At 40.7% G+C, this 72,089-nt stretch overlaps 2 protein-coding genes across 2 annotated transcripts; one reads left to right on the top strand and one right to left on the bottom strand.

The window, feature by feature from the left end:
* Positions 1-4,216: 4,216 nt before the first annotated feature.
* On the top strand, positions 4,217-14,187 carry LOC129526431 (B melanoma antigen 5-like). The gene is made up of 3 exons (XM_055360606.2): positions 4,217-4,231; positions 5,689-5,850; positions 14,022-14,187. Exons 1-2 carry the CDS (start codon positions 4,217-4,219, stop codon positions 5,791-5,793), a joined length of 120 nt encoding a protein of 39 aa, XP_055216581.1. The 3' UTR covers positions 5,794-5,850; positions 14,022-14,187.
* Positions 14,188-24,006: 9,819 nt separating this feature from the next.
* LOC129526430 (fibroblast growth factor 7-like) lies at positions 24,007-26,443 on the bottom strand. Its single transcript, XM_055360605.2, has 2 exons — positions 26,340-26,443; positions 24,007-25,250 (listed from the first exon to the last, which is right to left on the bottom strand). The coding sequence occupies exons 1-2, from the start codon at positions 26,436-26,438 to the stop codon at positions 25,056-25,058; spliced, it is 294 nt and encodes a 97-aa protein (XP_055216580.1). The 5' UTR covers positions 26,439-26,443; the 3' UTR covers positions 24,007-25,055.
* Positions 26,444-72,089: the final 45,646 nt, after the last annotated feature.

A 72,089-nucleotide genomic window follows, 5' to 3' on the forward strand; every position in this document is an offset into this window, starting at 1 on the left:
ACCCAAAGCTAGTAGAAGGAAATAACAAAGGTTAGAGAATAAGTTAACGAAATTGGGACCAAAAAAACCATACAAGGAATCAGCAAAATTAAAAAGTTGGTTCTTTGCAAGGACACATACAAATGATAGATTGCTAGTTAGATTATACAAGAAAAAAGAAGATTCCAATAAGCACAATCAAAAATTACAAATGAGACATTGCAAAGGATACCACTGACATAAAAAAAGATCCTCAGAATATCTTTGTGTGCATAAACTAGAAAACCTAGAGAAAATGGCTAAATTCCTGAAAACACACAACCTTCCAAGACTGAATCAGAAAGAAACCAAAAGTCCACTAGGGCAGTGCCAACAGGAAATATGGGATTGAAGCCTCCACACAGAGTCCCCACTGGGGCACTACCTACAGGAGCTGTGGGAATGGGGCCGCCACCTCGAGATCCCTGAATGGTAGAGCCATGGGAAGCTTTCATCCTGAGCCTAGAAATACCACAGGCACTCAACTCTGATCCAAGACAGCAGCCATGGTGACTGTACACTGCAAAGCCACAGAGGCAGAGCTGCATAAGGTCTTGGGAACCCACCCCTTGCACAAGTGTGCCCTGGATGCGGGACATGAAATCAAGAATTATTTTGGAGCTTGAAGGTTTTATGTTTGCCCTACTGGGTTTCAGATTTGCCTGAGGCCTGTTGCCCCTTTCTTTTGCCCAACTTCGCCATTTGGGAATTGGAATATTTACCCAACACCTGTACTGCATTGAATATTGGAAGCAAATAACTTGGTTTTGATCTTATAGGCTCACAGATGGAGGAACGTACCTTGAAGCTCAGATGAGATTTTGGACTTTTGAGTTGATGCTGAAACAGCTTGAGATTTTTGGGGACTACTGAGAGAGGATAATTGTATTGTGCAATATGAGAAGGACATGAGATTTGGGGGGCATAGGGGTGAAATGACATTGTTTGGATGTGTTTACCCTCCAAATCTCTTGTTGAATGTGATCTTAAACATTGGTGGTGGGCCTAGTGGAAGGTGTTGAATCATGGGGGTGGACCCTTCATAATTTGCTTAGCTCCATCCCCTTTGTGATGAGCAAGTCCTTGCTCTGTTGTGTCACACGAGAGCTGGTTGTTTAAAACAGCCTGCCATGTTCCCCTTCTTGTTATTCATTTCTCTCTTGGCACGTGATACACTGGCCCTCACTTTGCCTTCCTCTGTGATTGGATGCTTTCTGAGGTCTCACCCAAACCTGAGCAGGTGCTGGTCCCATGCTTCTACTGCCTGCACAACTATAAACCAAATAAATATTTTTTCTCTATAAATTTAAAAAAATCTGAACAGACCAGTAGTTAATTATGAAATTGAATTTGTAATAAAAATATTTATCAGGCAGGAGAAGCCCAGAACTAGATGAATTCACAGCTGAATTTTACCAAGCATACAAAAAAATAGATGGTATCAATCTTACTGCAACCATTCTAAAACATTGAGGAGAAGGAATGCCTCTCTAACTCATTCTACAAAACCAGTATCATCCTGACACTAAAATCTAGCAAGGAAACAACAACAACAAACTACAGGCCAATATCTGATGAACATAGATGCAAATATCCTCAACAAAATGCTAGCAAACCAAATCCATCAGCATATCAAAGATGTAATTCATCATGATTACATGGGTTTTATTCCTGGGATGCAAGGACTATTTAACATATGCAAATCAATAAATGTGATTTACCATATAAACAGAATTTAAAACAAAAATCATATGATTATCTCAATAGATGCAGAAAAAAGCATTCAATAAAATTCAACATCCTTGCCAGGTGCGGTGGCTCAAACCTGTAATCCCAGCACTTTGGAAGGCAGAGGTGGGCCAATCAACAGAGGTCGGGACCAGCGTGACCAACATGGAGAAACCCCATTTAGAACTAAAAATGTAAAATTAGCTGGGGGTCGTGGTGCATGCCTGTAATCCCAGCTACTCCGGAGGCTGAGTCAAAAGAATGGCTTGAACCGGGGAGGTGGAGGTGGCAGTTTGCCAAGATCACACCACTGCACTCCAGCCTGGGCAACAGAGCAAGACTCCGTCTCAAAAAACCAAACCAAACCAAACCAAAACAAAACAAAAAAACCCTGAAATCATACCAATTATTTTTTCTGAGCAGAGTGGAAGAGTATTAAAAAATCAGTAACAGGAGGAATTTTTTTCCTGACCATCTTTGGCTCCCTCTCTCACCACCCTTTTTCTTCCTCCATCTACCCCAAAACTTTTTCCCCACGATTTTTTCCCCACTGTCTTTTTGCAAAGCCTTCTATACCTTACCGCTCACTTCCGTTTTCCCCACCCATCTACCCCAAAACTTTTCCCCACCGTCTTTTCTCCCTCTCCCTGGCCAGCCTTTTTCCCCCTCCCGCTCTCATCACCCTCTTTTGCTCCTTCATCTCCCCAAAAACATTTCCCTCATCTTTTCCCAAAGCCTTCTCCCCACTCCTGCTGCTCGCCACCCTCTCTTTCCCCTTCCGTCTACCCAAAAACTGTTTCCCTATCACCTTTTTTCCCTTCCTCGTTGCCACCCTTTCCCTTCTCCATCTACCCAAAAACATTTTCCCACCGTCTTTTTGCAAAGCCTCTTCTCTACTCCTGCTCACCATGCTCTTTTAACCCATCTACCTCCCCAATTTTTCCCTGCCACCTTCTCACAAAGCCTTCCCCGCTTCCCGCTCACCCTCTTCTTTATCCTCTGTCCTGCTTGCCACCCTCTTTTTGCCCTCCATCTACCCCGAACTAGTTTCCCCGTTGCCTTTTTCCCAGTCCTCTTTCCCCACTCCCTCTGGCCACACTTTCTATTCTCCTCCCACTTGCCACCCTCTTTTCCCCCTCCATCTACCCAAACACTTTTTACCCACTGTCTTTTCTTTCTACACTTTCTTTTCTGCCTATCGTCTTTTCGCAAAACCTTTTCACTTTCCTCCTCGCCAACCTCTTTATCCTTCTCCCACTGGCCAACCTCTTTTCCCTCTCCATCTACCTAAAAGCTTCTGTCCTCACTGTCTTTTCACAAAACCTTCTCTCCCTCCTGCTCGCCACTCTCTCTTCCCCCTCCCTCTCTGCATCCTCTTTTCTCCCTCCACTTGTCACCCTTTCCCCCCTCCATCTACTCAAAATCTTTTCACCTACCGTCTTCTTTCCCTTTCTTCTCTCCCCACCGTATTTTTGCAAACCTTCTCTCCTTCCTGCTCATCCCCGTTCCCCACTCACGACCCTCTCTTACCCCCTTCCATCTACCCAAAAACTTTTTCCCTACCATCTTTCTGTGAAACCTTCTGTCCCTCCTGTTCACCACCCTGTTTTTCCCCCTCCATCTACCCCCAATTTTTTTTCCCCAACATCTTTTCCTCACCGTCTTTATGCAATGCCTTCTCCAGCTCGCCATCCTTTTTTCCTTTTGGCACTAACCACCCTCTTTACCCTTTCATCTATCCCAAAACTATTTTCCCATTCCTACCGCTCCAGCCACACTACAGTCTCTGTCACCACCAACTGCAGGGAGGCCAGCCATGGTGCCACAGGCTACAGCCTCCAGTCTGTCCTCGTCCTCTAAGCCGGGCTTGGAGCAGCTCGGTGAGCAGATACAGAAGAACCTGGAATAGCCTGACTCTTCTTCAGCACCATTTATGTACTGAGGTTATGAATATGCCTTTCCTGGACTACACGTTCCAGGATTGGATAAGAGAAAGCCCGGAGGCCTACTCTGATTGGACTTTATCATGTTCTGATGGGATGAAAGAAAGTCTTAGGACAACCAATCAGAGTATGAAAATAAAGTCCAATCAGAGAAGGCCTAGAGGTTTTCTCTCACCCAATCGGAACATGTAGTCCAGAAACCATGTGCGTAACCCCACGTGCATGCTGAGGAGGCCTCATGCCAGTTTAGGCTCTCCAGTATCTCCAGCCAAGCTACTCTGTTCCCGGCTTAGAGGACCAGGAGAAGGGGGAGCTGGAGGCTGGAGCCTGTAACACTGTGGCTCGTCTCACTCTGGATGGTGGTGGCAACAGAGATGGCAGCGTGGCTGGAGTGTTAGGAGGGTGGCCTGAGAGGTAGGAGGGCGGCCTGAGTGGTAGGAGGGGGGCTGGAGCAGTAAGATCATGGCCGGAGTGGTAGGCGGGAGGCTGGAGCAGTAAGGTGGTAGGCGGGAGGCTGGAGTAGTAAGATGGCAGCCGGGGCGGTAGGAGTGCAGCCTGAGCTGTAGGAGGGTGGCTGGCAGCTGGAGCTGCTCTTGACCAGCTAGAGGTCTAGGAGAAGGTGGGGACCATGCCCAACGCTGGCAGCTGGAGCCTTGGCCACCACGGCTCGCCTGGTTGCAGTTGGTGGTGGCAACGGAGACTGCATCTCTAATGTTAGAGTAGTAGAAAGATGGCAGGGTAGGTGTGCTCTCTGCAGCTGCACTGCCCGCTTGTGGGGTGGTGGGGGAGTGGGTTTGGTGTGCTTTTGGGGCTGCACTGCCTGCTGCAGGTGGCTAGTGGGTGGTGCTATTGGGCGTTGAATTGCTGGCAGTAGGGGAGATTCACTGCGCTATCAGGGTCTACACTGCCTAAGGTGGCAGGCAGTTGGAGGCAGGTTGTGTGCGCTGTCGTGCACTGCCAGCGGCGGGTGGTGGGGGGTTAGGGGAATTAGCTGCTGCACTGGCCAATGCAGGGGGCAGGTTGGGTTAGCTATCATGAGCTACAATGTCAGCAACAATGCCAACTGGCAGGCAGTCGGGGGTGCTTTAGGGGAGCTGTCAAATGTTGCATTGTCCGTGGGGGAAAGGGGAAGGTGGGGTCGGGGGGTTGGTTGGGTGCAGTACCCCGGGCGTTCACTGCCCGCGACAGGAGCAGATTGGGGGTGCTATCTGGGGCTGTGCTGCTTGTGGTCCGGGTGGGGGGCGGGTTTGATGGGGCACTATTTGGTGCTGCAACACCCGTGGCAGGGATGGGTTGTGGACACTATCAAGTGTCCACCACGGGTGGTTTGGGGGCGCTATCAGGGTTACACTGCCTGAAGCAGTCTCTGGGTGTGTTGTGGGCACAATCTGGGGGCTAAGCTTGTGGTGGAGGGGGCAGGTTAGGGGTGGTATGGGGGGAGGCTGCACTGCTGCTGCCAGCAGCAGGTTGTGGAGGTGGCCATGACAGTGGTGGCCTCTGAGGAAGAGGCCCTTCTCCTCTTCCTGGACTCAAGGCTCTAGAGGGTGAACAACTTCTGCTCGTTCTGGAGCGCGGAGGGTGCACAGAGTTTTTGCGGCAATCCTCTGACCACCGCAGGGCCCTCACACCCACCATGGTTACCCGGCCCTTGCCCTCTTGCTCTGTGTTGTGGGGACCATCTGGGAGCCCCAGGCATGGAGTAGTGGGCACCACGGAGGCTCAGGGTCCTGTGGGTGGAGGAGTCAGGAATGGGAACTGGTACTTGGGTGGGGAGGACTGGCTGGGTCTGAGTTTCTGCTGTTCTTGCTCCCCAGGGAGCCCTGGGCACTGTGGTGTCTCCAGTCCCCACCCCAGGTCAGGAGGCCAGCTTGGTCTAGGAGGAGAGGCTGGACTTTGGAGGGTGGGTGTGAGAGCCTTTGCCAAAACTGGCCCCAGCCACCCAGTGGCCAGCATGACAAGGTGAGGCTCTAACACTGTCACTTTCTGCATCCTGTTGTAGGTTTTTCTGGCATTGTCTGCCCAGCTGCTCCAAGCCAGGCTGATGAAGGAGGTGTCCCCTGTGGTGAGCTGGAGGTTGGAGCCTGAAGATGGCACAGCTCTGTGATTCATCTCCTATGGTTGTGGCAGCCATGGTGATGGAGACAGCAGCTCAACAGGAGCGGTAGGAGGGTACCTGTGGAGGCCAAGTGGTAGGAGCCTTGGAGGGTGGGCAGGTGCATGGAGGGTGACAGCAGCGCTGGTTCCTTTGGTGTCGGTGCTAATGGTGGCAGCAGCAGCAAGTCTAGGGGCCAGGATGGGGGAGTAGGAGGGCTCTGGGGCCCGGCCTGGCCTGGGGTGTGTAAGAAGCTGCTGGTAATGTACCACAGGCCTCAGTGACGGTGGAGGTGCAGCCAGGGCAAGGAGGAGTCCTCCCCCTTCTCCTGCAGTCTCTGGAGGGTGCCCTCCTTCTGCTGGCATCTGAGCCAGGTGTGAGTGGCAGCATTGTTTCGTTCTTAACAGAATTTAGGGGCTTACTATTTGTGTATCTTTTTGTTTTTGGTTTTGATAAACCTTAAGGGACAAAAGGCTTCTTTCCTGGGTTTTGGTGTTGTGGGATCCCCCCATGTAAGATAAAGGGTGCTTTCTTGGCAAGCTGTGTGTTGGAGGGAGTTCACCAAGGGGAAGAAAGGGAACCTCTCAGGAGGGTGGCTGCTGTGGCAGGTCCCCTGCCTCTGGGCACCCCTTGGGCCACCTAGTTTCTCCTGTGGAAGAGGGGAGGCTTAGACCAGTACCACTTGTATCATCAAAGCGGCATCCTCCTGGGCCAGTTGATTTGACCTTCCCACTTCTTCAGCCCACCTGCCCATGGTGTCACCTGGGGAAAGTGGAACCTTAGGCCACAGGGGCAGAGGCTTCTCTGGTAGGCTGATTGCTGTAGCAGATTCTGTTCTGCCTGCTGCTCAGGAGGGCTTCTATGGCCAGGAAGTGATGCTGGGACTCTTCTGTTGGTGTTATGCTGCATCCGTGTTGTCTCTGGCTTCTCACGGACTCTCAGATGTGTGAAGGCAAAAAGGTTTCCTGGCTAGTTTGCGTGGTGTGGTTGGGATCACTTTTGCTACATGCCCCTCAGGCACCCTAGTGGGGGAAAAGGGAATTTTAGATTTAAGGAGAATGTGTCTATGTTGGCTGCTTGTTGTTAGCAAATTTCTGAACAATTCTATTCTAAATGGTCGCCTCTTGTTGAGTAGACTCCAGCTCCATTGGAGAAGAGATGAGCTTACCTGGGCTGTGTTTTCTTGCTAGCTTGAGGGTTGAAAACACTAGGATTTTGTCTCCTTTTCCAGTTGAGTTAGGGAAGTGACATGCATTGCCACGAAACAATTTCTTCAGTTCTGGAGTCCTTAGACAGTCATCTTACTAGCACCTTCCAGCATTCTCCTTTCAGTGAGATAATAAGGGAGGGTTCCTAATCTAAAAGGAAACATGGATGGTGTTCTTATGTTGTATGACAAGAAATATGAAATAATTCTGAAAAATTTAGTCATTCTTCTTCTAAATTTAGAAACCCATTTTTTATATTTATAATGTTTAAAGCCATTAAAAGTTAAGATGTCATAATTAAAATAATCTTTTAACATTTTACATTAATTAGAATTTAGCAGATGACCATAATAAATTATTTTTAATTATGTTACATTAATTGCCAATACAAATTTCTTTCTGGTTTTTACAAATCTGTTTGCAAAATTTTATTTTGTCATTTATTAAATTTTTGTATAATTAGCTGCTACATTGCAGGTATAGGAACTTCCAGTATTAAGCATGATTACAAATACTTCAGTTTTCATGTCTTACCTTTTATTAATAGTCTAAAAGTTATAAAATGCTTTGTGCATTAGTATTGGTAACATTCTTTAGTATGAACTATCATTTGAAAAATGTTAGGAACATAGCTTTCCCATCTTATTTATTTTCTTGAGGTGGGGTCTCACTCTGTCGCCCAGGCTGGAGTGCAGTGGGCTGACTTTGGCTCACCGCAACCTCTGCCTCCTGGGTTCAAGCTATTTCTCCTGCCTCAGCCTCCTGAGTAGCTGGGATTACAGGCACAGGCCACCACGACCTGCTAATTTTTGTGTTTTTAGTAGAGATGAGGTTTCACCATATTGATCATGCCGGTCTCGAACTCCTCACCTCAGGTGATCCACCTGCCTCGGCCTCCCAAAGTGTTGGGATTACAGGAGTGAGCCACCACGCCAAGCCTATTTATTTTAGATACAGTGTCTTCCTCTGTTGACCAGGTTGAAGTGCAGGGGTGTAGTCATAGCTCACTGCAGGCTCAGACAATCCTTCTGCCATGGCCTCCCAAAGTGCTGGGATTACAGGCATGGGCCACTGCGCCTGGCCTAAATTGTAATAATTTTACAGTTTGCCTCAAATGAGGGGTGACGTCTGGGCAAGGTTTGCTGGGGGCCTCCCACATTCAGGCAGTCTCTCTGCTGTGCCCTCCACCAGCACTGAGGGTCACCTGCCCACAGGCACCCCTCTCCTTTCCCCTCTGGGGAAGGCCAGAAGTGACTTTTGAGGTTACCCATGGGACTTTGTCTGGAAAAGTGTGTGAAGCTGAAGCTGATGGCCTCAGTGTCCAAAGGGGAACACTTCCCACAGGCGTTTGGAAGCCACACACCTGACAGTGGGGTCCTGGTCTTGGGGGTCTCAGTCACCTGGCCACCCATTCCTTCTTCACTTAGGCATCCACCTAGTGGGCTGCCCACACCCTCTTCTATCTGACTGTGCTCAGCCAATCAGGCAAGCCAGGGTTACAGCCCTCCCTGTCCTGGGCCCTGGCTCCATGAAGCACCATGTGCCTTGAAAGACCTCCCTGATTGATCCCATCTCCCCAGTATCTTCTGCTAAGGCAGAGGTTTCCCTTGGTCCCTGCTCTGGTCCGCTTCCTTGGCACAGTTTGTAGCTGTGCCTGACACAGCCCACCTGCCTGGCTTCTGTCCCAAACCTGCAGCCAGGCCATGTGACAGCTGCTGCCCGTGCCCAAACATTCATCCAGCCCCACCCAGAAGAGCCAAACAGGCACTCACACCCTAACCCACACACCCTCACCCGCCCACCCCCACCCGCACACCCCCACCCACACACCCCTACCCACACCGGCACACCCTCACCCACACACCCCTACCCACACACCCTCACCCACACACCCTCACCCACCCACCCCCACCCGCACACCCCTACCCACACACCCTCACCCCCACCCACACACCCCCACCCACACACCCCCACCCACAGACCCCCACCCACAGACCCCCACCCTCACCCACACACCCTCAACCACACACCCCTAGCCACACACCCTCACCCACACACCCCCACCCACACACCCTCACCCACACACCCCCACCCTCACCCACACACCCTCAACCACACACCCCTAGCCACACACCCTCACCCACACACCCCCACCCACACACCCTCACCCACACACCCCCACCCACACACCCTCACCCACACACCCCCACCCTCACCCACACACCCTCACCCACACACCCCTAGCCACACACCCTCACCCACACACCCTCACCCACACACCCCCACCCGCACACCCCCACCCACACACCCCCACCCGCACACAACCACCCACACACCCTCACCCACACACCCTCACCCACACACCCCCACCCGCACACCCCCACCCACACACCCCCACCCGCACACAATCACCCACACACCCTCACCCACACACCCTCACCCACACACCCCCACCCACACACCCCTACCCACACCCGCACACCCTCACCCACACACCCTCACCCACACACCCTCGCCTGCCTGGTCCTGCTGCGCCCCCACCCCACCCTCCCTCTAAACCTACTGGGGGAGCAGCTTCCCCTACATTCGCTTGCTCCACCTCCTCCTAGAGCTGGGTCACATACCAATTCCCATGCTCTTGGCAGGTTGGTCATGGTCCCGGTAGATCTGAGGACAGGATGGGCACAGGACTGTGTGCAGCATAGAAAGGTCAAGGAGTGCAGCCTCGTACTCTGTGCCAGCTGCCAGCCCCTGGAGCTTACTAGGCTGATGGGGACAAAGAATGCACCAGAGGGGACAGTGACCACTGCCCCTGGGTTAGTCCACCACAGGACTTTTGGGAAGTCCATGGATGTACCGATTGCCCTGTTGCATTGGTCCTCAGGGGCAGATGCTGAGATGGGGTTAGGAGAACAAAGGGGAGGAAGGGAGCTTGGCATGGTGGCTCATGCCTGTAAATCCTAGCACTTGGGGAGGCCCAGGTGGGAGGATTTCTTGAGGCCAGGAGTTTGAGACCAGCCTGGGTAACATAGCAAGACCCTGTCCCTACAAAAAAAAATATTAAAAATTAGCCAGCCATGCTGGCTATATTCCCAGCTACTCGGGAAGCCGAGGTGGGAGGAACAGTTGAGCCTAGGAGTTGTCAATAGAAATCAAGTGTTGGGATATTGAGAATGGCATTATAATGAGGGTCCAGAGTATGTTGTTAATACTAATGGTATAATTTTGAGCTTCTGATATATACACAAACATGTATAGCTACACCAGAGATTGTGCTCAAGATTTGACTTACATTAGCTTGTTTAAGCCTCTCCCACACACTATTTGAGGCAGGTACTGTTGTTATTTTATGGATGACAAAACTGAGAAGCAGAAAATGTAGGAAACTTGCCCAAGATCACACAGCCACGAAGCAGACACCAGAACCAGAGCCCTAGGCTCACAAACTTCACTGCCTTCACTCCTAGGCTCTATGTTATTCTGACCATCTCTCAGCCAGGAAGTCACTTCCTTATGCAAATGACATTGTTGGTGCTGATGGTGAAATATTTCTATTCTCACAACATTGGAAAGAGAGAGCCTGATTTGTTAGCTAAGCCCCAAGGGTTTCTCCTACGATTTCTGAGAGATGGAAACTTTTCTTTGCCCCTAAACTGTGGCAAAGGAAACAGAGAGGAGGAAACAGCCATCAGAAGACTAAAAATCTCTCATCTTTGCAAATAAGAATTCACTCTGAGCTTTTTTGCATGCAGCACTGGGAAGAGACCTTGTTTTTTATTCTATCAACTTATCCATTTAACAATTTATTGAGAACCTGTTGTGTATCCAATGCACTGCTGCCATTGGTTATATAGAAATCAATGCAGCATGGTCCTTTCCCCAAGCAACTCAGTCTCCTGCTTGGTTTTCTTTTCTGGATCATTTTAATTATGGTTCTCCTTTTAAGTAAAGGACAAACAGAGAAGTAGCACTGAGTCAGATTTTTGCCACTAGTCTTATACAGGTGACCTATTTTTCTTAATGCTCCCCACACATGGAATCTGAGCCAGCTGAGCCCTGAAACCTTCCAGGCTGAGAATGTAGTGTGGCACTTCACATGAGACTGTGAAGGAGTCGATACAACTGGCATGTTAGCCACAGAAACCCTGCCAAGCGTTCGGGAATAGAAGGGGTGGACAGGACCCCACCTACTTTTCCTAATCTCATGGATATCAGGCACCACGCAGCCTTGCCCCTAGAATGGAGACATCTCAGGTAGGGGTTGTCACTGTTCCAAGCTTCCTTTGATGCTGTTTTGATCCTGGATGTAGAGTTGCCACATGGAGAGTGAAACCACCAGAATATATAATTGAGAGAGGAATGGAAAGATGGACAGATACCTAAATAGATACATAAATACTTTGCAGAAGTCTGGGACAGTGGAACATAGGAAGAGAGCCTCAGATAGAGAGAGAACAGTAGGTTGATTGTGGTAAAGGGAAGACTTCACTTTGTTATTCAGTATACTTATTTATTGAATTGTTTAAACAATATGTATATCTTTATAATTAAAAGATAATTTGGGGCTGGGCGTGGTGGCTCACACCTGTAATCCCAGCACTTGGGGAGGCCGAGGTGGGTGGATCACGAGGTCAGAATTTTGAGACCAGCCTGGCCAACATGGTGAAACTCCATCTCTACTAAAAATACAAAAAATTAGCTGGGCCTGGTGGCAGGCACCTGTAATCCCAGCTACTCAGGAGGCTGAGGCAGGAGAATCACTTGAACCCAGGAGGCAGAGGTTGCAGTGAGCCGAGATGGTGCCATTGCACTCCAGCCTGGGTGACAGAGCAAGACTCCATCTCAAAAAAAAAAAAAAAAAAAGAGAGAGAGAATTTGGGCTTTAGAATAAGATTGGAGTGTGAATCCTGGCTTCTGCTATTTCTGAGAGCTATGTGACTGTGGGCAAATTGTTTCAGTTCTCTAAACCCCTAATTCCCTTGTTTATGAAATGGAGGTCATGGGGATTGAATGAGATTAAGTCCTGTATAAAATGCTGATGGAGCTCTCAATAACATCAGCTCTTTATTATTAATAGCATTAGGCGAGGCTGAGAGTTAGCTACAGAGGAGACCTCTGTGGGCAGAAGAGAACCACAGAGGAGTTAGCAAGTAGCAGTAGAGCCGAGGGAGGAATGGGTTCCATTTAACTCGGTGTCAAGTGCACTCCTCATTAGGGAGATGTACCTCCCTCCCTTCTTAACCTGCCAGCACTTGTTTTCTCCTGGGGAAACACCCGGCATGGCAAGCTTTGTATGTGGTAAGGTGGCTGAGAACATGAGCCCTGGTGCCATTGATTTCCATTCTAGCTGTGCCACTTACTTGCTTAGTCAGTTTCCTCACCTGTAGAATGGGAATGGTGATTGTGTCTACCTCAAGAATTGTCTCACCAATTAAGTGAGTTAATGCATGGGAAGGGCTTCAGAAGAGCCTGGCACAGAATAAGTGATTTATAAATATGAGTGCATATTCTATACTCTGGTTCTAGAGTAATCCTAAGACTTTCGAAGACCCTGAACGCTCTTCCTTTTGGAGATTTCAAACCACATTTTATCAAACATACTGAAAGTCACCCACATTTCACGTTAATTATTATTATTATTTGCTGTAGTATGTTTAAAAGAGGTTTTAATGATTTTGCTTGTGGTTGGCTGTGACTAACTCATGGCTATGAGAATCTCAGTTTCCTCTTCTCTCCTGCAAGGGCAAAACTTGATGGTCTCTAAGATTCATCCTTGTTGAGTAAGTGCTAAGCTGCATGGCACAAATTTCAGATGCTTCTTTAAGTGTGTCCAAGAAGAAAATTCTCAGAGTCAGTTGGAGTGCGTGGGAGTGGCTAGAAAAAATTAGGGAAATGATGCCAACATTTAGCCACAAGTGATACAACTAACTTAGGAGTCTGCTCCTGATCTCATGGGGGTCTTAAATTCTTCCCTCCAGTCCTTCTCTCTTGGGTTGTATTAGAAAGATTACTGAGGTAACCTTAAGCACAGCAGGTTGGATTCAGGTTAGATTTAAGGAAGGACTTCCAAACAAATGCTTTTAAAGGCATGAGCTTGTAAGTGAACAGAGAGAAAGGCATCATCTACTTTTTAAAAGACTTAAGATGCTGGGCACAGGTATATTTTGCGTTCCTGAAAACTGTGTGCTAAGAGAATACACTGAATCAGTCCTGCTTAAAATGCACCAGAGTGTTCACTATTTAAAGGCATGGGGATACCCTTAAGTTCACCTGTTTATGAATACGAGCTTTGTTTAGCCAGGTTTTTAAGGTGAAGATTCCCTAGCTGGATCTCTGTCATGCAAAGTTCAAATGTAATCTTCCTCAGAGGCAGAGAAATAAATTCAATGCATTCTCAAGGTTGCTTTCAAATCTATGGGTCCAGGAATGCATCAAATACAAGGAAAATGTTTATGATGTTTCTGTATTGGCCAACATTCCTGGCTTCTGTCCCTGGAGGACCTGCAGAGCCAGCAGTCTCTTCTTTGAGTATGTCTCAATCGTGAGCACCAGGCAAAACCACAGGAGCAGTACCATTGTTCTGGAGAGTTTAGTCTGGGGCCTACTGGGAGTTGAGTAGAAGTTGGAATCTGATTTGACTTCCATTTACTCTGCACCTTGTACTTTGCAGTAACAAGACTGTCAGTGCCATGGGGCAGGGAGTATTTGTGATTTGCTTCTCATTGCCTGGCATGGAACGGGTACTCAATAAATGATGAATGAATGAATGAATGAATGAATGAATGAAAATGGACACATCAATTCTAGTTGACTTTCTGGCCTTTGGCCAGGTACTTAACTGCTCTGAGCCCCAGTTTCTGCATCCATAGCATGGGGGATAGTAAGAGTTCCTACTTCACAGGGTTGTCATAAGAATTCAATGAGACAAAATATGCAAAGTACTTAGCGCGTTGTGTAGAATGTAATAGGCACTCAGCCAATGTTAGCTTAGTACTACTTTTTCTGTGTAAGATTATGTTGTCCTTTCCACAGCCCTGTAAGGAGAAATATACCATCCCCACTGAACAGATGAGAAAACTGAGGCTCAGAGGTGTCAGGTGACTGCCTGATGTCACAGGTGGGACTGAGGCTCCTTGGTCTGTCCTCTTTCTACTGGGAAACAATCTGGTGAAGCCACAGAAGGACCCATTCCTGCTAATGAGGCACTAAAGGTAATGCACGAGGAACTCTCAGGAATATGTGGAAATTCTCCTGGGTTTTCCAGCTCCTGAGAGAGCCCTGGCTTTGTGGGGTGAAGTCCTTTGATTGCCTCAGGTTCCTGATCTGTTCGTGACCCTGTTAGCCCAAAAGCTGGCAGAGCTCCATGTAAGTGCTACTGTTCTTTTTGTCTCCCTGACTCTCCCCTGCTACCCACCTGCATTGCCTTAGGCATTTATTCTTTGCTTAAACATGCCTATTTGCAGAGACACACTGAGCTAAGCAGCAAAAGTGGAGGTTTCCAGTGAGAAGTCCACTGTGAGGGAATAGGGTGTCAGGAGAGGTCCTACCAGCTCATCTTGACCGAGATGCTCGTGTGCTGTGCTTTTGAAAATGCAAGCAGTCAAAGAACATTTAAAATGCACTCAGTGGATACTCTCCCTTTGTGGAACCGAGCAGACAAGAGTGCAGGTGTGAAACATGACGTCCATATGGAAATAGAAGGACAAAACACAGTCTTTGTTAACTTGATTATCTACCCTGTGGTTAGAAATGAGGGCCTGGCTAAATGCAACACAGAGAATCTAGAAACTTTGTTTTGCAAAAAAAGCCACCTACCCCATTTACACTTTACTGCACTATTATTAATAAGGAGCTTATGAGTCTATTAGATACGGTCTTTGCCTTCTTTCTCGATTCTAAGGTTGGGTTTCTGGGGACAGTGAAAAGCCCCAAAGGTGGGAAAAGCAAGAGGAGGGCAAACAGAAAGTCTGCAAACTCCATCATCCGAATAACAGGGCTGATGCTTTAGAGTGTGCTGCTTGAAAATCTGGTGTGCATATTTAAATTATAGCTTTCCACACACAGAAAGGGCAGCCGTTCCCTTTAGCCCAGCCCCCTTTCCCTCTTATTATTAAAATAGAGGACAAAAGGGGTGCTTTTTTCCCTGGGTTTCTATTTTGGTATGAGTTTACAAAATGTGGTTTAACTATTGATTTTATAGGAAGAATGTCACATTTTAAGATTCAGTATTAGGCGTGGAGCTCTCTAAAAGATTGTTAAGTAAGTATTAAGGCCAGGAAAAAGGTGCTGTGCAGCAATGCCCAGCAATAGAGGGCATTCAGGCAGGAGGGGCTGCCATTCATCAGCTACCCAGTCACCCTCTTGCGAGGGTGGAGCTGAGTTCTCCTCTGCACAGACTTCGGAGATATAGCAAAGGCAGAGCAGTGTTCTCCTCAGCACAGACCTGGGCGGGCAGGCAGGCCAGGGGCACCGCGAGGGCGCAGCTGCGTTCTACTCAGCACAGACCCGGGGGACACCGCGAAGGCAGAGCAGTGTTCTCCTCAGCACAGACCTTGCGGGCACTGCTTCACTTTGGGACAACTCGGGGCCACATCGACAGTGAATAAAATCCTTCCTGTTTGCAGCCCTGAATAATCAGGGTCAGAGACCAGTTAGAAGGGTTCAGTGTGGAAAACAGGAAACCAAAAGTCCTCTGAATCCTGCCCACCGAGGTTCTCCCCAGCCAGGGCGAGGCGGCCACAGTGCAAGATCCACACCACAGCCTCGGAAGACAAATGCAGCATTCCTAATGCAGACATGACACCCAAAATATGACACCCCCATTGCTCATGTAACAAGCACCTGTAATGCTAATGCACTGCCTCAATACAAAAATATTAATATAAGATCCGCAATCCCCTCGCTGCCGTGCAGTCCTAAGACAGCGATCATAACAATCAACATTGACATAGTCAATACAAACGTAGTAACGAACCTAGGGTTAAGGTTGGTGTTAGGGTTAGGGGTTAGGGGTTAAGTTTAGGGTTAGGGGTTGGAGACAGGAGTTAGCGTCAGAGTTAAGGGTTAGGAGTCAATGTTTAGAGTTAGGGGTTAAGAGAGGTTAGTGGTTTGGGATTAGGGGTTAGGGTGAGGGTGAGGGTTGGGGTTAGGGGTTAGGGTTAAGGGTCCGGGGTTAGGGTCAGGGGATAGGGGTCAGGGTCAGGGGTTAAGGGTCAGGGTCAGGGGTCAGGGTCAGGGGTCCCACTCTGTGGGTTGTCTACTCTGCTGACTGTTTCCTTTGCAATGCAGAAGCTCTTTAGTTTAATTAAGTCCCAGCTATTTATCTTTGTTTTTATTGCATTTGCATTTGGGTTCTTGGTCATGAAATCCTTGCCTATACCAATGTCTAGAAGGGTTTATCCAGTGATATCTTGTAGAATTTTTATGGTTCAGGAATTAGGTTTAAGTTCTTAATCCATCTTGAGTAGATTTTTGTATAAGGTGAGAGATGAGAATCCAGTTTTATTCCCCTACATGTGGCTCGCCAATTATCCCAACATCATGTGTTGAAAAGGGTGTCCTTTCCCCACTTTATGTTTTTGTTTACTTTGTCGAAGATCAGTTGGCTGTAAGTATTTGGGTTAATTTCTGGGTTCTCTCTTCTGTTCCATTGGTCTATGTGCCTATTTTTAAACCAGTACCATGCTGTTTTGGTAACTATGGCCTTAATGTACAGTTTGAAATCAAGTAATGTGATGCCTCCAGGTTTGTTCTTTTCGCTTAGCCTTGGTCTGGCTACATGGCTTTCTTTTGGTTCCATATTAATTTTAGAATTGTTTTTGTAATTCTGTGGAGAATGACGGTGGTATGCAGATGGGGATTGCATTGAATTTGTAGATTGCCTTTAACAGAATGGTAATTTTCACAATATTGATTCTACCCATCCATGAGCATGGGGATGCGTTTCCATTTGTTTGTGTCGTCTATGATTTCTTTTCTTTCTTGTTTTATTTTTTTTTTTTTCAGAGGGAGTTTCGCTCTTGTCGCTGAGGTGGGAGTGCAATGGTGTGATCTTGGCTCACTACAACTTCTGCCTCCCGGGTTCAAGTGATTCTCCTGCCTCAGCTTCCCGAGTAGCTGGGATTATAGGCATGCACCACCGTGCTTGGCTCCGTCTATGATTTCTTTCAGCATTGTTTTGTAATTTTCACTGTAGAGGTCTTTTGATTCCTTTGCTAGGTATATTCGTAAGTTTTGTTGTTTTATTTTTGTTTGTTTTTTGCAGCTATTGTAAAAGGGGTTGAGTTCTTGATGTGATTCTCTGCTTGGTAGCTGTTGATGTATAGAAGAGCTACTGATTTGTGTCCATTAATCTTGTATCTGGAAACTTTGCTGAATTCTTTTATCAGTTCTAGGAGCTTTCTAGAGGAGTCCATAGGGTTCTCAAGGAGAAAGGTCATATCGTCAGCAACCAGTGACAGTTTGACTTCCTCTTTACCAATTTGGATTTCCTTTATTTCCTTCTTTTGTCTGATTGCTCTGGCTAGGACTTCCAGTACTATGTTGAAGAGGAATGGTGAAAGTAGGCTCCTCATCTTGCTCCAGTTCTCAAAGGGAATGCTTTCACCTTTTCCCCATTCAGTATTACGGTGGCTGTGGGTTTGTCCTAGATGACTTTTATTACATTAAGTTATGTCACTTGTATGCCTATTTTGCTGAGAGCTTTAATCATAAAGCAATGCTAGACTTTGTGAAATTCTTTTTCTGCATCTGTTGATATAATCGTGTGAGTTTTTTTAATTCTGTTTATTTGGTGTATCACATTTATTGACTTGCATATGTTAAACCATTCCTGTATCATTGGTATGAAACACACTTGATCATGGTGGATTATCTTTTTGATATGTTGTTGGGTTCAGTTAGATAGTATTTTGTTAGGGATTTTGGCTTCTGTGTTCATCAAGGATATTGGTCTGTAGTTTTCTTTTTTGGTTATGTTCTTTCATGGTTTTGGTATTAGGGTGATGCTGGCTTCATAGAATGAATCAGGGAGGGTTTCTTCTTTCTCTGTCTTGTGGAATAGTGTGAAAGGATTGGTATCATTTCTTCTTTGAATGTCTGGTAGAATTCTGCTGTGAATCTGTCTGGTCCTCGGCTTTTTTTTTTGGAAATTTTAATATTACCATTTCAATCTTGCTGCTTGATTTATTGGTCTGCTTGGGGTATCTAATTCTTACTGATTTAAGTTAGGAGGGTTGTATTTTTCCAGCAGTTTATCCAACTCTTCTAGGTTTTCTAGTTTATGTGCCAAAAGGTGTTCATAGTACCCTTGAATAACCTTTAATATTTCAGTGGTGTCAGTTGTAATATCCCCTGTTTCATTTCTTAGTGAGGTTATTTGGATTTTCTCTCTTCTTTTCTTGGTTAATCTTGCTAATGGTCTATCAATTTTATTTATCTTTTCAAATAACCAACTTTTTGTTTTATTTATGTTTTGTGTTTGTTGTTGTTGTTCTTGTGTCAATTTCATTTAGTTCTGCTCTGATCTTGGTTATTTCCTTTGTTTGCTGGGATTGGGTTTGGCTTGTTCCTGCTTCTCTGGTTCCCTGAGATGTGAACTTAGATTGTCTGTTTGTGCTCTTTCAGACTTTTTGACGTCGGTGTTTAGGGCTACAAACTTTCCTCTTAGCACTGCCTTTGCTGTATCCCAGTGGTCTTGATAGGTTGTGTCATCCAGTTCGAAGAAATTTTTTACATTTCCATCGTGATTTCGTTTTTCACCCAATGCTCATTCAGGAGCAGGTTATTTAAATTCCATATATTTGCATGGTTTTGAAGATTCGTTTTGGAGTTGATTTTCAGTTTTGTTCCACTGTGATCTGAGAGAGTGCGTGATAAAATTTCAATTTTCTTCAATTTACTGAGACTTGTTTTATGGTCTATCATATGGTCTATCTTAGAGAAAATTCCATGTGCTATTGAATAGAATGTGTATTCTGTGGTTGTTGGATGAAATGTTCTGTATATATCTGTTAAGTCCATTTGTTCCAAAGTATAGTTTAAATCCAGTGTTTCTTTGTTGACTTTCTGTCTTGATGACCTGTCTAGTGCTGTCAGTGGAGTATTGAAGTCTCCCACTATCATTGTGTTGCTGTCTATCTCATTTCTTATGTCTACTAGTAATTGTTTTATAAATTTGGGAGCTCCAATGTTAGGTTCATGTATGTTTAGGATTGTCATATTTTTCTGTTGGATGAGACCTTTACCATTATATACTGCCTGTCTTTGTCTCTTTTAGCTACTGTTGCTTTAAAGTTTGTTTTGTCTCATATGAGAATAGCTACTGCTGCTTGCTTTTGGTGTCCATTTGCATGAAATGCCTTTTTCTATTCCATAATCATTCTGATGCAAAAACAATTGTAACTCTCTTTCTAGTGCCTACATTTCCTGTGAGCCCCAGTTGTGCATAGCAGAAAATACGGAGGCATCTAGGAAAACCAGGAGCAGGAAGAGCTGGGAGGGAATAAGGCCTTTCAAGGCGTTTAAAGAAGAGACAAAGATGAAGAAGCAGGCATAGTTTCTGAAGAGGTTTTTTGGTTTTTGTTGTTGTTTGCATTTACCTAATTAGTTCTCAACTGCAGAGGCACATTAGAATCTTCTGGGGAATTTTTAAAATACCACTGCATGGGCCACCTGTCATATACACTGATGTAATTGGCCTGAGTTGGGGCCTAGGTGTCTCTCTGTCTCTCTCTCTCTCTGTCTCTCTCTCTTTCTCTCTCTCTGTCTCTCTCTCTCTCTCTCTCTCTCTCTCTCTCTCTATATATATATATATATATATATATCTCCTGTTCCGTATATATCTATATATCTATATAGATACCAGTGTGTACCTACCATTGAAATCAATTGTTTTCAAGTCTTTTTAGGTCTTATTCTCAGACGGTCTTGGGTAAATGGTGGCTGATTGCCTTCAGCATCTAGAACAAAACACTCTATGGCCCAGAGGAATTCCAGCTGGAATCTATGATCTTATTCTCTTGAGGTAGGGCAGCCAAAGGGAGGATTATCTTCATGTTGAGTCTGATGGCAGGGTAATTTGCTTCATGTGGAGGCAAAGGCATATTGTTAGTTTTCCAGCTACATTGGGAGTTCTAAGTAGCCACATCTCAGGCTAATAGGAAGTCCAGATTGGTTCAAACCTTTTCTTAAATATCCTGTGTAGGAATGGACCATGCAGTATCCTTCAAGGAAGAATCAAGAATGTTTCCACAGAGAATATACATATTTCATCTCTTTCTCTGCTGAATGGATCCCAACTGAAAGCCATGAATTACTCTTATTAGACCCTGTAGAATCCCAGTTTATGGCAGTGACATTAAAAACTTCTAGTTTATGACTTGGATTAGGCAGCCTGTAAAATGGCTTCCAGTGATCCCTGCTTTCTGGTATGTATGCCTTTGTATAATACCCTCCTCATGAGTGTAGGCAGAGGTAACATCACTTTTGAAACTAGGTTATATATATTAAAACAAACAAACAAACAAACCTGCGGCTTCCATTTTGGGTACTTTATCTCACACTCTGATTTCTTGCTCCATGGGAAACAGACTGTAATATTGTAAGCAGTGCTATGGAGACGTCCATGTGGTAAGGAAGTGATAGGTCCTGATAACAGCCAGTGAGGATCTAAGGTGGATCCCTTTCTGAGTTGAATATTGAGATAGATGACTACAGCCCTGGGCTACACCTTGATTGCACCTCATGAGGAATTCTGACCAAAAACACTGTGCTGAACCATGTCCAGGCTCCTGAGCCACATAAACTATGAGAAAACAAATATTTGTTTCAAGCCATTAAGTTTTAATTTGTTACACAGCAATAGATAACTACCACATGGAAGGATTCAATAAGAGAAGGGTTTTTCATAAGTGAAATGTTATTTTCATCTCACATTTCAATTATTAGAATATAAATGAAAGAAAATAAATTTGGATAGGCTCTCATAAATTCAATGATAAGAATTTGGAAAATGCAACCACATGAAAACCAGGAAGTAAAAGGAAAACATAAGAGACATCTTCCCAGATGAGAGTAAATATCTGGTTCCCTGAGAAGTGTAGTTTGAGAATGAAGAAATCAGATGTTACTGGAAAGAGGCTAGGACTGTATTATTTCTTGCTTCCTGTCAAGTCTTTTCAACTCAAGAGAAAGTAAATTTTCTTGACAAACCATTCAAAATTAAAGGATAGGTGGGAGTATATGTGTCCCTGAAAGCAGCAGCATGGTTGAATAAATACTGTACAGAAGTGGAATAAAGAGTAGCTGACAACAATGCTGAAATAGTTACACATGAAGTTTTAATGAGCTATTTCATATTAAGATACATATTGAGAATTCAAACCAGAGAGACCAGTTAATAGATATTTTCCCAACTCTGTTTTAAGGTGATCATAGAAATGATACCCACAAGTTAGTCACAGTGGCCTGCATCCATTTCGATATATCAGTGATGTATTCTGATTGGCCAGTAATCACCTATACTGACTGTTAAATATTTTAGTTATCACTCCTATGCATGGTGAATTTGAGTTCTGGTTTTCTTTAGCCTTGTGTTATTTATGTGTAAAGTAGGATTATGGGAGGCAAAGAATCTCTCGTGTCTCATTCATGCTCAAGTAAATGGCAGTGGGGTAGGGATGTAAATGAAACTGCATGATAAGCCCTGCAAGTCATTCTGAGGTATCAATTTTGCTTACTGGTGTTTAATTGCAGTCATTGTCATATTAACGCAACCACTAATACATTATGGAGTAAGATGCAAAAATCACATGAGTCTTAAGAGAAAAGAAATGTGCTGTCTGTGGTGGGCCCCCTTTGCATTATTCTCTAACTTCATATTTTATACCTCTACTATTAGAGAAATTTCAGTAGAAAATAGTGAGGGGCACCGTTTTAGAGTTTTTGTTGTTATAGGAATGCTTTTACTACAGCTAGGTCCCCTCGTACATCTTTATGTTCTTTGGCAGTCTAGAGAACCAGAAGAGCAAACTCTATGAGATAGAAACCCTAAGAATTTACCTCCAGCATCCCTTCTCTTCTGTCATTAAATTGAATTTGTAGCCAACTCAAAGGCTGACAATTTATACTATGGTTTTTATATTTTTATATTATAATTTGTATTATGGCTTATGTCAAAATGTTTTGTTCACTGCTTTGAAAGTATCTTCTGTTTACTTTTGTTATCATTTCATATTTTAATTTTTTCCTTTCTAATTGTTAGAAACTTATGTATTTAATTTTATCTTTCAAAGAACATTTTTAAAAGGCTTACTCTGTTTATATGTATATTTTGCACAAAGCTTTCCATTCATAAACAAAAGGTGAATAGGAATCTGAATTGAAAACTACATAATTTCTTTTCTCCTTTTTGTCAGATCATCACAGTATAGATTAGTCATTCTGTATGAAGTGAATTGCCAAGACATAGTCACATTTGTGTACAAATGTAAAGGCTATATCTCAATAGAAATCAAAAACAAAAAAATGCAGAAGACCATTAGCTAATAAGACTAATGATCTAGTGTAGAAAGCATGTGCCAACTGATCTAGACTCTTGTGACAGTTGTATATCTACCCAGCTGCATGACCTTAGGTTTATCAAAATCTCAATCTCCTAGACTACAAATGAGTAAGAGGGATGGAGGCCCCTTACAGTTTTAAGATTCTAGAATTCTAAGTGTGTGTAACTGGAGCAAATTTTATTTTCTAAAATTTGCATAATAAATTTAAAAATAGGAGAAAAACAAATAATTAAAGTACATATTTCTAGAACTCTTTTTTAGGTGATTTACACTACCAGGAATGGATTTACGACTAAATATTGGTTTTGCCTAATTCAGCATTGCTATGTAATTGGATGGAAGTATAACTGAATAGAAAAAGAGTGTTTGGTCCTAACATAGCTTGTATTTTATATGTATATACACTATTTCTATTTAAATTTCTGTGTAGTCATGTTTTACCCTTTCAAAATGAAGATTAGTTTTATTATGTATTTTCTTTTGTCTATAAACATTCAATGAATTCACACTGAAAACTGATTATGAACAGATAGTCTGGTAGGCACCAAGGAAACACATATGAAAGATTAAGTCCTCCTCTGCCCTCAGTATGCTCACAAGACTACAGTTACTGAAGCCTGATCTCAAAACCGAGCTAGCAAAGTCCTTGAATCAGGTGATAGTTCAGAATACCATTCATGCTCTCTCCCAGGAGTATATCTGAGGAAGGACAGTTCTTTCTAGTTTTCTACATTCTGGTCGTATAGGTCAACCACAGGAAAATTAAATGAATCTATTGTTTTGTTGACCTAGCCTTTTCATATAACTCTCATCTATAAATGTATTACCAAATACTATTTATGTAAAGGGACTTGAATGGCAAATATTTTGAAATTAAAACCACAATGGTTAGCAAACCTTTTAAATTAGATAAATGTTGACCTCCCATTGGTGAACATATAAAGTGCTACCAAGATCTGCCAATGAAAGACTTTGGAAGTGGAAATTCATCTTTGTAATAATCCTGTTATCTGTAGGCTGACCTCAAGCCTTCATGACATTCAGGGCCCCTTATTCCTAACTGTTTCTTCTATGTTGGGCATTGTGCTCTTGCATCTAACAGGAAAACAACTTTCAGTGTTGCCACCTTTTGAACAGGAGAGATTTCTAAAGATTAGAAAATTACTAAATTTAAATATACATAGTTTTAAAATATGATACTTTTCTACCCATGCATTCAAATATATTCTAACTTTAAAATCCTGTAAATACTTATATTTGTAATGATTTTACTTATATGATCCAATTAATTGGCAAGAATATGTGGTGAAAGATTTTTTACATATTTGTATTGTTCTGTGTGAGACATCTATTGTAAGCATTGCTTCAGGCTCTCATTTTTGTCTGCCTTCCAGGATTTGCTGGCCCAAGTGCTGTGTGCTAGACTTAGTGTCAGTCACAAAGGGGAGGGAAACTTGCAGTTGAGCCAGACAGTTTTGTTATTCCTTTAAAATTAAAAGCATATGAAACAGATACAGCTTATTAAGGTTTTTTAATAAATAAAATAAACTTAAATAACAAAACAATAAAATTCAAAAACAACTTAAAATAGAGTTTAATGCTGTAACTGTAGGAAAAAAGCATGATTATTTGTGGGAAGAACATTATTAAAGGGCATATTCCCAAATATGAATTATACAAAGATAGATTATGTTACTTGAAAAAAACTTAAAGATTTCTCAATTTTACTTTGAGGAATTATAAAATGTTATTTTCTGGCAAGTAAGATGAAGTACAGTATTATCATCAATCACTGTTGCTATCTTACATACAAGATTTTTGGAAACATCCTTTTAGCAATAACCTTTCCACTTGAGCAGCATTAGAAATTTTGTTCTTGTTAATAGGTATAAGCATGTTCTAATCCTGTACTTTTGTTAAATTATCTATTTTATTGACTTTCATAATAGATTTTTTGAGAATATTCTTTTTTTTGATTAGAGTTTAAGTAGATTATAATTTTTCACTAGAAAGCATTTAAAATGCTGCTCATTTTCCATAGTTAGTGTGGCTTGATTATCTGACAAATCCTGCCAGCAGCCTGTAGGTCTGATATACCTTATATAACATCATCTGCATTATTATTATTATAGCAGCCATTTTATAAGCAGATAGGAATATTTAAATAATCATTATCAGGTAATCAAATCTAACATACTCTTAAGGGTAAATTAATTTAAAAAAATTACTATTACTAACATCATGATTGTACAACCAGTTTTACGATTTTGTACAACCTTTAGTTACTAAATCTGATTTTTGTGTATACTTTTCAAATCTTTCTTTAATGCAGTGTCTTAAAACAAACATAAATGCATAAGTCCAGCTTGATCAGTTTTTCAGTAGTTTTCCAGCCTTTCTTGATTACTAAAAAATAAAAGGAAAGAAAATTTTGAGAAGAAAGAAAACAGTCCACTTAAAGAAATCTCCCTGCTGGAACTGGTTCTTTATATACCATATGCAATTAAGTTATTGCCATAGGAAGAAAGTGGGCTGTTTTTTGTTCTTTCTTCATTTTTTTTCGTCTTACAGGAATCCCCTTTTGGTTTAAGGCAACAAACATTTCCCCTCCATTGTGTGTCCATTTAGCTGAGGCATATGTGTTGTAATGGTTTCCCAGAATTAGTTCTTTGAAGTTACAATCTTCATTGCATTCTTTCTGTTAAAACAAACAAACAAACAAACAAACATGATCCAAATGATTTTTAGAGAGGCTCAATTAAACGAAGAGTAAGCAGGTAATATTTGTTAGAATTGAAACATACACAACTTTTTTTAACCCTCAGATTGAGCAGGACTAATGTGGTTTATTAGCTATACTTATGTAGTATATTTGCATAAAAAGGTATCTTAAATTTGAAATAAAAACACCACATAATACACAGCTAGTTATGAAATATGTGTAGCTTTTTGGAAGTTCATGTCAACTATTCTTTAAAATTAGGACCTATTTCCCCCTAAGTAACAGGCCTCATATTACTATTCCCATATCACTCATTCTTTAACCACTGGAAATTTGGTATAACTAGCAGAACATCTGCCTCCCTCAGGTGAGAGACCTGTTTCATAACTTTTCTTTATTTAATTCTACATTGTCTTCAATGGTAATGGAAGATAAAAGGTTAATTTGTTTGTTCATCCATGCAACCATTTGTTCATTCAATTAAACCTATATCATTATATAATTAGCCTGTTCCAGGCATTATACTGAGCTCTGAGAATACAAAGGAAAGCCAATTATATTTTATTACAGTGGGATGAACTGTTACATATTTTGTATTGTAGTGAAGTGGGAACAATGTGAATAATTACAGTTCAAAGCCCATGATTGTGAGATTGATGTTGATGAGTGAACTAAACATTTCAAGATTTTTTCCCAAGAATTTTCATGTCAGCAATGTGCAAATTGGGTGAACTTTAACAAAAAGAGCTTTAATACTGGCAAATGGAAATTTTGGATTTTAAATATCTAAAATGCACATGGAATTTTAGAGCTGGAAGGATCCTTAGAGGTCAGCTAATTCAACTCATTTTACAGATGAAGAAACCAAAATCCAAAGAACAAGCCATTTGTCCAAAGTCACACAGAAAACATTTTTTCTTAACGTTTGAGTATAAAGTGTTTTAATAAAATCATTAAATTACACAGTTGGAGATAAATTAAGTCCATTTTTCCTTTTCAGAATGGTGAGATATTTTGACAAAAATGAGTTTTAAAAATTAAGCCTAAGCAATCAATTATCAATACCTTTGCGTAGAGTTTTCCTTCCTCATTCATTGCAAGATAGAATTCACTTTCCACCCCTTTGATTGCCACAATCCCAACTACCACTGTCCTGATTTCCATGATATCTGCAAGGAATCACAGAAAGACATGTCAGGTATTCGTTCAGCTTTGCCAATTATCCACGAATGGCCATTTGTTCTTATTTCTGTCTTAATCGGAAGTTTTTAAAATTTTTAATGTGATTATTTACTCAGCCCAAGACTCCAACCCACAACAGATACACACAAACACCAGAACAGTCATTATATAAGGGAAGTGCAAACTGACGGTTTTTTATTTTGTAGAAAATGTGTCTGTATCAAATAAATAGTTACATATTTGAGTTCAGCTTTTTATTCTCTAGAATTAAATTTCTAATTTACTATAATAATAATAGCTAATGTTTATTGAACTCATACCACATGCCAAGGATTATTGCATTGCTCTTATGTATTAACTCATTTCCTCATAACCACAGATTGAGGCAGGTAGTCTTGTTATCCCAGTTTTACAGATCAGGAAACTGAAGCACAGAGAAACTAAGAAATTTGCCCAAATTCTTATACCTGAGAAGTAGCAGAACTGGAATTTGAACCCAGACATTCTGGCTCTTAATCATTATATAATTACTTTTCTATTTGGATAAACTTTATCTTAAAAATTATGGCTAACAGAATAGCTCTTGAATATACTGAAAGTGAAGAAAATTCTAATTAAAGCAAGTGTAAATGATGGTAAACAGAGCCTACTGCCTTAAAAAGAGAGATTGTTTTAAACTGATAGTATTTTGATACATGAAAAGACCATTTAAAACAAAATTATGAATCCGGTTTATATAATACTTCATAACTTTATACCTTTGTAATTAACTTTTAAATCTTTGTTGAAATAGTATTTACAAAACGTGTTTACACAAGAATGGTAACTTACTATTTTCCTTTATTATATATATCTTCCTTAAATCCTGTGTTTTAATGACACACTAAATAAAGTAAAATCTCAAGAAATTTATTAAAATGATGTAAGAATTAAAATTTTAGTGTACTTTTATGCAATTTGCTATTAATTACATTTTCTACATGAAGGTACAGTGCTGAGACATTCTTTTACCTATGTCTAACACAGTGCAAAGAAAAGTTGAAGTGTCAATTATCTGTATGATTGGGCCTTCAGAAGCTATTTTCTAAAATATTGACTTAAAGAAAAAACTAACTGTTTTGCCCCATACCTTCACTTCATTCTCTTATTTATTTTTTTGACTTCATTTTTGCTACCTGGATAATAAAATTTCTATTCATGTCATTGGGATTTAATGTAGCCCAGCTAATATTTCTCATTTGCCTCACATATATGTTGCATATAAAGCCCTGTTCCCAATATACTATACTTAACACTAGTCAGAGCTCATCCAGTTGAGAGTTTCACAGCTACTCATCCAGAAATTGGGTTTTATTAAGAAAATATAAATGAATGGATATTAATCTTTTTATATATTTATTAAGCATTATCACAGTGCATACAACCCTACTGTGGTTTTAGGACACAAATTAAGAAAAACAGCCCTGGTTTCTGACACCAGAAGTTAAAACCTAATAGAAACAGCAAACACGTCCATATATTTTGGAGAATTTTGAAGAACACAGGCCTGAATAGGCTAGAGAAAATTTTAATAATTGCTTACAAGCACATGAAGGATTATGATGTTGATGCATTCATGAAATGTTCAACAGATCTTCACTGAGAGCCAATTCTATGCTAGGCTCAATTCACAGACAAGCCTTGCCCTTTTAGAGCACTCTATTTGGTAACTACAGCTTCATTGCATTAAAGGAAGCACAAAGGGAAATAACATGCAGAAGAATACTATTAGGTTAAATTTGTACTAATACAATGAAAAATACTGAAGAAATTCATTGATTCAGCATATTTGCAATACCTCCAAAATGGAATAAATGTATCAGTTAGGTTGGTGCAAAAGTAATTGTGGCTGTTGCCATTACTTTTATGACAAAAACTGTAATTACCTTTGCACCAAACTAATATTTAAAAGACATATGGAGTAGTTGGTTTCTAAAGGTCTTAGCATTGTAAAATATCATTAAGAAGTCAATATTTTCTTTTCCTTCAAGTCTCTTTACTCCTGCCATTCCTCCCTTTATTTAATATATTTTCTTTTAGATAAAAAGAGAATGCTGATGCACAAGCTTAGCGTGTCTTTCATGATCAGTTATTAGGGACTGGAATCTGTAATATTTGCTGGCTTTTCTTTTACAGAACAATTGTAAAACATAAATGTTGACTGATAGAGTTATTATTAATTATGATAGGCAGACATCTTCCCTTTTTGGTCCTGTCATGACAATAAGTTCATATTGTCCCACTCCCAAAACATTTTCCTCTATCCCCTGCCTGTCTATTGCCCACTATTTCTTTACTGCACTTTACAAGAGGTGATGGCTGGATGTGGTAGCTCACACCTGTAATCCCAGCACTTTGGGAGGCCGAGTCAGGCAGATCACTTGAGGTCAGGAGTTCAATACTAACCTGGCCAAAATGGTGAAACCCCGTTTCTACTAAAAATACAAAAAATTATCCGGGTGTGGTGGTGGGTGCCTGTAATCCCAGATACTCAGGAGGCTGAGGCAGGAGACTTGCTTGAACCCAGAAGGCGGAGGCTGCAGTGAGCCAAAACGGTGCCAATGCCCTCTAGCCTAGGCAACAGAGCGAGACTCTGTCTCACCAAAAAAAAAAGAAAAAATTAGTTGGGCATGGTGGTGAATTCCTATAATTCTAGCTACTTGAGGGGCTGAGGCAGGAGAATCACTTGAACTTGGGAGGCAGAGGTTGCAATGAGCCGAGGTCACACCACAGCACTCCAGTCAGGGTGGAGTGAGGCTCTGTCTCAAAATAATAGATAAATAAATAAATAAAAATAAGGTGGTGAACATTTTTAATCTTATCCCTCCACATATTAGGGTTAAGGATACCAAAAATTCTTTGTAAAGATTCTACATTTAGCTGAGATGAGAATATACTTGTATTCTTAATTGCTTGACATATTTAAAAAATACCATTCACACTGGGAAATAACATATCTAAAAGACAATTGCTTGGGGAGAGCATTAAGCAGTGTTGGCAGAATCAGTACCTTATCAACCCTATTTTCTAGTCTATTTTGTTCCATATCCTACAACCCTCTTTTATTCAAGAAAAGCTCAAGAATAAAGAAATTAACATTATCACTCTTTTGTTCAGTTGCAGTGTGGGGAGTGATGTTCCTTTCAATAGGCACAAATATTTATAGAAGTGTTAGCTATGGGCCGGGTGCAGTGGCTCACGCCTGTAATCCCAGCACTTTGGGAGGCCAACGCGGGCAGATCACCTGAGGTCAGGAGTTCAAGACCAGCCTGGCAAATATGGTGAAACCCCATCTCTACTAAAAATACAAAAATTAGCCAGGCATGATGGTGGCTGTCTGTAATCCCAGTTACTCAGGAGGCTGAGTCAGGAGAATCATTTGAACCTGGGATGCGGAGGTTGCAGTGAGCCGAGATTTCACCATTGCACTCCAGCCTGGACAACAAGAGCTAGACTCCATCTCACAAAAAAAAAAAAAAAAAAAGTATTAACTATGAAATCCTACCCTCCAAATCAGAAGCCACGAAGTTGCTCAGAAAGCATAATAGAAAAATATGTAATATGCAGATATTAAGTTAGTTAACAATATAAGTTAATTATACTTGGTCTTTTTGTCTACAGTGTATCCGTTGCCTCACATAAAACAAATAGAAGAGGCTGTCTTTCTTTGTGGATTTCCATTTGTGCTTAAGAGAAGTTTGTTCACATAAGTAGCACTCAGTAAATTTATTCCCAAAGATTTAAAGCATATTACATAGATGCATCAAATTGTTAACATAATGTCCATAATAGCATAATGGTAGAGTTCAAAAATATAAATAAAAGAGAGAGAGAGAATCAGCTCTTGCAATAGAACATGAAAAACCAGGCAATATGTCAAGCACATTGACCATTTAGCCTTGCCAGCAATATTGTCAACAATAGCATAAATTTATTATTTAGGATGTCACCCTTACACACTAGAGACTATGCCCTAAATAGCTTCCCTATTGTTTATCGTCTGGTTCAATAATTCATGAATTTATCTAAACTTTTTTTTCTGTTTATTATTTAAACGTGTATCACAATTGGAATGAAAAGTGGGGAACTTTGATCTAAATTGCAATTACTTTTTAAAAAAATTCTGTAAAACCTTTCAGAATTTTAGGTGTCCCTTTAATCTTGTATTTCAGAAATTGATACTAATTCTTTTTTTAATTACCTATAGCTTTGTGATTTTAAAGTGCTTTAACTTTCCTGTTTGAAAAATTACTTTTTAGTGTCTCACTACACAGAATCCATGCCCACCAATCTCAGCATCATTAATATTTCTTTTTCCTGAAACAGTTAAAGCTTTATATTTAAAGTTTTGAAGGGGTATATATTAATATGGCTGTGCTAGCATGATAACTAAATATTATTTTCAAGTTGCAAAAAAAAAATGGAGGCAGCGGTTTGATAGTTAGCCAATCAGAACATTTAATCTTGTCCTTGATCAAATATACCCTCTTCGGCATGTTAAAACTAAGAACTAGTATCAACAAAGAAAAAAACATTTAAATTTAAATACATTTTATGATTTTCTGTCAAGCCTGGATTGTTGAGTGGGAAATCTTAACCATTATATATTTATATTATGTTTAAGGCTATTGATTCCATTCATTTTACATCACTAAAATACACCGACATATACATATATACAAAAAATATATCAATATATCCAACATATACAAAAAACACTGAAAACACAACAATAAGAAAAAAAATAAAAAGTGGACAAAATCTGGACACCTCACTAAAGATACACAAAGGGCAAATAAGCAGATGAAAAGATGCTCAATATCATAGGTCATCAAGGAATTGCAACATGGATGCAGCCGGAGGCCATTATCCTAAGCAAATTAACACAGGAACAGAAAACTAACTAGTGCATGTTTTCACTTATAAGTGGGAGCTAAACACTGGGTACTTAGGGACATAAAGATGGCAACAACTGACACTGGGGACTACTGGCGGGGAGTAGATGAGGGAAGGGTTGAAAAACCATTAGGTACTATGCTCAGTACCTGGGTGATGGGAGCAATCATACCTCAGACCTCAGTATCACACAATATACCCAGGTAAAGACCTGCACATGTACCCCCGAATCTAAAATAAAAGTTGAAATTATTTAAAAAGGAATAGCAAATTAAAACAACAAGGAGATACCTCTATACAACTATTAGCATGACTAAACTCCAAAAAACTGACAGTGCTGTATGCTGGCAAGGATGCAAAGCAACCAAAACTCTTTCATTACTAGTGGGAATGCAAAATGGTGCAGTCACATGGGAAGACAGTTTGGCAGTTTCTTAAAAACTAAACATGCTATATAATCCAGCAGTCATGCCCCCAGGTATTTGCCCAATTGAATTGAAAACTTATGTCCACACAAAAACCTGAACATGACTATTTATAGAAGCTTTATTCGTATCATCAAAAACCAGATGCAACCAACATATCCAACAGGTAAATGGATAAACAAACTATGGTACACGTATACATTGGAATATTATTTAGCAATAAAAAGATATTGAGCTGTGAAGCCACAAAAAGACAAGGGGAACCTTAAGTACATATTGCTAAGTGAAAGAAACCAGTCTGAAAAAGCCACATACTGTATGATTCTAGCCATATGACATTCTGGCAAAGGCAAAACTTTAGAGACAGTAAGATCAGTGGTTGCAAGGGCCTTGAGGAGAGCAGAAAAAGGATGAAAAGCTGAATCACAGGGGATTTTTAAATCAGTGAAACTATTCCGCGTAATACTGTAGTAGTGGATACACGATATACATTTGTCAGAACTCATAGAACTACACAAAGCAAAGCATGGACCTTAGTGTAAATTGATGGTATAAATAAATATTGGCTCATCTATTGTAATAAATGTGCCACATTAATGCAAGATATTTATAATGGAGGAACTGTGGGGGGAAATGGAGATTGTTTATGGGAACTCTATTATCTGCTCAATTTTTTTTTTTTTTTGAGACAGAGTCTCGCTCTGTCGCCCAGGCTGGAGTGCAGTGGCACGATCTCGGCTCACTACAAGCTCCGCCTCCCGGGTTCACACCATTCTCCTGCCTCAGCCTCCCCAGCAGCTGGAACTACAGTCGTCTGCCTCCACGCCCGGCTAATTTTTTTGTATTTTTAGTAGAGACGGAGTTTCACCGTGTTAGCCAGGATGGTCTCGATCTCCTGACCTTGTGATCCACCCACTTCGGCCTCCCAAAGTGCTGGGATTACAGGTGTGAGTCACCGCGCCTGGCCCTATCTTTTATTTTAATAAAATAACTACCTAATTTATGACAGTAGGAAAGTAGGATCTGGTGTTCTCTGAGCTTCTTTGATTTGTGGGCCGGTGTCTGTTGCTGAATTTTAAAAGTTCTCAGCCATCCCTTTTTTCTTTTCACATTCTGGGTGAATGCAGTTTTCATAGAAGGTGCTAGATTTGTGCGACCCTAAAGATAGGTGACTCCTCTGACTCACAGATCCCTGGGAGCCTCTCCCGAACAGAGTTTCTTTATCCACACACCCCACTTCCCATACCCATACCCACTCTCCCACATAGGTGTTCTGGCCACCAGTAATCTCTGAAGGATGGAAGATGAAGAGACATAACATGACCTTTACGTGAGTCTCTACTCCTCCCAAAAGAATGAATGTTCCTGGAAACTTCACCAATAGAAAATCAGGGGATATCAATATACGTAAGCACTCATTACTCATGTAATGGAGGCCTTGGCAAAATGTGACACTCAAATTTCTGCTCAGGGAGAGTAGAAAATAGGCACAGAGAATAGAGAGACTGGTAAAGAATGAAGGTTCAAAGGTGATTGAGTTGTGTTAAAGGAGCGTCTTGATCAGGCTTTGCTTTATTTTTCTCTTGTGGAGTATGAAACTGGGTGTTACAATTAAATATATTTCTTGATTTCCTAAAATGTTATAGGCTGTTTCCAATTTTTGTTATTTTTGGAGTTTCTTAAATCGAAATTTGATTCAGGATAATTAAAAAATATAATGTTGATGTTAAGATGGAAAGTAGGTCAAAAGGCAATCACGTTAAACAAGAGGATAATTGGAGATAGGACCTTGAACACGAAAGTAATCTTAAATTCTTGACTATTATGATAGTTTGCATAAAGAACTGAGATTTCTTCAGAAAACTATAGTGAAATGGGACACTACAAATCAAATATAAATTTAAAAATGAACACATTTATTCAATACATATCCATAGATTATTCTGGATTAAATGTACACATTTTAAGAATAAAGTTTTAAATTTGAAAATGAAAGACTGTTTCCCATCTAAACAGACTGTTGGCTTCAAGATACTTAAAACTGTGTTAAATCATCTTCCATTGGTTATAGTTGGTTATGGCATCAGCATCCCCAAATCTGGCTGACCCATACTACATTTTTCCTAAATCTCTTTTTTCTTCTATATCTTGCTAAGGCTGCTGGTTCATCCTCCCAATTTCCTGTATTTAAAACACCAGTGCCACGTTTGACCTTGTCCTTTCTCTTCTGCTGTTCACATCTTCTGTCTCTCACATTCATTCCAACCTACACATCCCAGTGGCCTATTCCTATTTAAGCACCCAACCCCCTCTCTCCTGAATGAATGCAGAAAACTTTCTCATCTCTGGACTCATAGCACAACAGTTATTATTATACATGACTGTCAGGTGTGTGGGGTTCTTGAACCATAGTTCTGTGGTGTCATCATTCATTTTAAAAATTTTGGTTGGCTCCCTATTACCTAGAAAATAAACTTTAGTGTCGTTTGCTCAACATGTGAGGCCCTCCACAATCTAATTTCACACACTCCAAAACCTTATTTCTACCTACTCTCTTCCAAGGACTCTGAACCCCACATTCCAGGCAAATCCAGTCATTGAACACTTACATAGGCCATCAGAAGTCACTGCAAAACCAATCCGGTCTGACTCCTATGTTGTTTAGTGCTCTATCCCTTGTCTGAAATGGCTTTCCCTCCACCTCTATTTTTGTTTACCGGCACCTTCCACAGCGTTCAACATTCAGTTTGTCATGAAGGCAGCTGTTATAGACTGGACTAGAAGACTGTGAACTGAATTGGTGGTTTCCAAATCAGTATCACACTTGATTCCCACCTCCAGAAATTTTGATAGAGGGGGCCTGGAGTAGAGCCAATGAGTCTTACACACACACACACACACACACCCCAAAACAAACACACACTTACCCTAATGACTATCTAGGTGCCAGCCCTAGCCTAGGCCAGGCTGGTGGAACATGCTGGATTAAAAACAACAGGACACTGAGAAAGTATTTGCTACACACACATATGGGATTTGACCATGTGTTATTTACAGATAACCTAACTCATTGGAGTAAAACCTATCTTAAATTGGCATATGGTATAGGATATGTTGTAGCATTTTATTAGTGAACATTTGTAAGGTTTTATTTGTGAAAACCGATAAGACTGCATTTGTGACCATCACAAGGAAAACTGATAAAACTGTATTTGTGACCATCTCAAGGAAGGCCTGTCCTATGCCATGCTCACCTGCCAAGCTGGCTGCAGTCCCTTCCTCTCCTGACTTCACTTTGCCCCTAAAGGTATCTCTGTTATTATACTCATGCCTTTCCATTTTCTAATACTGTGTACTGATCATTTCAACACATGCCTTATTCTCTAAATAGACTGAAAGATTCATTAAGTATCTGAAAAGCAAATGCTGATGAACTTGCCTAGAATAAAAGGCATGAACCATGCAAGTTTCTAACATAGATTGTAGCAGCCACCCCAGATGATTGCAATCGCCTCCCCATTGATCTCTCAGCTGACACATTCTATGTATTTGTAACTCAGCAACCAGAGTGATCCTTTAAAAATTATCAGAGAGCGCCACTCCTCTTAGTAAAGCACTACCCCACCCCAGTCACGTAGCTTTCTGATTCACAGGAGTAAAAGCCAAAGTCCTTATAATGGCCTAAAAATCGTACATAATCTGTTCCTTTTCAGATTTCATTCACTACCATCTTCCCCCTTCTCTCTCTGTTCCAGTTACAACAGCTTGCTGCCCCCTCAAACACAACTAGTATGTTCCTGCCCCAGGGCCTTTGCACCTGCTTTTTCCTCTTAGTGCAACAAGTTTGCTCCAGATATCTGAAAAGCTGACTATCTCACCACCTTCAGATGTGTGTTCTAATGTCTCTTTATCAGTGAGAGCTTCTTTGTCCACCCTGGGCATCTTCTTGCCCTTCCCTGCTTTATTCTTCCCCATGGCACTTACTCACATTGGACACTAAACTCTTGCTTCCTTAGATAGGCATTCTTCTCCTACCCTCACAACAGTAGGAATGTCCTAAGGTTCTGAGAAGACTCCTGTGCTGGGTTTCAGACTCCTGTCCTCTCACATTTGGTGCTCAAGCACCTCTTGGTCATTAGTGCACTCCAGAGGTTAGGACCTAGAGTATGTGGCTGTCCTTCAGAGGAGGGAAAGAGATTGCTTGGGAGCAGAGAAAGGAGCTTTGGCCTCGCAGTGCAGGACCTCTGTGCCCACAGGCCTCTGTGCGTTGACAGCAATGCTCTTGGTGTCCACCTGCACTGCCCTCTGGTGTTCAGTCAAAATCAAGCAAATAGTTACGAACTGCTATAGGGGATTGTTACCAGGTCCTGAGCCTGAGTGTTGGGAACACAAACCCAGAAGCAAACAAACCTGCCCAACACCCCTGACATGTGGGTTTCACAGAAAATACTGAGGTCAGAGTAGCGTGTTAAATGACACCACAGTGACGACACAATCGTAAAAATCTACACTGTGGACTCTGTCCTAGTTTCTTTAACAAATTGCATGGAAAAAAAAGATGGAAGGGGAAGAATAAGAATGAAGAATGCTTTAGAGACTCTGCAATCCATCGTAATATCTGTACAAGGATTCTGCTTTTTAAAAAAAAGAAAAATGGTGTGAAAAAATATGTAAGACTGGCCAGGCAGCGTGGCTCACACCTGTAATCCCAACACTTTGGGAAGCCGAGGTGGGTGGATCACTTGAGGTCAGGAGATCAATCCTGGCCGACAAGCCTGACCAACACGCCAATATGGTGAAACCCCGTCTCTACTAAAAATACAAAAAATTAACCAGGCATGGTGGTGGGCACCTGTAATCCCAGCTAAGTGGGAAGCTCAGGCAGAAAAATTGCTTGAACCCAGGAGGCGGAGGTTGCAGTGAGCCGAGATCTTGCCACTGCACTCCAGCCTGGGTGACAGGGCGAGACTCTATCTCAAAAAAAAAAAAAAAAAGTAAGACAATCAGGGAAATTGGAACAGCGACTGGATTCTGGTTAAAAGTAAGTAATTCTGGCTAATTTTTTAGATGTATTATTTTAAAAAGGGGATCCTTACCCTTTGGAGGTAGATACTAAAATATTCATGGATGAAATGATAGGATGCCAGAAATGCTCTTCAATTAATCTATGTCAGGGAAGTGGGATCAGAGGAATCAGGACTGTCTAAAACTGAAGCTGGGTATTAGGAATTAGGTCAATGAGTTAATTATACTATTCATTCATTATGCTATTTATTTCCTTTTGTATATTCTTTAAATTTTTCATAATAATAGTAATAAAGATATGTTGAACATGGTGAAGATGGAAAATGTATAGAGACAGAAGAAGAAATATTCTTATTTTTTATTTCATACAATTCTATAGTTTCACATTTTGTTTTATTTTACTGCATTTATGCATTAATTCTATAACTGTAAAACATGCTATTAATAATTAAACTGACCTTATGAAAATTCTTGGAGAGTGAAAACTTTGAAACTCATGTGCTAGGTACATCATTAAAATTTATCATTCAGGCGACACCTGATGACTGACATCTATAATCCCAGTAATTTGGGAGATGAAGATAGGAGGCTCCCTTAAGCCCAGGAGTTTGAGACCAGCCCTGGCTATAGAGTGAGAGCCTGTTTCTACAAAAAAAAAAAAAATTATTTTTAATTAGCCAGGCATGGTGGCACGCACCTGTAGTTCCAGCTACTCAGGAGGCTAAGGTCAGAGGATAGCTTGAGCATGAAAGTTCAAGACTGTAGTGAGCCATGGTCATGCCACTGCACTCCAGCCTGGGCAACAGGGTAAAACCATGTCTCAATAAACAAACAAATAAATACATAAATACATAAATAAATAATAAAATATTCCATTCAACATTTTTACCTTAGTAATGCTCAACGTTTGGTTTTTACTTATTTCCTTTTATGTTGTATTTTCTAGACCAAATTTACAAGTAGTATAAAGCAGAAGAAACTAATGATTAAATTCATTGTTCGTAATTGTATTCAGTTTCTTATTTTCACCATCATTTGTTTACAATTTTTTTTTTCTTTTTTGAGACAGAGTCTCGCTCTGTCACCCAGGCTGGAGTGCGGTGGCGAGATCTCAGCCCACTGAAAGCTCCGCGTCCCAGGTTCACGCCATTCTTCTGCCTCAGCCTCCGGAGTAGCTGGGACTACAGGTGCCCGCCACCATGCCTGGCTAATTTTTTGTATTTTTAGTAGAGACGGGGTTTCACCGTGTTAGCCAGGATGGTCTCAATCTCCTGACCTCGTGATCCGCCCGCCTCAGCCTCCCAAAGTGCTGGGATTACAGGTGTGAGCCACTGCCCCAGTCTGTTTAGAAATATTTTTAAAGAATTATTGCACTTCTGTTCGGATAGAAAAACCAAAATACATTTTAAGAATATATATTTATATGTATAAAAATATAAAATTTTGAAAAGTTGAATATTTCAAGCCAATTATGTAGATGTCCTTGTCCTTCTCTGAGCTGCTGACTCACATTCCGTGAAGCGGGATGGGTCTCACAGGGCCTGTCAGGATGCAGGCTGCGATGTGAAGCCCACTCGACACAGGATTGGACAGGTTTGTGAAGGAATTTGGAGTGAGCCTTAGTTAGCTCCTTAACATTTCCTTTGAGCAACATCAGTGCTTTTGACATTTGCACTACTGTATAAAACTGTAAGTGTATGCAGAGATGTATGTTTCTGAATAAATCACAAAATTGACAAGCAACTGCCATGCATTGCTTTTTGTATCATAGCTAACTAATAAAGTACAGACTGCAACATTTACTTATTCAAATACCTTTAAAGATCTGTTTTTTTTTGCTTCTGCTTCCCAGGAATTTGACATCAGGGACATTTTCTATTATTTCCATATCTATTGAAATGAACTCAAATCAAAAATGAGGATGTTTCATTATACATTTAAAATGTGAGTTTTCCCATTTAAAGTCACGCAAACTGAGGTTACTATGAAAAAGATTTAAAATTGTGCAGAATGAATCACTGAAAAATTAGTTTAGTCTAAAGATCATATATTCAGAGTAAATATATTTAAATTTTATTACTTTCAGAGTAAATATATTTAAATTTTATTCAATTTCCTCTTTGTCAGCAAATTAGTGAATAACATTACTGATATCTTAGATGTTTGTGGACACAAAGAGAATAGAGGTAAAAATCATGACCCTCAAAGAGTTCAAAATGTTAAGATTTTTATGGGCAGCCCCAGAGGTATAAAATTCAAAAGGACATTACGAGTAATAATGACAGTGATATCTGAATTTACATAGTTCAACTTTTATAATAATTATGGCCTTCAACCATGGGAAGTTTGTGGAGCACTGAGATTTCTTGGGGCGATTTTGTAACAGCTAATTCTTAACAGCAATGTTATTTCAGGCTTTTTGGCCATTCCCTGTTAAAACTGCTGATCTTTTATTCCTATAATGGTACAGAATTCTTTGAGAAAAATAAATTCATCTTTTCATTCATTTAAGGGAAAAATTGTCACCACGAGCCTATGGCTATAATGTTCTCCATCATTTAAAGAATAAAAGGAATAATCTGATTGAAATTGAATTATCTAAGCTTGTATATGGTTTTGATTCAATGGTTAACGTGCATTTTTAACAAGTGATATGGTTTGGCTGCAACATTTACTTATTCAAATACCTTTAAAGATCTGTTTTTTTTTTTTTTTTTTTTTTTTGCCTGTACTTCCCAGGAATTTGATGTCAGATGCATTTTCTATTATTTCCATATCTATTGAAATGAACTCAAATAAAAAATGGGGATGTTTCATTACACACTTATTAATGTGTAATTTAAGATTAATGTGTAATCTTGTAATTCCCATAATCCTCATGTGTCAAGGGCGGGACCAGATGGACATAATTGAATCATAGGGGTGGTTTTCTCCATGCTGTTCTCGTGATAGTGAGTTCTCACAAGATCTGATGGTTTTATATGGGGCTTCTTCCTTCACTCAAAACTCACTGTTTCTGCTGCCACCCTGTGAAGAGGTGCCTTCGGCCATGATTGTAAGTTTCCTGAGGCATGCCCAGCCATGTCAAACTATGAGTCAATTAAACTTCTTTTCTTTATAAATTACCCAGTCTTGAGTAGTTCTTCATAACAGCATGAAAACAGACTAATACAGTAAATTGGTACCACAGACATAGGGTGCTGTTATAAGGATACCCTAAAATGTGGAAGTGACTTTGGAACTGGGCAACAGGCAGAGGTTGGAATAGTTTGGAGGGTTTAGAAGAAGACAGTAAAGGCTGGGTGTGGTGGCTCATCCCTGTAATCCCAGGACTTTGGGAGACTGAGGCAGGTGGATGACCTGAGGTCAGGAGTTTGAGACCAGCCTGGCCAACATGGTGAAACCCCATCTCTACTAAAAATATAAAATTAGCTGGCCATCGTGGTGCATGCCTGTAATCCCAGCTACTTGGGAGGCTGAGGCAGGAGAATGGCTTGAACATGGGAGGTGGAGGTTGCAGTGAGCCGAGATTGCACCACTGCATCCCAGCCTGGGCAACAGGAGCGAAACTCCATCTCAAAAAAAAAAAAAGACAGAAGAATGTGGGAAAGTGTGGAACTTCCTAGAGACTTGGAGGGCTTGGAAGACCAGAAGATGTGGGAAAGTTTGGGACTTCCTAGAGACTTGAATAGCTTCTGCCAAAATGCTGATAGTGACATGGAAAATGAAGTCCAGGCTGAGGTGGTCTCAGATGGAGATGAGGAACTTGTTGGGAACTGGGATAAAGGTGATTCTTGCTACGCTTTAGCAAAGAGACCGCAACACTTTGCCCCTGCCCTGGAGAGCTGTGGAACTTTGAACTTGAGAGAGATGATTTAGGGTATCTCGTGGAGGAAATTTCTAAGCAGCAAAGTGTTCAAGAGGAAGCAGAGCATAAAAGTTTGGAAAACTTGCAGACTGACAAGGTGATAGAAAAGAAAAACCCATTTTCTTGGGAGAAATTCAAGCCAGCTGCAGAAATTTGCATAACAAGGAGTGGAATATTAATTACCAAGACAATGAGGGAAATGCCTCCAGGGCATGTCAGAGACTTTCTTGAAAGCCTCTCCCATCACAGGCCTGGAAACCTAGGAGGGAAAAATGGTTTCATGGGCCCAAGACCCCCTGTTCTGTGCAGCTTTGAGACATGGTGCCCTGTCTCCCAGCTGCTTCAGCTCCAGCCACAGTTAAAAGGGGCCAAGGTACAGCTCAGGCCATTGCTTCAGAGGGTCCAAGCTCCAAGCCTTGGAAGCTTCCATGTGGTATTGAGCCTGTGGGTTCACAGAAGTCAAGAATTGAGGTTTGGGAACCTTCACCTGGATTTCAGAGGATGTATGGAAATGCCTGGTTACCCAGGCACAAGTTTGCTGCAGGGGCAAAGCCCTCATGGAGAACCTCTGCTAGGACAGTACAGAAGGGAAATGTGGGGTTGGAGCCCCCACACAGAGTCCTTACTGGGGTACTACCTAGTGGAGCTGTGAGAAGAGGGTCACTGTCCTCCAGACCCCAGAATGGTAGTTCCACTGACAACTTTCACTGTGTCCCTGGAAAAGCCACAGACACTCAATGCCAGCCCATGAAAGCAGCCAGGAGAGGGTTGTACCCTGCAAAGCCAGAGGGGTGGAGCTGCCCATGACCATGGGAGCCTACTTCTTGCATCAGTGTGACCTGGATGTGAGACCTGGAATCAAAGGAGAACATTTTGGAACTTTAAGGTTTAATGACTGCCCTATTGGATTTCAGACTTGCATAGGGCCTGTAGCCCCTTTGTTTTGGCCAATTTCTCCCATTTGAAATGGGTGTATTTACCCAATGCCTGTGCCTCCGTTGTATCTACAAAGTAACTAACTTGCTTTTGATTTTACAGGCTCATAGGTGGAAGGGACTTGACTCAGATGAAACTCTGGACTTGGACATTTGGGTTAATGCTGTAATGAGCTAAGACTTTGGAGAAGTGTAGGAAAGGTATGATTGTTTTGAAATGTGAAGACATGAGACTTGGAGGGGGGCCAGGGACAGAATGATATGATTTGACTCTGTGTCCCCACCTAAATCACATCTTGAATTGCAGTTTCCATAATCCCCAAGTGTAAAGGGTAGGATCGGGTGAATATAATTTAATCATGGGGTAGTTGTCCCCATGCTGTTCTCATGATGGTGGGTGAGTTCTCTTGAGATCTGATCATTTTATAAGGGGCTTCCCCTTTGCTCAAAACTCATTCTTTCTGATGCCACCATGTGAAGAGGTGACTTCTGCCATGATTGTAAGTTTCCTGAGGTTTCTATAGCCATGTGGAACTGTGAACCAATTAAACCTCTTTTCTTTATAAATTACCCAGTCTTGGATATTTCTTCATAGCAGCATGAGAAAGGACTAATACATGTAAGTCGATTTCCAGTTAATAAATAGGTAATATTTTCTGTGTTTTCTGCTATGGTAATGAATTGCATTACAACTTCACTAAAGAGAGAAATCACTCATAATTTGAGACCTAAACCAAGAGCTGAAGAAAGTGCAAACAGACCTACAATAATTCCTATAAGTTATTTCCAATGGAAGGCCTCTGTGTATGTAGTACTGTAACACAAAAAACCTATGGAATAAAAAGAATGCATTCTCTGAGTAATGTTATGCAGCTTAATTAACCCCTCTCTGAATATTTTTGTCACCTGTCATCTGTAATATAGGGATAATACAATTAATGTTATTGTCATGATTACATGAGTGAGATGAGTGAGGCAATTTTTTTGCTTTTTGTTTGTTTGTTTTGAGACGGAGTCTTGCTTTGTCGCCAGGTTGGAGTGCTGTGGTGCGATCTTGGCTCACTGCAACCTCCAACTCCGTGGTTCAAGCGATTCTCCTGCCTCAGCCTTCTGAGTAGCTGGGACTATAGGCACAGACCACCACACTCGGCTAATTTTTGTATTTTTAATAGAGACGGAATTTCACCATGTTGTCCAGGATGGTCTCGATCTCCTGACCTCATGTTCCGCCTGCCTCAGCCTACCAAAGTGCTGGATTACAGGCATCAGCCACCACGCCTGGCCAAGTGAGGCATTTTAAACAGTGCATGGTTCCAAGTAATGGCTCAGAAAAGTTAGCTATTAAAATTGTAATGGTTGTTAGTGATGTTTGCCATTTTCTTTAAGAATTTCACACTCATATCAAAAAAGAGTATTAAAAAACTATATAATCATTTAATATATAAAAAGGATAATTCTTTGTAGTTTAAGCCATAAAAGTTGCATCCAAACATAGATTTAAATAACCTCTTGTCCCCACCTTTAATAGTCTTTCAAAATATCGCTTGTGCTTTTTATATTGTGAAAAGAAATAAATTAAATAGTCATACTTACAGGATTAAAAGTTATTTTCATGTACTTTGGAATTTGTTCATATTAGTTACACTTCAAGTTAATATTACATGTAATATTAAATGTACTTAATATTAAAAGTGCATTTTAAATACTTGAATAAAAATAAATTTTCATAATCAAATAAATCCCAGCACTGATTCAAGAGAATTATACCACCATGCTCATACTAAGAAGATGCTGAATCAAAGCAGAAACACATGCCTTAATCATTGATAAGTTAAGCCTTCAGTGAGTATCAAAAATAAAAGCAAAAACTGAATAATTACTACGCTAATCATAGATGATTGGCAAAGGTAAACATAACAAATTTCTAGGAAGGAGCTGCTTAGAAGAGTGATCTTTATGAGGGAAAACTCCAGCCTGGTGCCTTTGGGATCACTGATTTCCCTTGCTGGGAGTACTTGTGGTGAAACTAATAAAATCACTGAGGTGCCACAAGAAAAATAACTTGGGAAGAAGCTGACTACCGAGTTACAGATTCATGGGAAAGACATCAGGAGGTCATTTCCTTCATTTCCTTGCCTTGAGATTAATACTCAAGTCATCAACACTAAATCAATATTTCCTGAAAATAAAGTATTTCTAGGAAAAAAATCATAACTTTGAGAATCCTCATGTTGGTATAATTGAATCAAGGACAGATATGACTAACTTCAGAAGTCTGTTGTTCTTCCTATATTCAGTCCAGCAAACTCTCAGCAAAGCCCCCAGTGCATGAAGAATATGAAAAAGGAGCTCTACTAGTAGAATTTGGGACTGAGAGTCCAGAGTTCTGATCTTTTGGCCTGTGCCTTCTAATGCCCTTTCACCCCACTTCGTCTAAGGCAACCCTAGAAATTGTCAAAGAAAAACAGCAGTGCTGGATACTTGCTAAAGGCAATGAGACCTATTTTATTCAGACTATTTCAGCAGGAGGGAGAGACTTCAGTATAAACTAAGCTCAACTCCAAGTAAGACAAAGGAGGCTGATGTTTTTAAAAAGAGAACAAATGGGAAATAAAAAGAAACTATGGAAAAGTAAAAAGAGGGGAATTAAAAAAGGGACTGAGGACTACGTGAAAATGCAAATTATAAAAGAGGGTAAGAGCCTGGTGCGGTGGCTCACGCCTGTAGTCCCAGCACTTTGGGAGGCCGAGGCGGGCAGATCACGAGGTCAGGAGATCGAGACCATCCTGGCTAACATGGTGAAACCCCGTTTCTACTAAAAACACACAAAAAGTTGGCCGAGCATGGTGGCAGGTGCCTGTAGTCCCAGCTACTCAGGAGGCTGAGGATGGCGTGAACCTGGGAGAGGGAGCTTGCAGTGAGCTGAGATCGCACCACTGCACTCCAGCCTGGGGGAGAGAGGGAGACTCCATCTCAAAAAAAAAAAAAAAAAAAAAAAAAGCGGGGGGTAAGCAGAGAATTACTGAAAATGATTTGGCACCATCGGTTACGACAATATACATTATGTTGTTTGGTAGCATTGTATTTTCTTGAGCAAAGACTCAGCAGGGGGCCTGGGGTTAACTACTCCAAGTGGAAGCCAGGCTAATGTTTGGTCAAGTCTCTTAGCACAGTGTTTAGGCAAATCCTTTTTGCTTCAGGGAAGTTCACAGTCCCTCTTCTTGTTCAAGAGAAAGAATGAATTTCTTTCTCATAGAATAAATATAGTTGTTGCACTCCAAAGTCCTCAAAAGAAAAAAGTTCAGCCATTGTTTATCACCATTGTGCAATTCAGGAAGAGTCCAGGTGGTAAATACAAGAATCAAGGAGGTTTGGCATATTATCAATGGTGGCACAATTGTTTCATAAGAATAGAGATGCACTTGGTGGGTCATGCCTGTAATCCCAACACTTTGTGAGGCTGAGGCGGGTGGATCACGAGGTCAAGAGATCGAGACTATCTTGGCCAGCATGGTGAAACCTCGTCTGTACTAAAAATACAAAAATTAGCTGCGCATGGTGCCACCCGCCTGTAGTCCCAGCTACTCAGGAGGCTGAGGCAGGAGAATTGCTTGAACCGGGAGGGGGAGGTTGCAGTGAGTAGAGATAGTGCCATTGCACTCCAGCCTGGTAACAGAGTGAGACTCTATCTGAAAAAAAAAAAAAAAAAGTAAAAAAAGAAAAGAAGAATAGAGGTGTACTTAAGAGACAAAGAATATTGCCATTAAGCTTGTTTTTAAGAAGCCAAGTCCAAGATCAAAAAAGACAAATGAGAGCATTACATAATGGTAAAGAGTTCAATTCAACAAGAAGATCTAACTATCCTAAATATATATGCACCCAATACAGGAGCACCCAGATTCATAAAGCAAATTCTTAAAGACTTACAAAGATACACAGAGTCTCACACAATGACAGTGGGAGATTTCAACACTCCACTAACAGTTATTAGACAGATCACCGAAGCAGAAAATTAAAAAACATATTCGGACCTGAACTCAACATTAGATCAAATGTATCTGATTGACCTCTACAGAACTCTCCACCCAAAAACAACAGAATATACATTCTTCTCGTGACCACATGGCATACACTCTAAAATCAGCCACATAATTGGACATAAAACAATGCTTAGCAAATTTTAAAGAACTAAATTCTTACCAAACACACTCTTGGACGACAGTGCAGTAAAAATAGAAGTTGAGACTAAGAAAATCACTCAAAACCATACAATTACATGGAAACTAAACAACATGTTCCTGAATGACTTTTGGGTAAATAATGAAATTAAGGCAGAAATCAAGAAGTTCTTTGAAAATAACGTGAACAAAGATACAACATACCAGAATCTCTGCGACACAGGTAAGGCAATGATAAGAGGGAAATTCATAGCACTACCTGCCCACATCAAAAAGTTAGAAAAATCTCAAAAAGTTAGAAAGATCTCAAATTAACAACCTAATATCACCACTAAAAGAATTACGGAAGCCATAACAAATCAACCCCAAAGCTAGCAGAAGACAAGACATAACCAAAATTGGAGCTGAATGGAAGAAAATAAAGACACAAAAATAATTCAAAAGATTGATGAATCCAGGATTTTTTTTGAAAAAATTAATAAGATAGGCCAACACCTAGAATAATAAAGAAAAAAAGAGAGAAGATCCAAATAAACACAACTAAAATTTTGAGGCCCGGTGTGGTGGCTCATACCTGTAATCCCAGCGCTTTGGGAGACTGAAGCTGGTAGATCACTTGAGGCCAGGAGTTTGAGAGCAGCCTGACAAACGTGGTGAAACCCTCTCTACTAAAAATACAAAAATTAGCTGGGCATGGTGGCACACAACTGTAGTCCCAACTACTCAGGAGGCCGAGGCACAAGAATTGCTTGAACCCAGGAGGCAGAGCCTGCAGTGAGCCAAGATGGTGGCACTGTACGCCAGCCTGGATGACAAAGCAAGACTCTGTCTCAAAAAAAAAAAAAAAAAGAATGAAAGGAATGTTAACACTGACTGCACAAAAATAAAAATAATCAAATAACCACTAAAAACTACTCTGAATACCTCTATGCACCCAAACTAGAAAACCTTGAAAAGATGGATAAATTCCTGCACACATACACCCACCCAAGACTAAGCCAAGAAGAAATCGATTGCCTGAACAGACCAGTAACAAGCTCCAAAATTGAACCAGTAACAAATAGCCTACCAACCAAAAAAAAGCCCAGGACCAGATGGATTCATATCTGAATTCTACCAGATGTACAAAGAACTGGTACCATTCCTAGGGAAAGTACCCCCCCAAAAATTGAGAAGGAGTGACTCCTCTTCAGCACATTCTATGAGGCCACCATCATCCTGATACTAAAACCTGGCAGAGCCACAACAACCAAAAAGAAAACTTCAGGCCAATATCCTTGATGAACATCAGTGCAAAAATCCTCAGCAAAATAATTGCAAACCAAATCCAGCAGCACATCAAAAAGCTAATCCACCATGATCAAATAGGCTTCATTCCTGGGATGCAAGGTTGGTTCTACATATGCAAATCAATAAATGTGATTCTTCACGTAAACAGAACTAAAGACAAAAACCACATGATTATCTCAATCAACGCAGAAAAAAAGCTCTTGATAAAATTTAACACCCTTTCATGTTAAAAACTCTCAATAAAGTAGGTGTTGAAGGAATATACCTCAAAATAATAAGAGACATCTATGACACATCCACAGCCAATATCACTTTGAACGGGCAAAAGCTGGAAGCTTTTTGCCCTTGAAAACTGGCACAAAACAAGGCTGCCCTCTCTCACCACTCCTTTTCAAAATTGTTGTAAAAGTCCTAGCCAGAGCAATCATGAAAGAGAAAGAAATAAAGAGCATCTAAATAGGAAAAGAAGTCAAACTATCTCTGTTTGCAGATGACATGATATTATATCCAGAAGCCTCATACCTTCAGCCCAAAAGCTCCTTTAGCTGATAAACAACTTTAGCAAAATCTTAGGATACAAAATCGATGTACAAAAATCACTAGTATTCCTATACACCGACAGCAGCCAAAAGGAGAGCCAAATCAGAAAAGCAATCCCACTCACAATAGCCACAAAAAGGATAAAATACCTAGGAATACAGCTAACCAGGGAGGTGTAGAATTCTCTACAATGAGAATTAGAAAACACTGCTCAAAGACATCAGAGATGACACAAACAAATGAAAAAATATCACAGGCTCATGGATAGGAAGAATCAACATAATTAAAATGGTCATAATGCCCAAAGCAATTTACAGATTCAATACTATTCATATCAAACTGCCAATGACATTCTTCACAAAACTAGGAAAACTATTTTAAAATTAATATAGAACCAAAAAAATAAGGCCTGAATAGCCAAGACAATCCTAAGTAAAGAGGAGAAAAGCTGGAGGCATTATGTTACCCAACTTCAAACTATATTACAGGGCTACAGTAACAAAAACAACATGGTAGTGGTACAAAAACAGGCAAATAAACCAACAGAACAGAATCAAGAGCCCAGAAATAAGGTTGCACACCTATGACCACCTGATCTTCAACAAAGCTGACAAAAGCAAGCAATGGGGAAACAATTCCCTATTTGATAAATGGTGCTGGGATAACTGGCTAGCCATATGCAGAAAACTGAAGCATCCACTCTTCCTTACACCACCCTTCCTTACACCAAATACAGAAATCAACTCAAAATGGATTAAAGACATAGTGTAAAACCCAAAACTATGAAAACCCATGAAGACAAACTAGGCAATACAATCCTGGACATAGGAATAGGCAAAGATTTCATGACAAAGACACCAAAAGCAATTGCAACGAAAGCAAACAATGACAAGGGGGATCCAATTTACTTAAGAGCTTCTGCACAACAAAAGAAACTATGGACAGAGTTAACAGACAACCTACAGATTGGGAGAAAATATTTGCAAATTATGCATCCAACAAAGGTGTAGTATCCAGCATTTATAAGGAACTTAAACAAATTTCCAAGAGAAAAACAAACAACTCCATTAAAAAGTGAGCAAAGAACATGAACAGAAACTTTTCAAAGGAAGACACACATGCATCCAAGAAGCATATGAAAAAAACTTCAATATCTATCACGGATCATTAGAGAAATGCACATCAAAACCATAGTGACATACCATCTCATACCAGTCAGAAAGGCTATTGTTAAAAAGTCAAAAAATAGCAGATGCTGGTGAGAATGCAGAGAAAAAGGAACACTTAGACATATTGGTGGGATGTAAATTAGTTTAACCATTGTGGAAAGCAATATGGTGACTCCTCAAAGACCTAAAAGCAGAACTACTATTTAACTCAGCAATCCCAGTACTGGGTATATACCCAGAGGAATATAAACCAGTCTACCATAAAGACACTTGAACTTGTAAATGTTCATCACAGCAATATTCACAATAGCAAAGACATGGAATCAGCCTAAATGCCCATCAATGACAGATTGGATAAAGAAAATGTGGTACATATACACCATGGAGTACCATGCAGCCATAAAAAAGAATGAGATTATGTCTTTTGCAGGAACATGGCTAGAGCTGGAGGCTATTATCCTCAGCAGCTAACGCAGGAACAGAAAACCAAATACCGCATGTTCTTACTTATAAGTGGAGGCTAAATGATGAGAACTTATTAACACAAAGAGGGAAACAGCAGACACTGGGGTCTACTTGAGCATGCAATGTGGGAGGTGGGAGAGGAGTGGAAACAGTAACTGTTGGGTACCGGGCTTAATTCCTGGGTGATTAAATAACCTGTACAACAAGACCCCATGACATGAGTTTACCTTTGTAACAAATCTTCACATGTACCCCTGACCTTAAAATAAAAGTTAAAAAAAAAAAAAAAAAAAAAAAAAGCCAAATCCCTTAAAGAGTCTCCTAAGCCATTTGGCTGGGGAAACCATTTTCTCCTTAGAGACTAAGCCTCTCTGGAGGGGCGTGAGCTATGTTGGCTGCTTCTCAGGCACGTGCTGCCACGACTTCTTGATTCATTTCTCTTTATCATTCATGAATGAACAGCATTGGGAACTCACCAGTGCACAAGCACCTTCTTGAAAACCCAGTATGTAGTCTAAGGCGAGCTAGTTTTGTAAAGTCATTTTGAGAAGCTCCAATACCTCATGGGTTTATGAAACAAAAGCTTATTTTAAGTTTGAGATGAACTCTACTAATTATTTTTTAAATTATTATTTCAATAGCTTAAGGGGTACAAATAGTTTTCGCTTATATGAATAAATTGTATAGTGGAGAAGTCTGGGCTTTTAGTGTATCTGTCACCAAATAATTTACAGTGTACCCAAGAGGTGATTTTTTTTATCCCTCTCCCTTCCTCTCTGAGCCTCCAATGTCCATTATGCCCCTCTGTATACCTTGTGTACCCATAGCTTAGCTCCCACTTATATATAAGAACATGCAGTATTTGGTTTTTCCATTCCTGAGTTACTTCACTTAGGGTAATGGCCTCCAGTTCCAAGTTGCTGCAAAATACATTTGTGTGCGTGTGTGGCTAAGTAGTATTCCTTTTTGTTGTTGTTGTTGAGATGGAGTCTCGCTCTGTTGCCCAGCCTGGAGTGCAGTGGTGTGATCTCAGCTCACTGCGACCTGTACCTCCCAGGTTCAAACAATTCTCTGCCTCAGCCTCCCGAGGAGCTGGGATTACAGGTGCCCAGCACCATGCCCAGCTAATTTTTGTATTTTCAGTAGAGATGGGGTTTCACCATCTTGGCCAGGCTGGTCTTGAACTCCTGACCTTGTAATCCACCTGCCTTGGCCTCCCCAACTGCTGGGATTACAGGCATGAGCCACCTGCCTGGGCCTGTAGTATTCCCTTTTTATATATATATACCACATTTTCCTTATCCACTCCTCTGTTGATTGGCACTCAGCTTGATTCCGTGTCTCTGCTATCGTGAATTGTGCTGTGATAAACATCCATGTGCAAGTGTTCTTTATATATAATGACTTCTTTTCCTTGGGTAGATACCAGTAGTGGGATTGCTGACTGAATAGTAGATCTACAGTTAGTGCCTTGAGAAATCTCCACATTGTTTTTCATAAAGGTTGTATTAATTTACATTCCCACCAACAGTGTATGAGCATTCTCTTTCACCACATCTGTGCCAACATCTGTTTTTGTTTGTTTGTGTTTTAACCTTTTGGCTAGGGTAAGACAATTCTGACTAGATGGTATCTCACTGTGATTTTAATTTGAATTTCCATGATGATTAGTGATGTTGAGCATTTGTTCATATATTTGTTGGCCGTTTCCATATCTGCTTTTGAGAAATATCTATTCCTGTCGTTTGCCCACTTTTTAGTAGGATTATGTGTTTTTTTCTTGCTAATTTGTTGGAGTTCCTTTTGGATTCTGGATACTAGTCCTTCGTCAGATGTATCTTACAGCATAGGAGTTGGCTGACCTGGTGACAAAGGGTAGAATATCAAGAAGAGAGCACCCTGTAAGTTTGGCCTGAGCAAGCGGCTCTCCCCGGACCTGTTTAAGGCTGCTTGTCATCCAGCCATTATCCATTCACAAGTTTCAGGCTCAGCAATTGTAGGAGCGCTCATGTTTCTAATTTTTCCATTGGGAAATTTTTCATACATTTCCATTTGAGGGACAGCATAAGCCACATCGCAGCAGCCAGCCCAATGGGCTGGAAGTACTTTGTATGGTTTTATGACCACACACTAAATAATGTCCCTTGAGGGCATACTAGTGTTGGTTATTGCCTCTAGTGGTTGTAACAGAAGCTAGAGGAGCTAACCTGGAATAGACTCCAAAGAGATAGTTATAAACATCACCTTCTAAATGGCTGGGTACTTTGGTACCATTTAGCCAGCAATTTTTTTGCCCAATCTTTCAGTTCACCAAAATATTGATCCGGGGTAAAATAATTTCCTATGATACTGGTATTGCGTGGGTATTGCAGACAATGCTGTACTTAATGGGAGTTTGGCCCTTACAAAGAATGTCTGTTTCTTGAAAATAGGTTTCATCTTTTCACAAGGACACAGAGCATTTACTGTGTTCCACAGGGTGACTGTATTTATTAGACTGATCTCTAGTAAAACACCAGGTTTCTTAGGTTAAAGAGGCCACATCATACTCCCAGTCACAAGGGCTTTTAAGAAATAGCCCAATATCTTTCTAAAATGGAGAACTAAATGGGTGTATATTTGTAATGTTTTCTGCCAAGGCCATATCTAAAGCATAAGGGAGACAATTATTAAGGGAATACCAGTTTTAGGATAGAGTGGGGAATGGGCATAGACCCGGCAATTACTTTGGTTAATTTCATTGGCTACTTTGTCAGCTAAGAGACCGAGGGAATTATGGTCATGAGAGGAAAGCACGGGATAGGGTAAGATAAGGAAGAAACAGAGGGGAATCATGACAGGGCTGCTGAGGCTGGAGATGCAGTATATATGTTGTAAGCAGGACACGTCACTAGGATAAAGATGGGACGTTGTAGAGGACACAGTAGTAGTAGCAGAATGCGTAGACCCAAAATTGAAGTCAGAGACAAAGGAGGGGAATCGGAGTGAATCTTGTTTCATGATCTTTGGCAGAAGCAGACTGCTTCATCATATCATTTACCTGCTCCGTAGTTCTTAGGATGGATGTCTGTCTCCAGCTGTTGGCTACTTTTAGAGGTTCTTTTCTTTCCTTTCCTTTTCTTTTTTTTTTTTTTTTTTTTTTTTTTTTTTTTTTTTTTTTTGAGACCAAGTCACCCAGGCTGGAGTGCAGTGGTGCAATCTCTGCTCGCTGCAAAGTTTGGAGGTTCTTTCTTTCTTTCTTTCTTTCTTTTTTTGAGACTGAGTCTCACTCTGTTCCCAAGGCTGGAATGCAGTGGCGCAATCTAGGCTCACTGCAAGCTCCGCCTCCCGGGTTCACGCCATTCTCCTGCCTCAGCCTCCCGAGTAGCTAGGACTACAGGAGCCCGCCAATTAGCGCCCGGCTAATTTTTTTTGTATTTTTAGTAGAGACGGGGTTTCACCGGATGGTCTCTATCTGCTGACCTCATGATCCACCCGCCTCGGCCTCCCAAAGTGCTGGGATTACAGGCGTGAGCCACCGCGCCTGGCCTGGAGGTTGTTCATAGAGTCTCAGTGTGAGTCTCTGGTTAGAGTGCCTTCCAATCGAAATAGATTTTGTATTTTTTCAACTAAAAGACGTGCACCCAAGTTCAAACACTCTGTAATTTGTTAGCAGTGTTAGCAGTGAGTGAAACCATAAAAGGTCCCCTCCCTCTGGGTTCAAGGTCAGTTTTCTGATGTTGGTGTTTTTTCAAAATGCCAGATCACTTACTTATGAAGCAAGTAAGGACTGATCAGGGAGTTTAAAGATACAAGAAGCCTCAGTTGTGGAGTATAGTGGGGCTGTGTGTATTTAATTAATCCCTGACAATATCTGAGGATGTTGAACTGAGTTAGTTTGGAATCTTCTGCTAGTTTGCATTAGTAGGGTATTCTCATGAGTATCCCGTAATGATTCAAAAAGGATCGTTTGTGTGAAGGTAGGGGCAAGGATCTGAGAGTCAGTGTGATGGGTAATATCTGTGGCCATGGCAAGTTCTTTCTTCAGACAGTTTAGCCAGTTCAGCTTGAGGATGCTGTTGGCTCTTTGTATAGAACTTTATCACTGAGGATGGTAAGGTCAGTGGAATCTTTGGCTGATGTGTGTAACCTTTCCTATTTCCAGAATAATTTTGCCAATGAAATGTGATCGTCTGTCACTAGAGGCAGTAGAGGGGATAACCCATGTGGGGAAGATTCACTCTTAATAAACCTTGGCAACCGATGTCCTTGAGGAATTTCAACAGGGAAAGCCTCCCATTCTATTTTCCAGTGAAGGAAGCCTATTTTCCAGTGAAGGAAGGATGTAGAGGGAGCCACTTCCCTTTTTTGCTCCACCTTTATGCTTTTTGGAGGATTATGTTGTTGGTAGATGCAGCAAATCACAACAGCTTGGTCCAAATAAAATCTAAAGAGTCCAAGCCATATTGTTTTGTTTAATATATACTACATGTTGTCCTTTCTGTGGTAAATCTGGATGAGTAAATTGTACACAATGACTTGGGAGACAGACTTAGGAGTTACCAAATGGCCATCTGAGTATTTCCGAAGTCCACTTAAGTGGATCAAACATTCACCTTTTTCTCATCCAATTCTTTCTGACTCTGAAATTGTTATCTGGGCTGTGTGAATTTTACATTTCCTTTAGAGGCATTGTAAAGACATTGCTTCTGTCAATTTATTTAAAGAGGGTAAATAATCCTAGCAGGACTGTGGGTATTTGAAATGAAGTCCAGGTATCTAGTCACAAGGTTTGGAGACTTCCTGGATTTCTTAGGCGGCCAAGGAAGAGGATGCTAGCTTAGCACCTTTATCAGCCAATTTATTTCCCTGAGCCTCATCTGAGTATTTTATACTATATTCCTCAGCTTTAATTGTAACAACTAGCTGGGGCAATAGCAATGACTCTAGAAGTTCTGCTATTTGGGGTTTACTTTTGACTGGGGACAAGTCGCTGTCATGAATCCTCTCTGTTTTCAAAACATACCAAAATCATGCACTACACCAAAGACCCAGTGTCTGTCACTGTAGATGCTAACCTGAATTCCCTCTGCCTTATATAAGCCTGAATGAGAACAATTAATTTAGCCACTTTGGCTGATTTAACGTGTGGCAAAGCTTGGCATTCAAGAGTTTTGTGTAGATGAGTGATGGCATATCCAGGCTGGAAGGTCCCAACCTCCTTCCAGAAGTAGGAGCCATTGACATAGAGCATAAGGTCAACTTAGGGGAGAAGGGTTTCTGACATATCTAACCTAAAATGAGACAGTGATCTGGTTTCAGTAGCACCATTGTGTGTGTGTGCTGAGGGGTTCCCTTATTGGACAAAATGTACAGGGTAGCAAGGGATTTTTGGCAGCAAAGGATTGTGATTGGGTGGGGAGGAGTAGTAATATTTCATGAGAAGTAAGTTGAGAAGCAAACGAGTGCTGTGTGTTTTCATTAAGCAATAGGGTCAACACAGCATGGGAACATACACATCAAGTGGGCAGCCTAACACTAAATCAGAAGTAGCCTGGATGAGTTGGAAGTCATGGCCACTGTTTGTAGGCAAGGAGGATATGCTTTAACACTGGCTGGTTTTGTGGGAAAACAGAGAGAAAGACATGGCTGAGTCTCAGGGTGCTCAGAGAAGGCCACAGCCTTGGGGTGCCGTGGTGACCACAAACACTTCCCCCATCCCATACCAATCTTTAAGAGCCTTTTCCTTCTTAAAGGCCTGTCACTTAGCAAAGAGCTTTCAATGAACCCTCCCCTCTGGGCCACTTGTTGGATTGCAGCCAATCAGTGATGGAGGGCTGGACACAACTGTGGGATGCTGTGATTTGGTTTAGCCCTTGGGTCTAGAGTGCTCTGGGGTCCACTGTATTTCTGGGATAAAACTCCAATACCATGACTCTCTTGCTTATTTACAAACAAAAAATTGAGGGCTAGCTAAACAAGGACAGAGCGGAAGCAGCTTTCTGTAAGACACACCCACCAGTGTGCCCTGTCAGTTTACCATTGCCATGGCAACACTCAGGCATTACCACCCCTTTCAACAGCAATGACCTGATGATCTTTTCCTAGCAATTTCTGCACAAACCACCCCTGAATCTGCATGTAATTAAAAGTAGGTATACATATGACTGCAAAACTGGGCTCAGCTGCTACTCTCGGCACCCTGCCTATGGGGCAACCCTGGGAGCAGTCACTGAGCTGTGACCCCGCAGTAGCTGTAACAGTGTTGCTTTGATAAAGGTGTTTTCTTCCACCTTACCACTGGCTCGCCCTTGAATCCTTTCCTGGGTGAAGCCAAGAACCCTTGCAGGCTAAGCCCCACTTTGGGGTTCGCCTGCCTGCATCAGCATCAGGGTTTTTTTTTAAACTTGTAAAATAGTTTTTGTGATTCTGTCATGTATTTTGCAGTCATGAACTAACGTTTTTTTTCCTCAATTGTCAGTTGCAGTTTCCTCAAGATCATTATAAATACTCCTTAACCTACAAAGTTTGGCAGTCACAGCCTACTCTTCGAGGAACAGCCTGACTCACCATCAAGCGGCTCCTCAGGTGGTTTTACTTCCCGTGTTTCCCATGTGAGGTACTATGCCTCAGTGATTCCCGGGAAAACTTGTATTCTCTGTTAGTATTGTGCTAACTTTGGAGTGAGTTTCTTTTGGTGAGTAATAATTTTAGTCAATGATACCACTGATTATTTTATCTTTTTTTAGGCTTATGATGAATACCTGATTTATGATTAGTATGTTTTTCACTTTTACACATTTCAAGGAAGGAAACAAGAACAGACAGAAACACAACATACTTCATGAAACCACATTTTAGCATCCTGGCCGAGTATTCATCACTCAGCAAGATAGAGAGACATAAACTATTTCCAGCAAGAATACTTCATAAATGATGAATAGAAGAAAATATAAGTCCTAAAAATCTTGCAGAACTGTCTTAATTTACTAATATCTTTACACTGTATCCTAAGTCACTCTCTAGCTTCTTGCTCTAAGCATATGAAATGTAAGAGCTAATGGGAACCCCAGTGCCTGTATAAATAACAAGAACCAGCATGTCTTTATTTATGGCAGGGAATACTCTACAACCTGGCACAAATGCCACTCTGCTTCAGTTTGGGGAAGCTCCTCACTTTACCATCCTGACGTTGAATAAATGATTCAAAGGCAACTACAGATGCAACCTGAGCCACTGGATGGGCTTCTGTAAATAAAGTTATCTCACCTGGCATTCATTACAGAGAAAACAAGAAATAAGGCACTACGTCATATTTGTCTAGATCCTATACCTATTTAGGTTCACATTAAAATGAAGAGAAAACAACATAGGCTGAGAATCAGAAAACCTGAACTCTGTCCCAGCTCAGCCACTGACCAAAGAGAATTAATGAATCGCTTTAAATGTCAGTTTCTTCATTAAGCATCGTAGAGAATGTCAAAACCAACTTTACAAATACTGTCATTCCAAAACCACACAATTCAAATATAAATAATCTTTATAAGGTAACAAAAATATACATAATACTTTACATAAACATTTTTAGAATAACTTTATTATAACTCGATAAGCAAAATAATCCAAACCTTTATACATTTCTACAAGGATAGTCACGTATGTCAATTTCTCGGTTTCCTCTCATGCCTATTTTGTCTCCTGAGCCGGCCTCTTTCCAGCTGACACGTGTGCTCCGTGTTCTCCCACAATAGCCTGACCTGGCCTGAGTCCGCGCCCCTGTGAGCCTCCTTTCTTTGCTTACAACAGCGGCCTGCCTGATGTCAGTTATTGACTATTCTTTCTTTCAGCCTCGTTTCAGGGTCCTCTGCCTCTTAGAGCTGCTGCTGTAGCTTAGCTAGAGACCCGCTGCTGTTGCATCATGGAAAAGTGCCACATACATGCACATGTGAAAGAATACGCAGACCTTCATGTTGTGTTTTAGTTTTTGAAAAAGTCAGAAGTAGCTTCACTTGATTTCAGCTTGTAAAGACATAGGAGGGAGGCAACTGAGAATCACCATTGCAAAAAGCAAATATCAAAAATCACATTAAAATGCTGAAGTGTTGTGGAGCGCAAACCTAGCTTTATTGGATCAAGTATTCGTGAGAGTTCTTCTACTTGCTTTGTTATGCTTTCTATCAGACAGGGGTCATTCTCTGTCTTTTTTTTTAACATATTCATTTTTTTCCTTTGGTCTGTTTAGATTATTATCACATCTTATGTTTTAAAACTAGCAAAATATTATGTGTAAGTCATGAAGACAGTGTAAGAAATAATAAAATTGAACACTGATGTACACATTACCTGCCTAAGAATGAAAAACTACCCATATTTTTAGAGTCCTTAACACTGTCCTGTTAATTAGTCCCATTTCTTATCTTTATAATTTTGCCAAAATAAATGCATTAGTAAAGGACATTGAGCATTATTGTTTCACATATTTTTCAGTTTAAACAAATGGAATCACACTGAATATATTTTTCTGAAATTGCTTTTTGGTTCAATATTTAATTTGTAAGATTCATTCTTATGATATGTTTATCTGTACTTTCTGTGCATTGATTTAGAGTATTCCATCACAGGATAATACTATAATGAGCATTCCATTTTATTAGATTGGGGTTATTATCCATTTTTTTCTATTACAAAAAGTAGATGTCCTTTTCTTGTATGAGTCTCCTGGACATAAAAGTTAGATTTTCTCTAAGGTATAAACCCAACATTCAAATCATTGTGTCAAAAGATTTGTATACTGTTGGTTTTACTACATTAAAATGAACTGTTTTCCAATTTATGCTCCCATGAGAAGTTAAAGGTTCTGGTAGATCTCTATTCTCAACAGTACTTAATAGTATCAAACTTTTTAACGTTAGTCAACTTGGTTTCTCATTGGAATTTTAATCTGCATTTTTTAGAAGTACTGAATCAAGATAAGAATCAAGTAATGAAAAACTATTATTTTAGTAAATAAAAATGCTGTAAAGACAATAAAGCAAATGAATGTAATCAAAAGTGGAGATGGGCTACTTCATTCTGATAGTCAAAGATGGCCTTGCTGTCATCTGAGTTGAGAGGTGGCTAGTAAGACGAGAAGAGATGTTAAGTAGCTGTGGAAGAGGCCTGCTGGCACAGGGCATGCTCTAAGGCCCTGAAAAGAGGCAAACATTCTTTCCCTCTACATGCCTGAACTAAGTAAAAGCGGTCCTGGCTTTGTGCATTTGAATATGCACAGGTTTAATTAACATAGTTTAGTTAAATAGCACTAGTCTCCCAACAACGTGGTTACAATTTCAGTTACCACAATATGCTAACTGTGAGCAACTGCATAAAATCCAAAGTTCGTTCCCAGCTCTTAATTCCACAAATGCCTATGTGAGTAAATAACAGACAAGCAGCATGATCAGTGACTGTATTAATCTTGTGGGGATGCTGCAACAAAGTATGAAAAACCGGGTTGCTTAAAACAACAGAGATGTATCGACTCATAGTTGTGGAGGCTAGATGTCAAAAATCAATGTGTTGGCAGGTTCACGCTCTCTGCTGGCTCCAGGGGAGAATCCTTCTTCCCCTCTCCTTCATGTTTGGGTTTGCCAGCCATCCTTGGTGTTGTTTGACCTACAGATATGTCACTGCGTTTTCTCAGTGTGTCTTCACATCGTCTTTTCTCTGTGTGTGTCTGGAGCTGTATCCAAATTCTCCTTCACTATAGGACACCAGTTAGTCTATTGGATTAGGATCCACCCTAATGACTTCATTTTAACTTGAGAACCTCTGTAAATATGCTGTTTCCAAATAAGCTGATATTATTTGGAGATATTGGGGACTAGGATTTCAAACATATCTTTTTTAGGGGGACACAATTCACTTCTTTCAAAGCCTGTGAGTGACTGATCACTGTGCATCTGCTAGTTCGCACACAGACAGCAAAGTCTGCAATCCTGTTGATTCCTTGTCTCCCAGTGAGAAACCCATGTGACATTTATAAATATGAATAATCAGAAGAAAAAACTGGTCAACAACCATTGATGTGCAGCAAAGAAATAAAAAATGTGATAACCATGGAAGTGGATTCAAATACAATGTAAATGGAATCATAGAATCGGCTCACCACAGGAAACGCGGCAAGAGGAACTCGGCGCAACGCAGCGTTCTGACATAAATGAGGAACGCAGCTGTGATGAAAAGGATGAAGAAGCCCCAGAGGAAGTGATGCCGGCAAAGACAGCAACAAACTTCATATTAAAGGAACTCTTGTAGATATTTCATGACGTTGACAATGTTAGATGCTGTTCCGAAAACAGCACGACAATTCATCAAGGCATAGAAACACTGCTGGCTCCTTTTCATAAGCTATACGACAAGAAGGAGGCAAGCACTGTTCAAACTGGGCTTGATACACTTCTATAAATAAATAAAGCACTTAAATTGGCTGTTGTTTAATGTTTTAAATTACAGTGTAAAAATGAAGTATTGGCCAGGCGTGGTGGCTCACTCCTGTAATCCCAGCACTTTGGGAGACCAAGGTGGACAGATAATGAGGTCAGGAGATCAAGATGATCCTGGGTGACACGGTGAAACCCCACCTTTACTAAAAATATAAAAAATCAGCCAGGCGTAGTGGCACGTGCCTATAGTCCCAGCCACTTTGGACCCTGAGGCAGGAGAATAGCTTGAACCCAGGAGGTGGAGGTTGCAGTGAGCCGAGATCGCGCCACTGCATTCCAGCCTGGGTGACAGAGCGATACTCCATCTCAAAAAAAAAAAAAAAGTACTAACTTCACTATGTTTCATTTCCTTATACATTTATAACCAACAGTAAGAGATTTTTAATGTTTTGGCCAAAATTTTTAAATGACACAGAACAGTTGATGTTTCACATGGATTATTTAGGTCACTTTACAGATCTTCTGCTTACATAGTGATTTGTATGGCCCTGCACTGCTGTGCAAAGAGAGGACAGTCTGTGTTCTTAACCAGTAAGAAGGAGGGCAAGAAAGAGGTTCTCAGCCAGATATTGCGTATGTAATAAAATGATGGGAGAGGGAATAACACATTAGATATGAAATGAACCATGTGGGGAAGCTATTGGAACAACAACAACAAAATAGCTTAATTTAACCCGATGGAGTACACTCAGCCACCTTCTAGATGTCCCTGCTTATTCTTCAAATCTTCTCTTTTGTGGCCCCAAAGAATGATTCACTCTCTGGAGTGAAAAATATCCGTTGCTTTCTTTGCCTGGAACTTTAAACTGAGTTGTGCTGTATCATCCAAACCTGCTCAATCCTCCCTTTTCTATTAATCAGTGAGGTCCAAAGGAGCCAAAGACAAATCTCTCCTGTTTTTCTTAGAAATGTAAAGATGTTGCATCTGTAACCACAAGCTGCTTTTAATCCTAAAAGTCAGCGTGATAATGAAATCCAGTGATTAATTTCTGTCTTCTAATCAATAAGCAGACATATCAATTTATAGTATGTTAGAAAGCCTGAACTTCACTGAAACAAAAAGCAAGAGGCTCTGCAAATGTTGGAGTGTGCTAAAGGAAAAGCATGGACTGATGTTTGGGGAAAGGTTGGTCAATGTGATGAGGCCGTCTGTGTTTGCTAATAGTGCTTATCAAAGTTAGGTTCCTACACAGAGACAGAGACCAGGAGACAATCATGTATCCTTCTTGATCCTTATAGTCCAAAGGGATGGCTCCCAAGTCTTTCAGAAAGACATTTCCATGTTGTAGGAGATTTAAAGGGGCAGAGAAAGGGTTTATAACTGCAGGTTTTCTGTCTTTTTTTTTTTTTTTTTTTTTTTCAGACAGAATCTCACTCTGAGCGCAATCTTGGCTCACTACAACCTCTGCCTCCCGGGTTCAAGAGATTCTCCTGCCTCAGCTTGCTGAGTAGCTGGGACTGCATGTGTGTGCCATGATGCCCAGCTAATTTTTGTCTTTTTAGTAGAGACAGGGTTTCACCATGTTGGCCAAAATGTTCTCGATCTCTTGACCTCGTGATCCGCCCTCCTCAGCCTCCAAAAGTGCTGGGATAACAGGTGTGAGCCACCACTCCTGGCCATTGCAGGTTTTCTAAAGTTAAAGCTCTTAGAAATGGGAGGTCAGGGACCTATAGTCAAGTTTTGGGTGGGACAAACAGTAAATTCTTTTGGCAGAATTGAATGTTCCCAGGCAGGTGCTTTAGAGGGGTATGGGGCATCGTAGGGACGTGGCTCTGAGCTGATAGAGGCTGTGTTGGAATTTGGCCAAGTCCCTTACTGTATGTATGAGGAGGAGCGATGTGCAGAAGAAGTTGTTTGTGCCAAGAATTTGCAGTTTTCACCGGTTAAGACAGCGGTGCCTGGGATCATCTGCAAGGCATGAGTCAAATGTTGACACAATGATTGCAGACTCATCTGAGGGCTTAGGCAGATCTGGATCTGTTGATACTGAAGTTTCTGAAGGTAGAGGAAGAAAACATAATGTCTCAGTAATATCTGAAGTAGGGGTAGGAAAACAGAGATTTAAGGAGGTGAGATCCCTTCAGGCCTCAGAAAGAAGCTTCACCTCTAGTGCCTCCCTTCCGAGTAAATGGGTCATTAAATTAGTTCTTTGTAACTAACCTGGGAATGATGGTGAAGAAGGGAATAGTGAGAGGAAGAACTTTAAATAAATATGCCTGAGAGATCATACTAGATTAATGGGAGAGAAAGAAATTTCCAAGAAGCTGTCATGGGAAAGTGCTCACGAATAATAATTTAAAAATTAGTTGTTAATAATATAAATTAATAAATAAAAAATAAATAAGACATCTGCCAACAGCCACACTTACAGCACTAGATGGATTTTAACTAAATTAAAACTTGAGTTTTTAATGAATTTTCTGCAATCCAAAATTTATTTCAGTTTAATTTTTGTAACAAAACACCATTTCTTTACTTTTTGCAAAAGTAAAAGTAAAGTGCTATTTGTACTTTTTAAATAAAAACTAATTTTAAAGAAAAAAATAATTAGCCAGACGTGGTGGCAGGAGCCTGTAATTCCAGCTACTGGGGAGGCTGAGGCAGGAGAATTGCAGAGGTTGCAGTGAGCCCAGATGGCCCCACTTCATCCAGCCTGGGTGACAGAGCGAGACAGTCTCAAGCTTCTTCAGTACTCACATGTAAACTTCTACTTTCCCCTTCAGATTACAGCAACCATCATGCCAAAGCTATACACTCTCAGGGAATCCCTGTGGATTTCACAGATGACCACTTGACCAACTATCATAAAGATCAAGGCCAGGGGTTCTCAAACTCTCAACATTTGTGTGCTCATCTCCCCTTCACCCAGAGACTCCCAGGGCTGCTGGGCCACACTTTGTTTTGTTTGACTGGAACATAGCTCGAAAGGGATGGAAATTTCCAAGAGGTGTTAAGAGACACATAAATATTTCAAAGATTAAAATGAAAGAAAGAAAGAAATGGGCATTTGTGAGCTTTGGTCATGAGAATGCAGGCCTCGCAGTACTTAACTACTTCCAAACCCCTCTCCAAAGAGAGGACCAAACTCTAGTGAGGCTTCCGGCAGTACAAGGGTGTCCCACGGATGACCCCAGCCCTCTTAAAATGACTGCCTGAAAAGCTCACTTGCAAGGAGAATTTACTGTTTGTTTCAGGCAAAACCTGGTGATGGGCAGGTAGAGCCCCGAATCCACTCTTAGAACCTTAGAAAGCTTGCAATTATAAATTTTTCTCCACCTTTGAAGTGTAAATCTACATCCCAGAATTGTCTCCTCAAAGACCTGAGAGCTGTCTCTTTGAAATGCAAACATTCAGGAAGCTAACTCTTGCTCTTGTTGCCAGTTCCTGAGGGAGGGGAAAGGCCTAGCTTTGGTGAGCACCTTGCTCCAGCTTGCACTGTCTGACTCTTTTATTGCCATCAAAATCAACATGTAGACTTTTTTCAAACCCAATGACAGCCCATTACAATGGAGGCCATAGCAATGGAGGTCTCTACATGCAAAAAAGATGGTGGGACAGTTTCCTGATAACAGGTCAACTTTATTCCAAGGATAAGCATGTCATGAAATTATTGGATGGCAGATTATGCTTGAATTATCTATGGTTTTCCTTTTTCTCCTTGGTCTCATCCCAATAACTTATAGATCCTTTAAAGGCAAAGGCCAAATATTCAACTAAGTTAGGCATACTTTAGATGCCCAATATCAATTTTAGCTATATGGGAGATCCTACTTAAGATATTGAGGACGATCATGTGTGTATAGGGCAAAAAGTATGGGACAAAGAGATAAGGGGATGGGAAATCACACCCTCCCTCCCCACCACAGACCATGACCTGGGGCAGATCCTCTAACACCAAGCCCTCCCAGGCCCTATCTAACAATATGCCGCATTCTACATGACCTCAGAGTTCTTTTGGAATTCAAGCTGAAAAGCTGAAAAGCAATACTATATAGTTGTGGTTTCCAGCTGGCCCATGTTAGTATGTATAGCTTTTCTTCCTCGCCATGAAAGCACTATGGGAGAACGAAGCCCGATGCTCAGCATGCTTTGCCAGGTGGGTGCTGCTGAATCACAGACCTCAGCAACTGTGTTCCGCCTCCACAGAGGCCGGGGATGTTTGTTTCCCCAGTGTGTTCATATATTTCAGCCAGTGTCTTGCACTTTGTCCTCTCAATTTGCTTCACTTTCAGGCTCAGTGAACCTGACCTGCAAGTCTCCCTGCAGTTTCCCTCAGCAAGTGCTCACTGGGCAGCCCCAACATGTGAGAAACGGCTATGGGGTGCACGGAGGTGAACTAAATTACTAAAAACTATTACTTTACTAAAATGCTTCCTGGATTCCAGAACTCACCAACTGGGAGAAAGGTCAGACACACACGGAGACAACTCATCTACACAAATGATCATCAGTGATTTAAAGAAGGTACAGCAGAGCGAGACTCCGTCTCAAAAAAAAAAAAAAAAAAAAAAAAACCAAAACGTACAGGAGATCATGGAATAAGAACAAGAAGAGATTACTTTCCAGGGCTCTCAGAAAGTTTCTGAAATGAAATGCCATTGACCCTGACCTTAGCATTGTGATGGAGACATTACAGATCTGGTAGGAAGGAGAAGAAGAAGGAACGGCTGGAACACACTTGGGGTGAAATGAGCAGCATTTCAGTTTGGGAGCTGCAGACTCGGTTTTGGTGGAAGAGTTAGGAGCCAGGATCTTGTCAGGAATAATTCTGTGTCCAAGTGCAGAATCGTGGTTTGCTCCACTACTGCCAGTAACTCCATTTCTCAATCGTGATGGTGAAGCTTTTTTTTGGCTTCAAATCCCAGAGATTGGCAGCACCGAAGTCACATTACAACAATTAACTTTTCAGCTATTAGATGATTAATTTTTACAAAGTAGCAAGAACAGCTGTTTGGCATGTAGTGAATTAAACAAAATATCTCTCCAGCACACACACAGTCATTCTTGCTGCATGTCAGCCTCCACTTCTCCCTTCATTATTTGATGCGGTGAAGCTGAGGCAGCCAGCTTGAGTGAAAGCTTTCAGATCTCACTCCAACAAAGAGCTTTGATTGATTCATTTAGTATAAGGTGTTTTATCTGGCTAGAGAAATCCAAGCTGAGTTTTATTAATTACTAAGAAAAGTATCTATGCAATAGATTAATCTTTGATCAAAACTATGTGTGAAATAGAAACATATTATACATATGGAGAGCAGTTTTATGGAATAAAAACAATCTATGTGTGGCATAACTGACACTGTCTTTATATTTTTGGGGCTGTGTGTGAGGATGGAGTCTTGCTCTGTCTCCAGGCTGGAGTGCAGTGGCACGATCTTGGCTCACTGCAATCTCCGCCTCCTTGGTTCAAGCGATTCTCCTGCCGCAGCCTCCTGAGTAGCTGGGATTGCAGGTTCCTGCCACCATGCCCAGCTAATTTTTGTATTTTTAGTAGAGATGGAGTTTCACCATGTTGCCCAGGATGGTTTCAATCTCCTGAACTCATGATCCTCCTGCCTCGGGCTCCCAAACTGCTGGGATTACAGGCATGAACCACCTTGCCTGGCCTATACATATTTTTTGCAACAGATACAGAATATATAGATAGCTTAACAATTATAAAATTGTATTTATCAAGTATGTCACGAGGTAAACATTTTACGCTATGCAAAAGGGAGCAAACCTCTGAATTTGTCAGGCAGGGTCACTAGTGGAACTCACAGCAACAGGTCTGATAAAGCAGAGGAGGGAACCGGGCTTCCGTGTGCTTTAGAGAGAGTGAAACATGAGGAGTCATAGGCAGAGAAAACTGTTTTTCAGAAAGAAAAGAAAGGGGACATGACAGCCCAGCAGTAGGGTGAAGAGGGCCTCTCCGTGGGTGCCGCTGGCTTGAGCTGCTGTAAGTGGCTGTGCCTGGAACAGAGGATCTGGATAGGAGAATGGGGAAGGGAGTGCTGGAACCGGGGGTGGGCAGGAGCAGCAGTCTGGAGACCAGAATGACCTAGGGTTTCCTCTCATGCTCCCATTCCCAGTGTTTCACGTGTGTAAAGTAGCAAGCATGCATATACTGCTTAGAGGCATCTACACTTACATACTACACTCATATACAACACTTGCATCGTACAAAGTACACATAGTAGGTGTGGCATGTAATAAGTTACCCTCCTATATTTTCTTCTAAAATATTTTTAAATATTTGCATCTCAAATTTAAGTCCTTTGTCCATTTAGATCTGACCTTTGTGTGACAGGGATCCATTTTTGGGATAGAGATCCATTCTGATATTTTCCCATATGGATACCAACTGCTCATACCATGGGTTATACAGACCCTTTCTGACTGTTCTGTAATGTTAGCCAGGGCATACATCAAGATTTCACACAAGCATACACTTTCACAATAGCAATTCCTGCTGTGGTAATTATAACTTCACAGCAAATCTGGTACGTGATAGACTCACATAAGCTCCACCTCCTACCTTTGCACACTTTATTCTTCTATGGGATTGTCTTAGTTATACTGGGCCCTTTTCTCTTCCATATAAGCTTTGGAAGCAGTTTAGTGACAATGGTACTCTTGTCTTTTTCTTGATTTTAAAAGGAGTGATTTCAATATTTTTAACCACAAAACATGATAGGTGCTGTAGGTTATTTGTCGACTCCTTTTATCAGGTTAAGGAAGTTACCCTTTATTCATAGGTGGAAATATCATGAATTATTTAATTTTTGTAAAATAATTTTATAGGCCTTTTGAGACAATCATATAACTTTTGTCTTTAATTCATTGATAGGGAGATGATTTCAGTAGATTTTCTAACATTGAACTAAATTTGCATTACTAACCGAGCTTGTTCATGGTTTTTATACTTTGCTAGGTATACTTCCTAGTATTTTGTTTACAATATTTGTCTCTGTGTGCATGGATGAGGCACACAATAGCAAGGTTATCCTAGTCTCAAATTAATTGAAGAATGGTCTCTTTTTTCTCCACTCACAAATAATTAGTGTAACATTGGAACTACTTGTGACATCATCTGGGCATCCTGTTTTCTTTGTAGAATTATTAATTATCAACTCAATTACTTTAATGGTATGATTTCCATCCAGATTTTCTAATTATTTGAGTCAACTTTAATAAGTTAAATGTATCCAAAAATTTGTTAATCTCACTTATTTACAAATGCATATATTTAATTGTCTTATTACTTAATGAAATAGATCATAAATATAAAAGTGTGTATGTACAGCTTAAGAAGAATATAAAATGAGCATATGTGTCCTTCCTTCAGGTTATGAAATAGAATATTTCCAGTGTCTTAGAAACTCCCATTGCCCTTCTTCAATGCCACTCACTCCTTCCACAAGAGGTAACCACTATCCCTAACTTCCTGTTAATTGTTCCATTGCTTGTCATTACAGACTTGTATATTGTTTAGTTTTGCATGTTTGACTTTTTAAATAAGTGAAACTATGTATTGTTTCTTATGATCAGATATGCATACACACAAACATGTATATGTATATATATATATACACACATACACACATTATTTTTAAGAGCAGTTCAAAGTTCACAGCAAAACTGAGCAGAAGGTATAGATTTCCTATATACTCCCTGTCCCCCACACATGCATAGCCTCCCCCATAATAAACATCCCCCACCAGAGTGGTGCATTTGTTACAATTAAAGAACCTACATGATACATCTTATAGTTTGCATTAAGGTTCACACTTGGGCTTGGACAAATTTACAATGACAAGTATTCACTATTAAAATATCATACACGTACTTTCACTGCCCTAAGCATCCTCTGTGCTCTGGTTATTCACCCCTCTCTTCCTCCTAACTCCTGGGAACCACTGATTTTTTTTTTCTATTTCTATAGTTTTACCTTTTCCAGAAGGTCATAAAGTTGGAAGTGACAGTATGTAGCTTTTTTAGATTGGCTTCTTTCATTCTGCAATATGCATGTAAGCTTCCTCTGTGTCTTTTCATGGCATGACAGCCATTTATTTTATCATTGAATGGTATTCAGTTGTCCGGATGTAATACAGTTTGTTTAATTATTCACCTACTGAAGGTAATCTTGCTGGTCTCCAAATTTTTGCAATTATAAATAAAACGTCCATAAACATCTGTGTGCAGGTTTCTGTGTGGACATAAGTTTTCAACTCCTTTGGGTATATACCAAGAAACAAGATTGCTGGGTCGTATAATAAGAGTAGATTTAGTTTTCTAAGAATCCACAAAACTGTTCTCCATTTTGTATTTCCATCAGCACTGAATGAGAGTTCCTGTTGCTTCACATCCTCATCAGCATTTGGTGTTGTCAGGGTTCTGGATTTTTGCCATTCTAATACGCATGCAGTAGTATCTCATTGCAGTGCTGTATTTGAGAATGTGAATAGCTGCAGTTCATTCACTCTTAGTGCTGCGAGTTACTCTATTATTGGAATATACGATCATTTAGTTACCTATTCCACAATCTACCGATATTGAGAGATAATTGGATTGTTTCCAGGTTTTTAAAATTGTGAACATTCTCATATATCCCTAGGTAAACAAACGCAAGAATTTTTCTGGGGCCTGTAACAGGCTGACTCGGTTGCACTAGGTTGTAGTGAAGCCACTGGGTCATAGGGTACATTATGATCAGCAGCTGACAGGGTGGCCATGTATACATATACACTTAGAAATGTATATGTATATCAAAATATCACACTGCACACCTTAACTATATACAATTTTTCTTTGTTAATCAATAAAACTGGCAAAAATATCTGTTATATGTTGCCTTGACTCCATTTCTTCTTATTTTGTCAAAATAGATAGTACTCATTGTTTGCATAAGTTTAGAAACTTGTGCTACATCTTGAAGCCAGGAGTGGGGTAGGGTGAACTAAGTTACTGATTCTTTAGGAAACTTAGGGTGTGAGGTGGGACTGGAGTTCAAGGCCTAGGAGCTGAGTCTGGTCTTGATCAGCCTCTTTTTTTTTGTTTTGTTTTGTTCTGTTTTGAGACGGGGTCTCACTTTGTTGCCCAGGCTGGAGTGCAGAGGCACAATCTGGGCTCACTGCAACCTCTGCCTCCCAGGCTCAAGCAATCCTCTCACCTCAGCCTCCCAAGTAACTGGAACCACCGCCATGTGCCACTATGCCTTGCCAATTTTGTTGTATTTTTGTCAGAAATGGGGTTTCGCCTTGCTGCCCAGGCTGGTCCTGAACTCCTGAGCTCAGGTGATCCACCCACCTCGGCCTCCCATAGTGCTGGGATTACAGGTATGGGCCACCACGCCTTGCCATGAGCAGCCTCTTCTGATATCCCTGGTGTGTTCTGTACACATTTTTTTTTTTTTTTTTTGTCTGAATGCACCTTTCCTTTCTCCTCCCTTGCACTCCAGAACTGTGGATACTCAAGTCTATCCTGAACCATATAGAGGGGGAGCTTTGAGTGCTATATGAAATTCATTTATGATATCATTCTTCATTCCTTCACAGAAGTAACTCAGAGTTCACTTAGGGATTCACATGGTAAATTTGTCTTAATGCTCCAAGTGGGCTTAAAGGAACTCTCTTCTTGTCGGCCATCATGTTTGTATACAACTGTAATGGGAATTTGAGTTTGTACGAGTAGTGTCATGAGCATGCATGTTTGTGAGCACACCTCTGCATCTGCTATTTCTTCTATTGGCCTACAGACTTTTCCTTCTTTAGGATATTATCAACTTGAATTCAAATTTTTGTGAAAAATTGGACCTAGCTCTTTTTATGCATATTTTCCTGCTACATTTTTTCCACTAATTTATTGTCGATAGGTTATATTGTGTTTTTGACACTTAAAAATTTTACCTGACAATCTTAACCTTTGATTTATGTAATTATTGTTCCATTATGACTTCTTTCTGTCATCTCATTTATGATTTTTCATACTTTCTTTACGGTTTCTTTTTTCCTATTTGTACCTTTCACTCTATAGATCAAATCTTTTTCCATTTGTTTGAAATCTGGAAATTTTTAACATTGTAATGGTGGTTATGTCATTACTTATGTTAATTTTCTCAGTTTCCTCCACGTGTCAAAATTAATATCATCTCAGCAAACCAAATAAGTACTCTAGCCTCCTCTTGCCACCTCTGGTTTGCTTTCTCTGTTACGACAGCACTTTGTCTAAGGGGGTACTTTCTGAAGTTTACTCGGGGTTGTTTTCAATATGTTATGTTTTCATGTATTTTTTAGGTATGATAAACACCACTACCATTGATTCTGGAACCCTCAATTCTAACACCACGGTGTATTTCTCTTCTTAGTGGAGTATGTCCTCTAGGCATTTTCAAAGGGATTTATTTGAAATAAAACTTTTGAGGGCTTACTTTATAATGTCTTTTTCTGTGCTTTCATATTTAAAAGATTTTGGCTGCAAATAATTCAAGGATTAAAATTGGTTTCCTTTTAATCCTTGAAAAATATTACTTCATTTTATTCTTGTCTCCAGCATTGCTGTTGGAAAGGCTGATGCCGATTAAAACCAATTTTTCCCTAAAGGATGATCTGTCTTCTCATCATTTTGACAGGATGTAACAAAACAAAGGAGTCTTCAATGTTCTGAGTATAAATCATTTTGCAATTATAAACTTAAATATTAATGCAATAGAAAAAGAATTAAAACCTTCTTGAGACATGCAAGTGCACAGGAAAATTAACTATCATGCACTCATTCAGGAAGAAAAGGTGCAAAAGAAATTTAACGAAAGAGATGGTGGTTAGATGCAAGTGTGGTTGAATGTAGGGATGCGATGCTGACACGTGGCAGCAGGCCTGGCAAGCTGTCTGTCCCAATTCAACTACTTCAGAAAGAGAAGAATATTAACTAGGCTATCTTGGTGATGTGTTGAAAAAAGGTGCTATGTTTCCTTTTTAATCATTCAAAACGAAGGTAGTAAAATTCCTGGGAAATAAGAAATAATGCATCATAAATGTATAAAAATAGAAGAAAATACTATATTTTCATGAATTTAAAATGCCAGCTATTGTAGATTGTTATCTCTTTTCAGAAGTGCTTTAAAATTGATGGCACATAGTAAAAAAATGGCATAAATTCCAACAATTAATGGAAAAACATTAATCCATCTTCTTGAGTCTTGGAACCAGGATTCTTTTGGGAGGCTTCAGTGTATCTGTGTATCATTTCATTGCCTTCACACAAATCAAATCACGCCACCTGCGACTGTGGTTTGAAAAAAAAAGAAAACATAATAATGATGCTGTCAATTCACTTGAGATTCCATGATCAAAATTAACCTATTAACAAAGCACAGACTTTATTATAACTACAAAATAGGATGTAATTTACATAAAATGTGAAAATATAAGCATAGAACCATATTTGATACAAGTCGAAAGCTATGACAGGGACTGTTGGAGCGGAGGGAAGTTGTACACTAATCTCCACATCCTACTGAGCCAATCAGTGGTGTTCAAATTGGATGGACTGTATATTTAAACAATATATTATTTAAGCAAAGAATTAAGCACTGTAAGTATGTTATTTAGAGGGAGCAAATTTTTAAAAATCCCTTAAAATTATATATTAAAGACTAAATTGGAAATATAGTTTTAGAAGAAGAAAGTGGGGTAAATGGGCTAGGCGCAGTGGCTCACGCCTGTAATCCCAGCACTTTGGGAGGCCAAGGCGGGCAGATCACGAGGTCAGGAGACCAAGAGCATCCTGGCTAACACGGTGAAACCCCATCTCTACTAAAAATACAAAAAATTAGCCGGGCGTGGTGGCGGGCGCCTGTAGTCCCAGCTACTCAGGAGGCTGACGCAGGAGAATGGCGTGAACCCGGGAGGCAGAGCTTGCAGTGAGCCGAGATAGCGCCACTGCACTCCAGCCTGGGTGAGGGAGTGAGACTCCGTCTCAAAAAAAAAGAAAAGAAGAAAGAAGAAAGAAGAAAAAAGAAAAGTAGGGTAAATGAGCTATATTCTCTATCGTTCATAAAAAGTCAAGGGATATTACTTAAAACTGATAAAACAAATTAGGTGATTATATAATATTATTTACAATTCAAGAGAATAGCATATAGTGGAAAAAAGAGTATGATAAACCCTGCCTAACTCTGAAAAACAGGACGAAGGTCTGTGGAAGGAAAAAAAAGTTTCTGGTTTCCACTGATCTTTTCCCCATCAAACTGTTTGAATGATTTTCCATGCACATGTGTTGCTTTAATTTAAAAATGTTCTTACTCACAGATCCCCTGAATTACGTGTAAAATTAGGTTTCCTTTAGTCAATGCTGTATGAA

Source organism: Gorilla gorilla, chromosome 14 (genome assembly GCF_029281585.2).
Source record: "Gorilla gorilla gorilla isolate KB3781 chromosome 14, NHGRI_mGorGor1-v2.1_pri, whole genome shotgun sequence".
Classification (NCBI taxonomy): domain Eukaryota; kingdom Metazoa; phylum Chordata; class Mammalia; order Primates; family Hominidae; genus Gorilla; species Gorilla gorilla.

Coding starts and splice junctions, on each gene's coding strand:
- LOC129526430 (XM_055360605.2), bottom strand. CDS start 26,438: ATGGAAATCAGGACAGTGGTAGTTGGGATTGTGGCAATCAAAGGGGTG. Junction 25,251..26,339: donor AAGGAAAACTCTACGCAAAG/GTATTGATAATT, acceptor TTGTTTTAACAG/AAAGAATGCAATGAAGATTG.